We start from the raw sequence: 65,739 nt of genomic DNA on the forward strand, positions 1-65,739 counted from the left end.
TTTTTTTCCTTTTTTTTTTTTTTTTTTTTAATGTACCTTCTATTTTATTGCAAGGGCATGAATGTAGGGTGGGTGGCAGGGGCAGAAGATTTTGTGGTCATTTTTTACATTCTACATATTGATAGAGCATGAAGACAAAAAATTAGTAAGACTATAGGAATATTTGAATAACAAGCAATTTTATATGATTAATGGCTATAAAACATGTATTTAAGAATTTTAAAATATGTTATCTGTTAAAGTGAGCATGATATAGTTAACAAAAAGTTTATTATATACAAAGCTATAAAACTAATCTCAGCAAAAACCAAAGAATTATTCTTTTATTAACCCTATTTTTCAGGCTGAAACTCAATGGAGCTATGAATTAGTTACAAGAGAACTTTTCAAAAAGGCAGGTTTAGAAAATTTCAAATATTTATAAATAATTCATTGATCAAAAGAGAATTCATAATAGGAATTATAAAATATTTTAAATGGAAAAACAATAGAAATATATTTAGAATATATTTAAAAATATTTAGATGAAAAATTTTAGCTTTGCTTATGTAAGAAAAGAACAATGTAAAATAATGAGCTCAAAACCTCCTTTCAAAGTAGAAAAAGAACAAAGAATAAATTCAGGAAAGCAAAAGGAAGAAAATAAGAAAGAATATAAATTTATAAAATTTGGAAATGGATTCATTAAGAATGTTAAAAAAAAAGAAAACTCCACAAATGCTAGCTCTTAAAAAAGATTAGTCAAATAGACAAGTTTTTCACGAAACATCTAGGGAAAAAAATTTTAAAAGGCATGTAATACTAGGAAAAAAGAATAATTACAGATTCAATAAGATTTATAAAAAGAGAACCCCAGCTCATTTTTTATACAGCAACTGTTACCCTGATAACAAAACTAGACAAGAGACAGGTGTGGTGGTACTTGCCTGTAATCCCAGTGGCTTGGGAGGCTGAGGCAGGAGGATCATGAGTTCAAAGCCAGCCACAGCAACAGGGAGGCGCTAAGCAACTCAGTGAGACCCTGTCTCTAAATAAAATACAAAATAGGACTGGGGATGTGGCTCAGTGTTTGAGTGCCCTTGAGTAAACACCCCCTGGTAAAATTATGTGCCCTGGTAAACACCCCCTCCGAAAAAAAAAAAAAAACAACCTACACAAGGACAATATAAGAATGGAAACAATTTCATTTGTGATTATAGATGTAAATATCAAAATTATATATTGTTAAACCATGTATGTGAATGATAATCAAGAAATTCAGGCATACTCCAACATTTAAAAAATTCTGTCAATGTAATTCAAAGTATAAATACATGAAAATGAAAAATGTGATTATTTTGAAATATGCAGAATATTTTATTAACTCAGTGTTTACATGATTATGTTTTTAAACTGCTTTATGTAAGAGCAACAGAAAAAAACTTTCTTAACTAATATCGTATCTAATAATAAAATATTATTTAATACTAAAATATACTGAATATGATATTTAATAATAAATGGGTGTAATATTTAATAATAATAAAATAGTAGAAGTAGTCCTCAAAGTAATGAAATGAGGACATCCATAATAAATTATGGGACTGAGATCTTAAAATAAGGAAATAAGAAATATAAGAAATGCAAAGAAAGAGATGATATTTATTTGCAGATAATGTGAATATCTCCATAGAAAACCTAAAAGTATCAATGTACAGAACTATTGAAATAACTAAGGTAATTGAGCAGCATTTCTGGATTCAAGATCAAATGAAGAAATAACATATTTCTAAGCCAGCAATAAACAATTTAAATATAGTATTAAATTACTATTATGCTACTAGATATTGAGATATTTTCTAAAGTCTCAGTACTTAAAATAGTGTGGTATTGGCAGCAAACAGATAATGGAATTAAATACCAAATTCAGAAATAGATCTGGATGTACATTAGAAATTAGGTGTAGGCAATGAGCACCATTTTGAATCAATGAAGAAAAGATGTATTATTCAATGCTGGTGTTATTAAAATTGGTTCACAATAAGAAAAAGAAAGCAACTGGACTGGTATTTCACAGTGTACAAAAATAACTTTCAAATTTATTAAGAATAAAAATATGAAAAGCATCTTTAAAACAGAAGAAAATATTTGTAGATATCCTAAAAGTTTAGGCAACAAAGAACACACAGATAAAATATAGTAGATAAGATAGTCCAACACATGTAACAGCAGATTAATTAATTTCAAATATTTAAAAACAATCCTGTAGAAAAATAAGTGACAGTAAAAAGTAAACTACAAGGGAAACATGGCCTATAAATATAGAGATGCTCCATCTCGTTAGTAATCAGAAAAGTACAAAATGAAACCAAAAAATTAACTTTTTTGGCTCCATCATATAGGAGAAAAAACTAAGGCAGTTAATACTAAGAGTTATACTAAGAGGTATGCCGTGAAGGTAATGAACATTCATGTACTTCAGGTAGGTCTACAAATTATTCTAAGACTCTTGAAGAGCAATATGACAGTGATGCAGTCTGGCTCTTGCCTGGTAACAGATGGCAGGATAATTCAAGGAGGTTTGATTTACAAAGAGACTTTAAGAAGGTATGAGGTGAGGAGCTTTACCACTCCCAGGCTAAAGGGACAAGGGAAGGAGTGAAGGTTCCTGGAACCCAGAGATTGCTGAAGAGGAGCACTGCACTTCAGTTAAGGGCCACAGATAGCCCAAGAAATCTTGTAGGGAGGGAACAAGGTAAATTAATAACTGAAAAAATAACCAGGCAATACTTTCCATCGGATATTTTGCTGGCATTCCTCATTGGGTAAATCCAACCAGCAACTGAAGGGCTCATTAATGTTGTTCACAGAATCAGCCTCCCTGTGTGATTTCTTTTCCAGAGAAAAGTTCTCAAGGGACAAACAGAAGATAATCTGGCAATATCAGTAAGAATAAAAAATATTTTTGTCCTACAACTGGTTATTCCACTGGTAAATATGGCAAAGAAACTGTCATATATATGTATAAACATATGTATGTTGGTACAATTAAATACTGTTGAGAAGACTAAGTAAAATATAACTCAAAATTTTATCAATGGGGAAAATAGGCAGGTAAAATGTGGGTAGACATGTGATGACAGATCTAGCTCTCTCTATTATCACAAAATGGTACAATGAGCTAGGTTTTATAGACAAATAGTTTCTGTTTCTATTCTGCAATTGATTACACACCTTTGCATTTAGCATACAATTTGTTGAAAAGGGAGGGGAAATAAAGGCAGTCTTTTTCATTAATTTATTCTTTGATCTTTTAACTGTTGTGGATTCTGAATACATCATCTGTGTCAGGTTAGATAATTTAAATATTTTAAATTAAATGTCACAACATTATAGAAAATGTTGATCCTGGGAATTTGAAAAAATGGACTCTTCTCATGTAGAGTATCATTTTTAGTGCAATATGTTGTAACAAATGTTTTATTATATAACAAAATAATAAATGTTTTATTATATAATAACATTGTGAATTATAAACTGTTTATTCAATGTATATCATAAGGCATGTATTATAGAAAATCCTTTATATACTTAGTTTACTTAATCCTTACAATTTTTTTAAAAAATATTGTTTAGTTGTAAATGGATCTTTTATTTTATTTATTTATGTGCGGTGCTGAGGATTGAACTCAGGGCCCAACACATGCCAGGCAAATTCTCTACCATTGAGCCACAACTCCAGCACAATCTTTATAAATTTTATTATATGTTTATTTGAATATAGGTTTTTACTAAATTAGGTAAGTAGCTGGCATATAGTAAATGTTCAGTTAAAGGTAATTGTTTTTAATATGATTATTTTTATTCTTTTCTTATAGAGACAAAGCAGAAATTTGGAGGGCTTGAGTAGCTTTCTAAAGCTAGTTGGTGACAGAACTTAAACTGGAATTCAGGTCCATCAGGCCCCAAGTTTACATTAATTGTAAAATTCTATAACTTCTATATTTATGCCTGAAACATTCTAACAACTACCTGAGCTCATGATGATATTTATTTTTCAGATTAGGAAACCAAGTTTCACAGAGTATAATTATTAACTATTAATAATTATTAACATATATTTTGTGACTTACACAAGGATGCTGTTGATTAGTGACAGTTGGTTTCCCTGGAAAGCAAATTCTGGTGGATATTAGCATAAAGGAACTTTATTGGGCAGGGCTCACATGGGCAATCATATGCAAGAAAAGGGAAAGAAACAGAATTAGGCAGAATAAGATGGGTTATCATGCAGTCTCCAAGAAGGCCTTGGCCAGCCCCACTGGGCATTCTAAAGTGGGATGGTCTTTCAGAGTTTAGGGCCTGTGAAACTGTAGGCTTTTATACATCTATGTTGACCCGTCATTCTTGGGAATAAGACGTACTTTGGGGGAACTTAGCTCCCTTTAGCACAAAAAAATCCCCAAAGAGAGCTGACCGGTCGGGGCAATTTGCTGGCTGCATTCCCAGGAGCTGGGAAAGTATCATTTCTTCCTAAAGGAAGATTTAGGAGCCACAGAACATACCCACTACCGTAAACCTTACTAAGAATAAAATCTATAATTTTTCTTTCATTCTATGCTGTCATTCCTATTTTATCTAAAAAATATTTTAAGGACTTTACATACTAACTTTCCATTTCATATTTCAAGTTCAATCTTGGCATGCAAAGCTAACCAATTAGCTTTAATGTATTAATTACAAACATGACAATTCATTGTAATATTACTACTAACTATACAGTTAATTGTATTACTGCTGAAAATTCAAAGTGTTTCATTTTAATAACTTGCATTGTGGGCAGGAGAACTTATACAATAAGCAACTCCAAAAACTGGTTTAATCAAATGAGCTTTGAATTCATGATGCAGAACTGTCTTTACATCTGGCCTATATCTCCCCTAAAATATTTCACACATAGGAAAGTTTGCCAATTTTTCCTTTGTTAAAGCTGTTTTTGTAGGAGGGTTGTAGGTTGAGATTGAACCCTACTCCCATAGGGAAAGATAAGTAAATCTATGGCCACACTTTGTGGAAACTTTAAAAAACAAAACAGAATAAAACAAAGGACCCCTCAACCACTCTCCTATGAAACAGTCTTACAAAACGGTATTTATCTTTAAAGTTTTACATTCTTAATGCTAATTCTTCTGCTTTTCTTAAGAGCAAAATTACTCAAGTTTTCTGATTTCATATAAAATATGGGTTTAGCACTTGGACACACTAAATACTTAGTAATTGTTTAAATGAATGGAAACATTATTATAAGTAAATTAACCCAAATTTTAAAAATAATGGCAATAGGCAGGCACAGTGGCACATTCATGTAATCCCAGTGACTCTGGTGGCTGAGCAGGAGGATTGCAAGTTCAAGGCCAGCCTCAGCAATTTAGCAAGGCTGTAGCAACACAGAATGACCTTGTTTTGAAATAAAAAATAGAAAAGGGCTGGCAATGTAGTTCAGTGCACCTCTGGGTTCAATCCCCAGCACCAAAAAAAAAAGGGGGCGGGGGGGGGAATAACCAAACATTAAGAATAACTCTAGTAATACAAAATCTCGAAAGGTGCAAATCAACAGCAAAATCATATGTGGGGTTCAATTTGTCTAAGAATTAAATTCCCTAATGGTTGTGTTTTAATTTTGGAACTCTAATTTGGTTTCATTTCCAAAGGTGGCATTATTCTGATTTCTTTAATTTGAGAGGTCATCTGATTTATAGATGAGGAAACCAAGACCCAGAGAATGTACAAGCTAGTGATCATGGGGCTAATAGAACCAAGGATACTTTCTGCTCCATCTCACTGTTAGTTGAAGAGGTGAGGAGCAGACTAGGGGTTGAAAGGGAGGGGCAGCATTCAACCATAGACACTGACTATTGTCTTTTGATTAAAGTGTGAATCCAATTATTTATGTATAATTATAATGTACCAATATAAAAACTAAAGTGTTAGAAAGGTACCAGGAAGGAAGAAAATTTATGTAAACAATTATGAAAAACCAGCTGAGAAGGAAAGTTTAAAAATGCTATCTATTGAGGTAAGTCCTGAGAAGGTGCTATTCTTTATTTTCTATCCTTCAAAAAATATCATACAGTATTAAAATTTGTTCATTTAAATATAGATAAGATAATCTGAATTCACAGGTAGATAAATAGATAAATATAATAGAGCCTTTCTCAAACAGTTTAGAATTAGTTTCTCTAGTAACTAACAAATGTGTCATATAAGTCCAGTATAACATTTTTATTGGCACTTGAAATAAATGTATTACTCACTAGTGGATGTGCCAAAAAGAAAATCCCCACCCTATTTCCACCCCCACAGAGCACAAATGATTATTTATTAAGCAGTGACAGAGTAACTTGGAGTGCAAAACAGAAGTCATCATAGTTATCTGGGTTCTTAAAGATTAGTTGTCCTCATAGTGTTAAGATCAAAAAAAGCTTTTTTAAGCCCTATAAAAATGTTCATGAAAACGACAACAATATCAGTTTTGATTTTGGTACTTGAAATTGTGGCTTCATTTTTGAGTAATACCCTTTCCAACATTTAAGTATCTTGTTCCCTGCATTTAATAAATTCATTCACAATTTAGATGTTAGTTGAAATACCTTCTATAGAAAACCTTTCAGAATTGAGAGTATAGGTTTAGTGTTCATTATTTATTTAGACCTAATATATAATAATTATACTTAGGTGGTCTTTTTTTTTTTCCTTTTGCTTCCAAAGAACTAAAGTGCTCTTAGAACTTTCAACATCCTATTGTATTAACCCTAAAGCTTACTTAGCTAACTGTTTATGTTTTTTTTTTTTAATACTGGAAATTGAACCTAAGGGAATGTAACCACTGAGCCAAATCCTCAGCCCTTTTTTATATTTTTATTCAGAGACAGGGTCTTGCTAAGTTGCTTAGTGCCTTGCTAAGTTGCTGAAGTTGGTTTTGAACACATAAACCTCCTGCCTTAGCCTCCTGAGCTGCTGGGATTACAGGTATGTGCCACAGCACCTGGCATATTTCAAAAAAGCATATTCCACACTGTTCTGGATCCAGCACTATATTTAAATATAAAGCAGATACCTCAGAAATATTGGCTAAGTGGTTTCACTGTCAAGGTGGTAGTACGAGTTCCATGGATACATCCCTTAGAGAAAAAAGAAAAGCTAGAGGAAATCATAAAAATATAACCATTTCAAGTTTTTGGAAAGTATCCAAAGGGCACAGAACAAATGAATAATCATTTATTTAAGAAAAAATCTACTAAAATTCTATAAGAACAATGAGACCATAATATTTGTGCCATTACCTACTCTGTTCCCCCTACACTCCCCACGAGGCCAACTTGGCAAAGTTTCACTCTGGTTGGATATGACAAAGACAGTTCCCAAACCAGGAGAGTTACCATGTCTCATCCAAAGAGGCAGGCTACCATCATCTGCTATCCCCTTCATTTCTAAGTGGCTAAATTGTGGTGAATACGCCTAGAAATAAGACTTGAACAACATTGTATACAAACTACACCTAACATATCTATAAAAGACTTCATCCAACAAAGGTAGAATATGCATTCTTTTTTAGCATAAATGGGACATTCTATAAAATAGAGCATAAAATGAGCCTCAGAAAATTTTAAAAGACTACAATCATACAAAGGACATTTTTAAAATCATAATAAAGTAAAATAAAAAAATTAATAACACAAAGAAATTTGGAAAATTAACAAATGTGGAAATTAAACAACATAATCCTAAAAAAAGCAAATGGGTCAAAGAAGACATCACTAGGGAAATTAGAAAATATCTTCAGATGATGAAAATGAAAATACAAAATAATGAAACTTATGGGATGCAGCTAGATGAGTACTTGAAGGGAGAATTATGGTTGCAAAACCAAATCTTAAAAAGATCAACTACCCAAAATGAACAACCTAAATTTTTACTTTGAGATATTTGAAAAGAGCAAACTAAACCCAAAGCAAGCAGAAGAGTATGACTGCAGCAGAAATTAAGGATAGTGAATAGAAAAACAAAAGAAAAAAAATCAACAAAACAAAAACTTGGTTTTATGAAAAGATCAACAAATAGAGAAACAGCCAGACAGGCCCAGAGGAAAAAGAGAGAAAGGAATGGAGAGGAGAGGACAGGAGAGAAGAGAGAAAACTATTAAAATTAGAAATGAAAGGGAATATTACTGTCAACCTATAGAAACAAAAGAATTTTCTCTCTCTCTCTCTCTCTCTCTCTCTCTCTATATATATATATATATATATATNAATTGCAATTCTTATTGTGTATATATATATATACATATATATATATATACATATATATATATCACAAAATAGGCAATTTAGTTGAAATAGAAAAACTCCTAGAAAGACACAAATTACTGAAACTGATTTAAGAAGAACCCAAAAGTTGAAAAGACACAAAACAAGTAAAGACAATGATTAGTAATCATAAACTTGCCACAAAGGAAAGCACAAACCCAGATAGCCTAATTGGCAAAGTATTCCAAATATTTAAACAGGAATTAATATCTATCATTCACAAACTTTCCCACAAAACAGAAAGAAACATTTCTCAATTTATTCTATGAGGTATTACCAATACCAGATAAAGACATCATAAAAAAACTACAGACTAATATTCTTTATGAATATCAATAGAAAAATCCTCAACAAAATAGTTATGCATTGCTTAATGATAGTGATACTTTCTGAGAAATGCACTGTTGGGAAATTTTGTCACTGTGCAAACAGAGTATATTTACACAAACTTAGACTTCACAAGGCAGTATAGTCTTATGGGACTACTGTCACATACACAGTTAGTTGTTGACTGAGACGCTGATATGAGGTGCTTGACTGTACTAGCAAATCATATCCAGAAGTATTTTTAAAAGGATTAAACACATGACAAGAGGAATTCAAGATCGGTAACACACCAGATCAAGAGAAAAAAGGACAAAACTATATGTTGGGAACAGATACAGAACAGCATATGGCAAAATTCAACACCCATTCTTGATAAAAACACTCAACAGACTAGAAACAGAGAACTTCCTGAACCTTATTAAGTACATTTATGAAAAACCCACAGCTAGCATCATACTGGATTGTGAAAGACTAAATGCTTTTCCTCTAAGATCAAGAACAAGATAACAATGTCTGTTCTTGCTACTTCTATTTAATATTATATTGGAAGTTCTAGGCCAGGGCAATTGGACGAGAAAATATAATGAAAGACATGAAGTTTGGGAAAGAAGAAGTAAAATTTTATGTCTATTTGTAGAAAACATGAGCTTGCATATGGAAAATCCCAAGACAGCTCCTAAAAAAACTATTTAAAAGAATAAACAAACTCAGCAGGGTCAAAGGAATCAACATATACATGAAAAAATTGATTGTATTTCCACAGAGTAGCAATCAATCAACTGAAAATGAAATTAAAAAGTAACACAAAAACAAAAGAAAAGCAAAATGTATACTCTGAAAACTATAGAACACTTTTGAGAGAAATTAAAGAACATCTAAAGGATATAGGATCACATATCCAATGATTTCATTGATGTGAAAGGTATACAATAGGTAAATCTGTACAGAAAGAAAGTGGATTAGTGGTTCCCTGGGCTGGGAGGCATAGTGTGGCAGAGTTGGGAATGAGAAGTAAATGGTGAGGTGCTTTTTTTTAAAAATTCTAATTTGTTATACATGATGGAGAAGTGCTTCTTTTTGCAATAATAAAAATGTTCTAAAATTGGTTTTGGTTATAGCTAGAAAACAAATATACCAAGAGTCATAAATTTTACCCTCTAAATGGGTGAATAATCTCAAGAAAGCTATTTAAAAAAATTAGTTAACAATATAAGATCACTCCAGTCAGAATGGCAATTATCAAGAATACAAGTAACAATAAATGTTGGCAAGGGTGTGCGGAAAAGGTTCATTTACACATTGCTAATGGGACTGCAAATTGGTGCAACCAGTAATGGAAAGCAGTATGGAGATTCCTTAGAAAACTTGTAATGGAACCACCATTTGACTAAATTATACCACTCCTGGGTTTATACCAAAAGGACTTAAAATCAGCATACTACAAGTGACACAGCCACATCAATGTTTACAGCAGTTCATTTTACAATACTCAAGCTATGGAACTAACCTAAGTGCCCTTCAACAGATGAATGGATAAAGACAATGTGGTATATAGACACACAATGAAATATTACTCAGCCATAAAGAATGAAATTATGACATTTGCCAGTAAATGGAAGGAACTGGAGAATATCATGCTAAGTGAAATAAGCCAATTCTAAAAAAACAAAGGCCACAAGCTCTCTCTGCTTTGTGGATACAAATATTCTCTCGGCTTTATGGATTTCACAACTAGGGAGGTTGGAAAGGAGAAGAATAGAAGTCCACAGGATTAGACAAAGTACAATGAAGGGAAGGGAGTGGGGAGGGGAATATGAAAGACAGTAGAATTAATCGAAAATCACTTTCTTACCCTTGCATATGAATACATGACCAGGGTAACTCTACAACATGTATAACCACAAGAATAGGATCCTAATTAGAATAAATATACTCCACGTATGTCCAATATGTCAAAATACTCTACCGTCATGTATAGCTAAAGAAAACCAAATATATGTGATCATAGTTTCATAGTATTTACTATTTTTAATTTATAATTTACAAATTCTTATGATATATCCTTTATTCATATTTTATAACTTTGCCTTTGTTGTATATCAAAAATGTGATGAACTTGCTCATATCAATTCTCTTCTAATTCTATATTTAGTACCCTAAGCAAAATACCTAGGGAAATTATCCTTGCTAATAGTAGATCAATGTTTTACATTTCTCTTTAAAACATATTTAGTATTTTCTTTCAATAGTATGTATATTTTAGAACATGATCAAACTATCCTATGTACATGTATGAATATACCATAGTACATTTCAAAATTATGTATATCTATATTGCACTAATTAAAAAAATAATAGGGAACAATAAGTAAAGGTCAAGAAGGGGAAGGGAGAGGGGAGGAAAAGGGGAAGTACTGGGAACTGACCTGGAGCAAAATTATATTCTATAGTTCTATGAGTATGTCAAAATGAACCCAATATTATATCTATAATAAAAAAATAAAAATAATAATACCTACCTTTTAAACTTGTTTTCAAATTCAGGATATCGTGCAGGTATTTTAAGTTTTATTTTTTGCTTTTATTGGTGCATTACAGTTGTACATAAGGACTGGGATCATTTTGACATAGTCACACATGATGAAATTTCATTTACTCCATTCAAGTCCCTAATGCCCCCTTTTCCCCTTCCCTCCTCCCTGTTCCCCCTATTTCTACTCTACTAAGCTTCATAACCCCTTTTAACAGTTTTTTTTAAATCCCTTTAAGTCTTAATAATTTTAGACATTGTATGTATTGCTGAATTTTTGTGCACATACCCAAGTAATTCCCAGCAAGATTGAGATACAGAAATTTCCAGCATTCTTTCTTCCTGTCCTAGTTAATATTTTGACTTCTACTTTTATAAATAAGATTGACCTATTTTGACTCTACATAAGTGGAATAATCATATAGTACAAAATTTTGTTTGGCTTTTAAAACAAATTCATAAGATTCACCCATGTTTTTATATGTAGTCAGTTTGTTCTATTTTATCACTAGGCAGTATTCCACTGTATAAATATTGTTATTTATCCCTTCTGCTGAAGAATGTTTTGGTGGTTAGAAATTTTGGGCTACTGAGAAGCTTACTATGAACACTTTCATACGTGTGTTTTGTGGATGTGTACAATTCATTTTTCTAGAGCATATATTTAGGATTAGTACTGTTGGTTCATCAGGGAAACATGTTTAAAAGTTTTAATAGACACCACCAGTTTTCAAAAATGGCTTTCACTAATTTACAGTTTAACTATCAATGTATAAGTTTTATTCTGTATCAATACTACTTTATCTCCTTGGGTTTTTAATTTATATTTCTCTGTGACTAATACTGCCAACCACCTGTTGGGCTGAATTTGGCCAATGAGCTTGAAGTTGTTGACCTTTGTCTGACCTCATTTGGCCACTCTTCAATCTTTCCCAGTTCTTCCTGTCTCCCCTCCTATGAATGTTGGTGCCCTGAGTTCAGTTCTCTGTCAAGCTCAGTTCTCTGTCGACATCATTCCCTTGTATCTAACTCAGATTTACCATATTTTTGAAGTTATAAATTCCTAGTTTTAATCTGTTCTCGCTCCTGAATTTCTAATGTATTCTACTGTTTATTCAGACCTCTTCTCTACCCTTCTAATTGCTCTGCCTTTCTCTGAGACTTATCTTGGTAAGTCACAGTTTTATCCTTCTGATTGTTCAAGCCAAAAAATGTAATCCTTGGTTATTGGTTTTTGCTTCTAAGTAAATCCTATTGGTTCTTTAGAAACCTGTGTTGAACACAACTGATTTCACTATTTCCATTGCTAACTCATTGTAGTAACCTTCTAAATAGCCCCATAGCTTCCACACTTTGTGTTCCTAGTCTGTTTTAAAATATCAGTAGTAGAGGTCCTTTTAAAATATACATCAGATCCTATTAATTCTTCATTCAAAATCTGTCAATAGTTTTTCAGCTCACTTAATTTAAAACCAAGAGGTTCCAGCAATCCAGTGTCCTATTATTTCTGAGTTAATATTTTCTTTACTCACTCACTTGATTCTAGCCATTCTGGGTTTCTGGAGCACTTTGGTTTTGTAGTGATAGTTTCTGTTCTTGAATGGATTTATCCAGATATCTGTATGGCTTGCTTTGTAAACTTTTGTTTTTCACAAAAGATCTGAAATTTGTGAGGTCTTTCTGTTATTTATAATACGAACTTCATCTTGTATTTTCCTGTTTTACCTTGTATAACTTTTTTTAAAAAAGCATTTATGGTATTTATGCTTTGTAGTTTATTTCTATTAAAATGTAAGTTCTACAAGGGCAGGGATCATTGATTTCCTAACATCGAAAAAATGGATGGTACATGGGAAGTGTTCAGTAAATATTTAAGTGAATGAATGAATGCTGGAAAGAGCATGAGATTTTAAAAGTTAAACAGTATAAACTGAACTCCCAGCTTTATTATTAGTGGTGTGAATTTCAACAATTTACTTCAATGGTGTCTCTAAGACTTAATTTCTGTAAAATAGGAATATATTTCTCATGACACTACACTATGAAGTAAATAAAATGTTTATGAAGACCTTATCATAGACATTCAAATATTGATCTACTCATCTCTCCCCAAGAAAACCCCTGGTAGTCCCCTCCCCATAGTTTTTTTACAGTATAATCAGTTTCCTTTTGAGCAGTACAATTTCTACATTTTCAGAATAAAGTTATGGAAATATGAGTTAAAATCATGAATTTTTTTCAAGAATTCTCTCCCTTTGCTTGATGTTTACTTCTCAAGCAATTTTAAATAAATGCATCTGTTTTAAGTATGGCACTAAATTAAGCAAGATTTAAATACCATATTGCCTACTAAATTGTGCCTGTCCTTTTATTAATTTATTAATTTCATTTAAAAAATCTGAATATCAATATTTTGATTATGATAAAATACATCTTATATTATGAGAAATATATGCCATTCTACTTTCATAATATCTGTCAGAATGTTATACCTAATTTGTCATATTTCAGAAATATTTTCCATTAAAAATTCTAATGTACTTTGTGCTTTTTACACTATTATGATTTTCTGCTTTTGTACTTTGCATTTGAAATATTTTTCCTACATATTTAATCCATAATTAAAAGTTTTGACATTTTACCTTCATCCTTTGCATTTTCTGAAATGCCTTTAAAATCAATAATTTCCTAAAAATATCTCAAAAAATGCAGTAAGAAATTCCTTATTATGTAGTAATAGAAGAGGTAAATAAGGACTAAAATAAAGCTACTGACTTATGAACTCTTTGCAAATTCTCTAAGACTATCAATGACAAAGGAACACACTTTAAAATATAAAGAATATTAGATAAAACTTTTATTTTGAATGTGATTTAGTCGTATGTTCAAACTAAAGAATTATGTATAATTTACTGCTTGATCAAAATTAACAAAATTATAAACTATATTTACAACTCAAATTGACAAATCACTTTCTAAAGAAAAACTCTCTGCTTCATATTATCATAATTTTCCTATGGAGTACAGGCAAAGAATGAAGTTATGTTGTACCACAGATGGTTATTAAAAGCAAATGAGGATAGTTTGAATAAGACATACAGACATAATTTAAAACAAACATTAGGGTTATTTTCTCTGAAAAGTTAGCTTGCAAATGAAAAGAATCAGCCCAAAACCACATATTGTAATAGCTGTCCTCTTCAAAATTCTACTCTTCCATGTAGATACTTCTTCCATTAATGGTATATGAGTTGGATCATTTTCCCGATCATTTTGCAGCTAATATTTAGAATGGAAAAAAGAAAAGAGTTAATATGCAATAAACTGAAAATAAAACACCTTTTGATCCGAAAAAATAGATCCATATTAATTTGCTTGATTTTGGGGGGGGCAACTCAAGATTCTAATGAATATTTAAAGTGAACACATATCTTGAAAGACAGTCTTTCACCATTATCCCATTGCTGTAAATTATTAGTTTTACTTTAAAAATAAATGCTTTCATAGATTATCACATTTTAAAATGGTGTTTTTAAGTTGTGAGATAAAGTTTCTTTAATGTTAACTTAAAGTTTGTATTTTACCTGTGAGGAATAACAATTGATATTTATTTACTTTCATATTAAATACCAATTAATGTCTTAAAAAGAGTGAACCATTCTTGTAACAAACCTACAATAGATGAAATTTAACAAAAACTGGAAGATCAGATGCTTATGCTAGAAACTTAATACTTTATTTAAATATAATTGCAGAAACAAATGTCAACAAAAACTGAAGTGGTCCTTTTACAAATAATGTGTTAAAGAAGCCTCATGCAGTGTGGGAGCGGGGAAATAGGGAGACAGGGCAGGAGGCAGGGAGAATGGAGGGAAGGAAGAGAAGAAAGAAAGGAAAGGAGAAATGGCTGCTGGGGATGGGTCAGGAGGAAGAGAATAAGCAGAAACCAAAAGATCCTTGAGATAAAAAGAATCAGGCACATTTATAGAATGATATTTACTAGAAACATCCTGTGCTGGAGTGGTGATATAAATACTTTCAACATCAGCAGAAATAACGACTTCTAAATTCTACAGTGTAAATATTTAATTTAAAAGCCTGCAAAATTAATTTTAAATTTATAGCAGAAAAACAGACTTCAATGCCAATCTCATTAAGACTATATTCTTGGTGTAACTTCCAAATGGCTTCATTCAGCAACAGATTCCTTTTTGACACTGATGCTCCATTTACTGAATCCTGAGACAGTCATTCCTTTTATTAACCAATTACTTAGAATGACCCTTTCTGACAGGAGCTGTCAGTGTGTTGGTTCAAAAGAGAGTGATGTGGTGTTAAAGTCTAGCCTTGACCTCTCCCACCCTCTCTCTTTGTTACTTCCATAGATTTATCTGTGATAACTCATGTTTCTTTTTTTAAAAATCCCCTTCAGTTATTATTGGTAAATTTTGAAATGTTACAAACTTAACAAGCATAATAATATATTCCAAACCTGGAAGCCATAATAATTCCTAAGTCAAATCCCATTATGATAATTACTACTTGAAAACTTATCTCAAAAAAATCCATAGCTTGCTCAAAAATTAAGATTTTCCTGCCTAGAGAACTGTATATGCTATTATTATATGCATTTCCTTAATAATGTGTGTTCTTAAGGCTAGTCCTTATACAGAAATTTGTAAATTCTAGATAGAGAAGGTCACAGAAAAAAAGGCCTTCTATGTAGCCAAAGAAAGATGAAAATTTTCTTTAAAGGTACACTTTATCAAAATAAAATTTATGGTACTTGAATGTATTATCTATGTTTTAAAGTCAGTAAGTCTCTAAAGCCATGGTTCTTAATTTCATTCATTTCAGAAAATTCTGGTTCTCTCTTTCCAATTTTATCTCAGGACTCCATATGCACTCCCCACTTACCCACTCCATCTTTGTAACTTTGAATTGGAGAAACCAAATTAATAACCAACCTTGAGGCAAATATGTCTTAGGGAATTTCCTACATTAAAACCTGATTCTTTGTGAAGTTTCTATACACAAAGCCTTCCAAATTTTCCTTGAATCCCCACAAAAAATATTACGTTAAGTTAAATATTCTTCTAGATAAGTTAGAGGTATTGAATATGAATGGTGCTATAATTTTTTGTTGTCAGCAAGTTCAGGCTCTATCTAGCTTGTGCAGAACAGGTGGCTGACATACAGCAGGCACTCCTATGTTAGCTGAATGAATAAAGTCAGAACACAACTTCTAAAATACCTCTTTCATGACTAAAGAGTTATTTTCTCAGAAAATTATAAAATTTATTGCTTATTTCCCCATTTAAAATATCTTCTTCCCACTATTATTTTGTAGAAAATTTGCTTCACAACTTTTTTTATTCTCACTTTTAAAAGACTCCTATTGATTAAACATTGTTATAGTCAGAATGCAAAACTAGCTGGAACATGTATAAAGTTTATTTTGAGGAAAATACCTTTAAAAAAATCTTTCTTAGTTGTCAATGGACTTTTATCTATCTATCTATTTATTTATTTAATTTTTATGTGGTGCTGAGAATTGAACCCAGTGTCTCCAGTGTCTACAGTAGTAGAACCCAGTGCTCTATTACTGAGCCACAATCCCAGCCTGAGGAAAATACCTTTTTTGATATACTGTTAGTGAACATGTTGAATGAATTATAAGTAGAAGCTGTAAAATTTAATATATAACCTAACTTTCACATAATATACATCCAAAAGCATTATAGAAATAAAATTTATTTATTAAATAGACATGAAGAACTCAGAAATGAGTTCCTTAGTTGCCTCTAAATGTTTTCCTTTACTCTCTTCTCCTTCAATAAAGGTTCCTATTTTTAGCAGTTCAGATCTTGGTATAGCTAATTTTCTTTAAATTACCTGCCTGTAAAACCAGATATATACTTCTATGTGAATATAAAAACAGAACCCAAAAGACCTACACTCTTTAAAAAACAGAAGTTAAATTACAAGTTAATATAGAAAGTCTGGCCAATAGAAGAAATATTTCATCCACCATTATATTAACAGAGCTATATTTCATTTTGGCCTTTTTGAAACTATATAAGTACTGAAGAAAGAAATATTTTTAGAGTCTTTGGCACATCTTTCCAGACCATTTTTGAAAAGTGTGCCACAAGTTTCATTGAGAATGTCAGTCTGGTAAACTCCACTTAGAAAGAATATCCCTGGAGTGATACCCTTTCCTTTGCTAATCAAACACAAGAGGAGGATATGTTGTTTCTTCAGTATGCATTTCCTTAATGACCAACAAAATTTGTTTTCCATGTATATTTCTTACCTTGAATATTGTCCTTTTCCCACTTGTCTAAGTATTCTACTTGTTACTCTTATCAGAACTGTTCCATTGTCAAGCATTTTTTGTTGTAAAACATTTCCCATAATTACCCACTCCCCTTTTTAATGTTAAGTATATACCTTTTGAATTAAGTCTTTTAGTTTGCAGACTTCTTCACTCAAATCTTCAACATTACTAACAAGTTCTTCACAAACTGAAGTAAAATTCCGGGGAGAAGCCCATTCTAGTACTATCTGTTAATATTTTCAAAAATTACATTTTAAATAATGGAAACAACTTTATCTAACTTTACATGCACAATGGTTATAGAGACTTTCTAAACATTACATTATATATTTGAGAAGAATTGTTTTTCAGGATAAATCCTCACACCAAAAAGAAGTCAGTAATTTTATATAAATAGTAATTTTATATAAACAATCAGTAATTTTATGCAAATAGTTAAATCAGATTGCTAAATGCACTTCCTAAGTATAGTTACATATAACACAGAAATTAACGTAATAATATTTCTGGTGAACAAATCAACTCATGAAAGTTTTTTAACTTTCATGAAATGATTCCCATACTAGTATTACATAAGATCATAGGAAAACAAATGCATTTAATTTTTTTTTTTACTAAGACAAACATCTAAAACTTTAATCATGTGAAAAACTCTAGAAAATAAGTTTGCTTTAGCTGGTCACTTACACTTTCTCTCTAAAACTCCCTGAACTAAAACAACTTTATATTGATAATAGTTTTTTAATAACACTCAACACACTGTTTTGTTTCAACTTTCACTTGGGTCTCCTGTCACTTTATATTTTAAACAATTAAATCCACTCTAAGAACAAATGGGAAGTTCAATACATAGATTGGTTTAATTTTTCTTCTGATTCATTTTCCTTTGCCTGAGGGTGAGAACACAAATTTTTTCAATTAATCAGTACATAAAGGAATAATATTAAACTAATTTACTTAATTGGATATTACATTGAACAACTGATATAATTTTACCAGATCAGTACTTTTTATTGAATTATCATGAACTTTCTTCAGTATTCATACTTTTTTTCACTTAATAATTTTGGTATAATACCTTATGAGAATTTACAGGTAACTCAGTAATGATATTCTGCACAGCTGTAATTAAATGGCCACACTGTTTGTTTAATTTCAGAAGAAAGTTGAGGAATTCATCACCACTAAAGAAAGAAAACAAACAGAAATCACTTAAGAGCAATTTACTTCCTTCTATTGTGCTAGATACAAAAAAAATATCTAGTTATAAAATTAACAGATTCTTTAAAATAGATTAGGTAATATGTATTGGGAACTGAATTAGGCCTTGAATTACACCAATTAAAAAAGAGGAAAAAAATAAGTCTTCAATAATAAGGATCTCATACTTCAAGATGAATGAAGACACACACTATAAAATTGTTATTTATAGGAAGAAGGAAGGAACCAATACTAAAATATCTACTATATGAAGATACTCTACTGCTTATTTTTACATGCATTATTTCTTCCAATCCTCTCCAACAACCACTAATGTTAATGCTAGTTTACAACTGAGATATCCATAATTGAGTTATTAAATGATTTTAAACAAGAAAGTAAAAAAATCTGACTTTTGTAGAAGAAAGTTTATTGAAAGAGTGGTGCGGATTAAAGGAACACAAAAATCAAATTAGAGAGAATAGCTGGGAGACTAATAGAAAGATACATCTAAGAGATGATGAAGGAAAGCTTAAACTAAGGATCTGACAGCCTCATTGGAAGGAGGAGGTTGAGTGGTAAAAGTTGGTAACAAACTTTTAAGATAATAATTTGAAAAATTTCATGATAGATTGCATGTGAAATAAAAGGGAGAATCTAGGATAATTCTCAGTTATTTGCTTTCAATGAAAGTTGGTGCCAAGCAGAGAACTGAATTTAAGGATGGGTGGTGAGGAGAATAGGGGATGAAGAGAAAACACTGTGGCATAATAATTAAGAGCACGGACTCTTGCATCAAGAGTCAACCTGTTTGGAATCAGCTGCCATACTTACTAGCTTTATGAACCTGAGCAAGCCTAATCTCAAGCCAAATGTTTCCATATCTCTAGAATGGTGACAACAGCACTTTCAGGAGGACTGCAGGAGGCAATATAAAGCATTTTGTCTAGCAAACAGCTGGCATTCAAGCAGACTTAATTATGCTAATAACTGCAATGATAATGAAGACAGGCAGGTGGCAACCACTAGTATGTAGTAGATAATGTAGGTCTGACAAGGTATTTATCCTGAGGTCTACGGACTCCTGAGGTTAGATATAATTCAGAGAGAGGTTCAGCGAATTCCGTGGGGGAAAAAAATTACATTTTTATTTTCACTAACCATTAACTGGAATTCAGGCTTTCTTGTGAACATAATAACAAATCATAATGATTTGGACAACAGAAATCAAAATTATGGTCACAAAGAAGACAGAGAAAAAGGGCATACTATGAAGAGAGGAGAACTGATAGAAGTGAACAAAAAAAGACATTAAAAGAAAAGTAGTTTTAGAAGTAGAAGAAAATAAGGAGTTAAAAGTTATTATGAATTCCAGTAAAGGTGATGATTTCAAGAAGAAAAGGTTAAGCACATTAAATAAGGTAACGCCATTGATTTTGGCTAAGAGAAGATGCTACTATTGACGTTTCAGTAACAAACTAATTTACAATGAAAAGTACAAAGATACACAACTTAATAGATAAGTTAGTCAAGGATGTGAACAGCCCATTCAGAGAAAAAGAAACAAAAATTGAAAAGATAATAAATAATGGGAATTCAAAATGCTACATTCTACCAAAATGACAAGAATTAAGTAGATCATTAACATCAAGAATTGACAAATTCATGAGCTGACCTTTCTGGAGAAGGCTTTAATAGTATCTACTAAAATAAAAATGGACACAAAATCTATTGCTATAGGACCAAATTATACTTTTAAATCCAAACAGAAATTTTTCGATGTAGAATTCTTTCAATATAAACTATATAAAGTTTCTTTTACACCATTTCTGGGAGGAAAGGTTATACAAAGCAAGCAAGGTCAGCCTTAAGTGAAACTAATAGCAAACTATTCTCTAAGACACCTTACAAGAATGTATATAATATTTTCATTTAGGAAAAGTCTTATCTCTTAGCTTGAAAAAAATTAGGTTGAAAAATTAAGTTTTATAAAATATAAACTTTACGAACATAATAGGTGTACACACACACACACATTCTCATCACCAACAATGAAAAGGACCTTATGGTTGCTTTCAATAAGCAAATTGCAAATTAAAAATTTATACTATTTAGCAAAAAAAAGTATTTATAAAAGTATTTTCAAAGTACATATAATTTTTATTCCATTTCCTTTCTGATCTTTATATAGAACTTAAAGAATATAAGACATTTCTTCTACCCAAGCAACAGCACTAATTACTTTATTTTTGTTTCCAGGTAACATTTATTTCTACTTACAATTTAGAACTTAGTGCTCTTTAAATATGCAAATTTTGTTTACTATCAAATAAAAAGAATAACTACTCAACAAGTAATTCATTAATGTCATATATATTTCATGAACTCAAGGAAATTATGATCCATTGAGAACTGCCATTCAAAGTATCAAGTGATATCAGTTATATAATTCCGGTACATGATTTGCAGATATATATGGGGAATATTAATTTATCAGCTCTTATTCTAAAAACAGTAAGGAACTCAATAGGAACTCAGTTAAAATAAGCAAATAATATTATTAGCAAAACCACAGTTTTAATAAATGTAAAGAAAATATATACCTATCTTGTGACTAATTTTCAGGGCCACTGAGTATAGACAGCCAAATCATACAAAACAAAATCTTCAGAGTAACATTTTTTATCTTATATTATGTGAATGGTGTCTCTCCATCAGAACCATACATTGTATAACCTACACAACTTTGCATGACAGCCCAAATAATTTTGCACCTATTTGAAGAATTCAAAATAAGCAAATATAACATAGGTATGGCTTATTTGATTGTGTGTGTGTGTGTGTGTGTTTTAACTAAGCTAACTACAACCAGACCCATCCCTGTCAGAGGATTACACTTTATGTTCCCATAACATGAAGCCTGGGCACGTGACTTGCTTTGTCAAATAAAATATAACTGGAAGTAACTGTAACTTTTGAACAGAAGCTTAAAAAGTCACCTACTGGTTCTCCTGATTGTCTAGTTTATTTCTTTTTTTCCCTTTGCCATAGAAAGAGCATATCACAGAATTGGACTGTTCCTTTATCATGTTCTCAGAATAATAATGTGGAAAGCCACTGCAGCTGATCATTAACAACTAAGAAATAAACTTCACTGTTAAAACTGACAGAGATTTAGAAGTTATTTGTTATAACACAATGTAAGTAGACTAATATGATAGTCCATATTTAAAATTTGAAGTCAAGCACTAAGATAAAATTAAAATCTACAATAAAATTATTATATTTAGGTACTATATATTCATTGTAGAATATCTGAAAAAGCTTAAAGCATCAACATTTTTACCATCCAAAGATAATAACTGGTATTAATAATTGATAATAAGTGGAAAATATTGTACCATAATATTTTTTATAGTATACATTTTATTCCAGTACTGTTCTTAGAAATGTACACAAATGACATTATACTTCATGTTTTTTACATCATACTTTTTATGCTTATATTTTAACTATTTTTCCATGACACCAAGGTTCAAAATAATCTTGATAAGAAAAATAATTATATGATGTAATCTAATTCAACTACTTTTTGGATGTTAAATATTTAGTTTTAATTGTAGAATGTATAGATATTTTATTTGTTCTAATTAGTTATATATGACAGTAGAATGCATTTTGACATATCATACATAAAAGGAGTATAACTTCTCATTCTTCTGGTTGTACATGATATAGAACTACACTGGTCATGTAATCATATATTCACAAAGGGTCAGAATGTATGATTCTTTCTATTATCCTCCTACCTCCACATTCTCTCCTCCCTTCACTTCTTAGAATGTTTATAAACAATGGAGGTAAACAATATGTTACATGTAACATTTTGGATCTATGTAGATTTTTTTCTTTTTGGAGAAGGAGCAGTTTCTTAATAGCCATAATTCTGAGAAACTTGACACATTCAAGTGGATGTCAGGTAGCTCAGAGCTCAGAGGAAAGATCTGGGCAGAAATTGATAAAAATTTCAGATGTGAAAACTGATTGTTTCTGTTCAAAATATCTCAAAGTTGCTGTGGAATGGCTACTAACATTTTAAAATTGCCCTTTTTATTCTACAAATCTACTAAAGCAGAAAAAAGTAAATGAAGTAAGCATATACATTCTTGGAACAGAAATTATTGTAAAAGATTTTACCCATACAAGAAAAGCATCTTAAAATAAATCAGTAGCTAAATTGCTGAGGTCATATTACCAAGAGATTATAATCAATCAATTCAACTTTTCTTGCTGTTAGTTTTCTTATGACTTAATGACAAATTTCTTCTTTAAAGAATGACTTTGAACAAATGGGAAGTACAACATTTTTCATAACAGCATGTAAACAAAGTCTTTGATTTAATAATAAGGTCAAATTCCTGGAATATATGTCTGCCAGTTTTATTTTTTAAAAAATTCAGCAGTTTTAATAAGTGATCCATTCAGGATTCTGCACATTCTTTAAGTCTATTAAATCCCACAAAGAAAATTCATACTGGCAACTCTGACAGCATACAAATAAATGATATCAGAAAATTTAATTTGCAAGTTGGTTTGTAGAACTTGGCATATTCCTTCACAGAAACAATAATGAAAAAAAGTAAAGAAAATGAACAAACATATTCAAAGTTTGCTGATTTTAAAGTTTTCAAAAATGGAATTCTTTGCAATACATTTTAGGGAAGGGGAAATGTCTATCAGGTAAACTTCATAATAAAGTTTTTAAGAAATCTGAATAAGATAAATTATTCCCTGAAAGACTTCTCTAAATTCTAAAATGGAATGGAGATCCATTTGTTTATAACAGTTATAATGTTAGCTTTAGACAGGCTGCCCTAGTGATGATACTGTTCCATTTTTAAGTGTTACATTTTACAGAATACTGTAATTCATTGGCTATCAATTTATTCCATAAAATTTGTACAGTTAGGTCCCAGGCAATGAAGAACAAGACTAACATATGCAACAAGTTCCGAAGGTCATTATGATGATATGGCCAGGTTATAACATTATTTCTGGGGAGAAAATAAAAATGCAATATGTTGAAATAATAAATAGGGAAAATTGTTACTATACTTTCAATTTTTAAAAAATTTGAAAATAATACTAACCTAGTATTAAAGGCAAGATTAAAGGACTCTTGAGGAAGCAGAAAAATGTAAAGATTTCTTAAAGGGAACTTGTAGGCACTTTATGTGGGTTTGTGGTAGGGATGGGGGCTTCTGGGGATTGAACCCGGGGCTTTCTACATGTTAGGCAAGCATCTACCATGGAGCTATATACCTATATATTTCATTTTTTAAAAAAAATTTCAATTTAAGTCAGGGTCTCACATAGTTACCTAGGCTAGCACCCAACTTGTGATCCTCCTGTCTCAGCCTCCCAGTAGCTGGGATTACAGACTTATAATCATGTCTAGCTACTTCTAGGCACTTTTAAGAGTTTTAGAGGTAAAAATTTTTTATTTGTCCTCTACAAGTCATTATTCCTATATGTAGTATCTGTAATAATGGTCATTATTTATGTTTTTAGTACTGGAGATTATACCTAGGGGAGCTCTACCACTGAGCTACATCCTTTTTGAGACAGAGTCTCCCTAATTTACTTGGGGCCTCACTAAGTTAAGGAGGTTGGCCTCAATTTGTGTTCCTCCTATTTTAGCCTTTGGGTAACCAGGATAATAATGGTTATTTTTTGACCCAGATCAAACAAAAAGGGAAATGGTGATGAAAATTTTCTAATTATTAAAAGAACAACAGAAAAAAAATGAATTAGGAGAAGCACTCATAAGTAAAAGAGACTGGGTAAGATGTAATTAACGTGACCACATACAATGAGAAACAGAAGATGAGGGAAAACATATTTGGTATGCAGTCTCCAAACAGTGACGAAAGATACCATAAAAAAAAGAAAATCTCATAGTTTGATTATCAGGTAGTGTTGCTAAGTAGGAGAAGCTAAAAATTACTTGGTAAAAGAAAAACAATTATTATGGATTATTAGAATTCCAAAATCAAGGTGTTTTACTATAGGGAATGTCTATATACAAAAATTTTTACAAAAACTACTAAATATATAATCATAATCTAAAGCACAATAATCCTTATGGGTTTTCTAGTCTATGTTTAAATCCATCTATAAGCAAAAACCTCCAGATGTTAAGTATTATGTGTAATGAAACAATTACCTTATTTATTCTGGACATCATATTTTTATTAATGCAGTCTAAGAGTGATAGCTTTTCATGGCTAGGCATATGATACTATCAAGATAAATTAGTAATCCACTAAAATTGTGATGATTCTTCAGGTGAATTTAGTTATATCTAACCCATCCTGTAGTAATATAGTTAATTTTTAACTCTTCATTTATCCTTACTAAATATAATCCTATTAAGTTTTGGGGAATTTGCCTCAACCTGCCAAAACCTTTAAAATCTTATTTAGTCCTTGAAATCATACAGAGCATTTCCTCTGACTATAATGGAATCAAACTGGAAATCAATAACTACAACAAGAATCTCCAAACACATAGAGATCACATGACATACTTTTAAATCCATGAATCTAAGAGGAAGTCTCAAAGGAAATGAAAGTATATATAGAAGTGAATAAAAATGACTATATAACTTATTAAAAATTGTGTAATGCAATTAAAGAAGTCCTGAGAGGGAAATGAAAAAGGCTAAATACTCACATAAGCAAAACCAAAATGTCTTAAATAAATAATCTAGACTTATACCTCAGGAATCTAGAAAAAGAGCAAAAAAAAATCAAAGTAAGCAGAAGGAAAAAACAATAATAGCAGAAATCAATAAAATTAAAAATAGAAAATATTACTCAAATTAAAGATAGGTTCTTTATAAAATTAATAAACCTCTAGCAAGACAAGTACAGATAAAAAATAGAAGACATAAATCACCAACACTGGGAATGAAATAGGGTATTATAACAGATCTCACAGTCATCAAAAGGATTTCAGGGAATAATACTAGCAACAAATTTATGCTGGTAAATTCAAACAATCAGAAGATATGAACCATTTCCTCAAAACCTACAAACTACTAAACCTAGCCAAGATGAAAGAGAGAAAATTGAATAGTCCTATAACCATTAAAGAAATTAAATTTATGATTAAAAAGTTCCTTCAATAGTTCACTAGAACCAGATGATTACACAGGAAAAATCCAATTAAAATGTTTAACAAAGAATTAACACTAATCCTACACAACCTACTGAAGAGTTTTCCGGAAAACTCGGAAAAGGAGAAAAACTTCCTACATCATTTTATAAGTCCAATTACTCTGATATCAAAACTAGACAAAGCATAAAACCTAAAGAGCAATATTTCACATGAATTTACATGCAAAAATTCTTAGTAAAATACTGACAAAATTAAATTCAACAACTCATAGAAATACCATACCACATGGGATTAATACCAGGTATGAAAGGCTAGTTCAATAATTAGAAATCCAACAAAGCAATTTACCACATTTATATGACTATAGAAAAAATCTGTGTAACAATGTCAATTGACATAGAAAAAGCATTTGATAAAATTCAACAACCATTCATGATAAAAAAAAATTCACAAGAGTAACCGAGCTAAATTTTCTTTCTCATAAAGAGTTACTACAAAAATCTCCATGTATTTAAAATCACAGTTAATAGTAAAAAAGTGGAGTGATTTTCCCTTAAGAATGAGAACAAGGCAAGAATGCCCACTTTTCACCTCTCTTATTCAACATAATACTGGAAGTTCTGTTCACTATAATAAAGCAAGAAAAAGAAATAAAAGGCATATAGATTGGAAATGAAGAAATTAACCTATTTCTCTGCAGACTACATGATTTGTGTAGAAAACCTCAAAGAACCTAGAAAAAAATATATCTAATAAGTCAGTTCAGTAATGATAAAGTACTTACAATCAGAGCATGGAAATAAACCGCATGTGGAAACAAATAAAAATCCAATACCATTAACAATTGCTCTAAAGATAATAAAATGCTTAAATTTTGTACAGAGTTTGTTAGATTTATGCCTATGTAATGAAAATTATAAAATGTTGATGAAATGAAGATCTCAAACTTGTAGGGATATCTATGTTCATGGATTTACTAGACTTAACATAGTTATCTTCTCAATTTTGTGTAGGATTAGTACAATTACTATAAAAATTTCAAAAAAGGTTTTGTAGACATAGAAGAGCTTAATTAAATATATATATGAAAAGAAAAGTTTTTGGATTGCCAAGACAATTTTGAGAAAGAATAAAATGAGATGAATCATTCTTCCTGATGTTAAGACTTACTATATACAGTTAGCAATACCGTATCATCATGATTATTCTAATTGGAAAATCTGAAATCTGAATCAAATTTCTAAGCACTTTGGATTTTTGAATTAGGGATGCTCAACAGGTATAGTCTATGCAAATATTCCCAAATCCGAAAAACTTCAAAATCTGAAATATTTATGATCCCAAGCATTTCAGATAAAAGTAGATACTCAATCTATACTTACAGAGGGATAGACACTGCAAGAACCCAGAATAGAGGACGCAGAACAATCTATACAAATAGTCCAATTCAATTTTAACAAATAATGAAAACCAAATCTGCAGAAGGAATAACATTTTTAACAGTGCTGGAACAAATGGACATCCATAGCCCCAAAATTAACTTCAGCCTGCATTGTACCAACACAAAAATGAACTCAAAATGTACCATGGACTTAAATATAAAACTAAAACTTCCGGGAAAAAAAGGTTAGAAAAAAATTTAGAACCTAATTTCTTAAACTTGACACCAGAGTATGATCTATAAGAGGAAAATGTGATAAGCTAGTCCTCAAGATTTAAGTTTTGCTCTATGAAAAATGAAAAGAAAAATCACAGGCTAAAAAAAAATTAGCACATATCCAACAAAAGACTTGAATATAGACTACGCCCCAATATCAATATTAAAAAACAATCAATCCAATATAAATTGGGCAAAAGACAGAGACATTTCACCAAAAAGGATACACAGATGGCAAATAAGACACAAAAAGGTGTTCAACACGATTACCCTTTAGGTAAATGCAAATAAAATCACAATGATCTGTCACTATACACATATAGAAATGGCTAAAAATAATTAGTGCTTACATCAAATGCTGATGAGTATTCAGAGAAACTGGATCACTAATATACAGTTGGGGAATATAAGAGAATATTGACATTTTGGAAAAAAAGTTGATTAGTTAAAAAAAACAACAACTAAATATATAGCTCCCATACAACCTTTAAAATGCCCTCCTGAACATTTTATCCAGAGAAATGAAAACTTACTTTATAAAAGAATTTTATAAATATAAATGTATATATACATATACATATATGTGTGTGTGTGTGTATATATATATATATATATATATATATATATATATATATATNTATATATATATATAATTAATATTTCTTTAGTTGTAGTTGGACTCAATACCTTTATTTTATTTGTTTATTTATATGTGGTGTTGAGGATCAAACCCAGGGCCTCACGTGTGCCGGGCAAGCACTATATCGCTGAGCCACAACCCCAGCCCTATAAATATATATTCATAGCATAGAATAAACAGATTCTAAAATCTAATTAAATGTCCTTCAATGGATAAATGGTTAAACTATGGTAAATGCATACCACGGAATATTACTCATTCACAAAAGGAATAAACTATTGTACTAATATATGCAAAAATATTGACTAAACTTAACAATGATTGCAAGAAGTCAATTTTAAGAAGACATGTACTGTATGGTTCTATTTATATAACAGTCATGAAATAATATCATTATAACAAATTATCATCATTTGCTCAGGGTTAAAAATGGAGAAATGGATGAGCATCGCTGTAAAGGGGTTGGATAAGGAAGTTTATGGTATAGGGATATTAAAAGTATTGAGAGTGGTTACATGAAACTACATATGATATAATCACACAGAATTATATATACACACACAAACAAATGAAAGCATGTATAACTGGTAAAATATGAATAAACTCTGGATTGCACTAATGTCAATATTCTGGTTTTGATATTGTACTACAGTTATGTAAGATATTAACAGAGGGTCAAACTGCATGAAGGATGCATGGAACCTCCTTGTGTATCAATGAAATATCATGTGAATCTACAATTATTTTAAAATCAAATATTAAGTTAAAAAACATTCAATTCTCTAAATTTATTAATAAAATAAAATATTATTTTCAAAGTAGATTTTGGATTAGTAACAATCAGTGTTTAACAAATTTATATTATTGGAAATGAAATTTATAGTTTGACAACAATTTCTCACATAGTAAAGGCTGAACATGCTCATATGAGAAATGCTTTCTTATTAACATAAGAGAAACTATCACTACTTTGATTTTTTCAGTATGACATCTAAAATAATTTAAAGGGAGTAAGAACTATACCGGGAATAGCACAGCATCCCATTTCTGAGCAAAAAATATTCCAAAATCTGTTTCTTTGGGAAAATATTATTATCAAATCAAATGACATAGACATGATCAAAATTAAACTAAAAAAGAACAGTTGAGTCTAAATAATATTAATATAAATTGATAAGTTAATTTTACCTGATTTCCAACTTTGCCACTTCAGGTAACTCTCCAAAATTTATCTCTTCTACCTCCAGTTCTTTAACAGCAGCCAGAATTTTCTGCTGATCTTTAGAGGTAATTCCATTCTAAGTAGAAATAATTTTAAGGTGTAGTTAAGATAATTATACTTGAATAATTTAATCTTCAAAATTATCAAAGAAGTTTTCTACTTGCATCCTGAAAAACAGACATATTAGAAAATAATATACTAAAACATGGTTTGATTGTGTAACTAAAGAGGATATTTACATCATTAAAATATTTAGGCATACCGTTAATTACAGTATTTTTTTTGCAATACATAATAGTTGGAATAGACTAACAAATCCAATTACTAGATTTTAATACATAATGGTCAAATCAACAAGATACAAGTTGATTTACTTAAGTAGTATGCTTGTTTTGATTTTTAGTGATACTAATAATTTCAAGTTTCTAATGTGTTCAGGGAACAAAATCCTTGCTTTTTAGATAGCCTATTAAAGTATCTTTAATATTTCTCACATTACTTTTGAATTGTTACTTAATATTATTAGATGTGAAAATAAATAATGTCTTTTAAAAATTATTTTTAGATATACATGACACTAGAGTATATTTTGACATGTTATACATACATGGAGTATAACTTATCCTAATTAGGATCCTCTTCTTGTAGCAGTATATGATGTGGAGTTCCACTGGTTGTACATTCATATATGAACAAAATAATGTCTTGATAGTTTTGAAAGACTTCCAAATAGTGGTACTATTTGGAAGACACATACCTATGCCTACAAACATTTAAAAAATACTTCTTATTTCTAAGAAGTCTATTTTACAAATCTATTCACATTTGGAAATAAAACACTGGTTTTAATTGAGATATCATGGCCACCTGAAGGAACAAAACCAAAACTTTAAGTCTTTGAATGTTTCTAAAGTAACAATACTGTAATCAGATTTTAGAATTGGTTATTCATAATCATATTTAATCAAGAACCTAAAAAATATCAATCACAGTCTGTAACCCTAGAATTTTTGAAACATAAAATAAAAGGAGGCCCAATTTAAAAAAAAAAATCAATATATCTGGAGTTTTGAAAATGATACTAACCTTTGCAAATTCATCTTTTTTCATGGTCAAAAGTTGTCTTAAAGTTATATCCCTTTCCTGTAGAAAAGGGAAAATAAAACCCCATCACCTTTCAATATAAATAGTAAAAAGCAAAGTAGGTAAGTGTACATAAGACAGTTAACTGCTGTACTCTTAAACCACTTCCAGCTTTCTAGAGGGGATAGAGATGTAGACAGAGAACTACACTATTGGGTAGATAGTATATATTCACTAAAAAAAGTATAAATATAACTAGTATTCCAGATTCAAAAAAAATGATTACTTTCAAATTACTTTTCAATTTTGCTTACATGAAAACAAATCTATAAAATGGAATTGAAATTATATTTATACTGAAGAGTTCTCCAAACAGAAAAAAGTTTCAAAATTGTTCAATAAAACCCAACTCTAAAACACCTGAACAGAATGTGCACACTCCTAAGGGGAATCTATTTTAAGTACTACTTTACTACTTCAGTATCCTCACAGTAATTCTCATCTACTCAAATCCACAATGTATGCTTACGGCACCTAGGTAATGGTTGGCATATGATCTAATTTAACTTTCAAGAAACCTTATGTTAGCTACTACTGTTCTTAAGGAAAAAAAAATGTTTAAGTAACGTATTTCAGTCAATAACCAGAGCAAGAATCTGATGTCAGGTTTGTTTGGTTTAAAATCATGCTTCTAGTGTTCTATACAAGAAAATCAGCAACTTCAAAAACAAATGGCTTACATATTTACAGAGGACTTAGCTGGCAAAAATTGTCAAATTCAACCAGCATAAACTTTATTTAAATATCTATAATAATAAAATTTGGGGATACTTACTACAAGTTTAAAATGAGATGTATTGCAAATTATGCAGAAAAGGTATAGCATTAATTCATAGGTATCTTTATGAACTGAAATTTAATGTTAGGTTAAACAACAAATCAACATATATATAAAACTCATTGTAGTTTACCCAAAATCTCACCTTTAATAAGTCTGTCATATGTTCCAGTCCAAGACCATGTAAAAATATTTCCAGATCTCCAAATGCTGTGTATGAACTATACATATTTATAGCAATGTCAATTTCAGAACAGACCATAAATGTACAACTAATAAATATATACTTATATTTTACAGAAAAAAATAGAATAGTAAGAATGAGTCTATATAGAATATATTTGTAAATTTACACTCCAGATTTGATGATGTATCAAAGGAATGAGCAAGTCTTAATTCTTCCTGCCCACCCTTGGGTTGGATATTGAATCTAGGAATTTTTGAACAGGCTAAGCAAGTGCTCTACCACTGAGCTACACCCTCAACCCAAAGCAGGGTTTCCTAAACAAAGATATGAGAGAAAATGCTGATGGTAAAATGTAGTTCATCTTTCCTAAGAATGAAAATATTCATTAACATATATTCCTTGTAAAATTTATGCATGTAAAAATCTCTTCAATTGTGATAAGTAAAAATTAAATATCAGCTTTAAATGGGGTAAAGAATAGTTTATGGTCATATACCAAAAAATAGTATTCAGGAAAAAATATTTTTAGTTTTAGTTTAAAAAATGAGTAATATGCTAAAAATACTCAGAAGCAAGGGATAATACAGTTTGAATACTAACACAGAAGCTGAATCCCTTAAAATAAATTTCATTGGTATTTTACTAAAAGTTTACATTTAAAGCCAAAGTCGTTATACGATTAATATTAGTACACATAAATAAAACCGTCTAAAATTAGGAAGAACAATGCACTTAAAATCCAGACATTTCTAAGTGATATTTAAAAATGCCTGTCAAAGTTTAAAATATCATATATCTTAAATAAGTCACCACATTTACTATAAGTAGTAAAAGCATGCATTTTTAACTTCTGTATAGGAATTCCATTGAACTAAAATATGTTACCCAAATATGTGATCTTTTTCCTTATCAGAATCTGCTGTTAATAGTTTACAAATAGTCTCTTCTTTAGTTAGCTGTTGAAGCTTTCCTTCCAAAGGATTTAAAGTCAACGAAAGAAAGTTGAAGATCTGAAAAGATTCACAAATTAGTCAAATATAGTTAATATTTTTATATACTACAATTGCACTTAAAACGAATGACATATGATTAATTTTCAACTGGAAAATAAAATTTTAGCAAGGTGTAAGGGTCAGAACTTTCATGACCTGTTGCCCTGAGAATTAACTTTTATAAAATCAAGTAAATGCTTTCTTGACCTAAAATAACCAGAAAAGAGTTTTAACTAATTCAAAATAGTAAAATTAGAGAAAGAAAGTAGTATTTTTAGTAATACATAATACAAAACTAAAACACCACTTTAACAAATGACTAAGAATGATTAAGTAGTAAGGTAGTACTTGAAATACATTGCTAAGTGGGAAGGAAGCAATAAACTTGCTTAAATATATACAAATCCCAACTATATACCTCAAAGCAATGTGGTAAAATTTCTTAGTTTTACAATCTAACCTCTTAGTTTTACAATCTAACTTCAAGGCTATGTCATGTAATCAGTCAAAATATAATATCAAATCTCATGTTAATAAATGATTTATGATTCAATATAACCTGTGATGCTCTTAATTATTATATCAAATTCAGTATCATCTGCCCAAAATTTAATGTAGTAAACCGAGTTTTAGTCTTCAAATTTTCAAAGGTTAGAAGAAATAATGCAAACAGCTTTTTGATTTTTTTTTTTTTTTTTTTTTTTTTTTAGTATACTGGAAATTGAACCCAGAGGTGCTTAACCACTGAGACACATCCTAGTCCTTTTTATATTTTATTTAGAGACAAGGTCTTGCTGAATTGCTAAGTGCCTCAATAATCTGCAGTGCTTGCCTTTGAACTCTCCATCCTCCTGCCTCAGCCTTCAAGTTGCTGAGATTATAGGCATGCACTACCTTGTGGGCTTTCTTTTTGAAATTTTGCAAGACTTTAGCAATTAGTCTCTACTCTAGAATAATTTTAGAAATGTACATTTTATTTGGAAAATAATATGCATGTTTATTAGACTGCTCAAAAATTAATGAAAGTTATTTTACATGCAATGTAAGTGGCATGGTCTGACAATTATGTGATAGAACCTGCAGAATTTCATATACTTTAAAATTCAGAATCTCAGTGTTATGAACTCTTGAACTTAATTTACAATGGTATTGTACTTGATCTATGCTTAGAAAGTACAGACCTCTGGCTAAAGCTTTAATATATAAACCAAAAGTTTGTATTCATAAACTAATTTAATATATGGCAAATATTTATCATTGAGTTTTAAAATCTGAATGACAGCAGATCATACACCCGAGTATGTTATCACTTTACCACATAGCTTGTCACACATATAGGAATAAGTGTTGCTTAAAGGATTTAATGTTTAAATTGTCTAACATCTACAAATTAAAATTACACAACAATGTTTTAAGTCCATCTTGATACTTTACTGTTGCAATATGTAAGTTAATTTTAAAAAAATCTAAACCAGTTTGTAATGTTAGTCTAATTTCATTACTAGCAACACAGTAAGAGAAATATCTTTTTATATAACTTATCATATTATAAATGTCTTAATTTAGTAGATGAATAGTAGAAAAATATTAATTGGTTGGATAAAAAATTATTTATACATTTAATAATATCTGAAAAACTATTATTACACTTGTGAATTCCAACAAAATAACATAAAAGTTCTACATAAGATAATGTGACATACCACAGAAAAATTACTTTAACATATAGATGGCTACCTCAAGATGTTTATTTCTTTTTGCAATCTCACTTGGTGTCTTTCCATCTTTGGTTTGTAGCATTTTATTAGCTCCAAGTTCAAGCAACTTCAAAACTACATTTTTATGACCTTGACGTGCTGCCCATGTTAAAGCCTATAAGGGGAGGAAAAGCGGATTGCTTAAAGAGAAGGAGTGTACATGAGATAGACAGAAAATGTTTCCAAGAGTATTAATGGCACAATAAAAAAGAGAAAATGGTTAATAAACAGGATGATGCAATCTTTTCATTTAACAATATAATATAAACATATTTCCCACATTGTAATGTAAACATACTTCCTACGCTATAATTGCAAAGCAGATTGCAATATTCACTGATTTTATAAAACCAAATAATATTTTAAAGTTAGGCACTGTTATGGAACAAAATGATTTATTTGCCAATCACCAAAATGTTTTCTACAAAAAAAGAATCCTTAGTATATTCAGAGTCCAGGTTTTGTTGTACATTATAACTTTTGTCATGAATAATGACTACAAGAGTCAAATAATTCCTTTTTTTCTATTCATTTGTTGCTGTTTTTCACCAGTGATAATATCCTAGCTCTTCTATAATTATTACTTCTTAAAAACCCTCTTTGTAATAAAACAACCAAATATCTATTTTGTAGATTATCAACAATAATAACAAAATAGCAAAAATTAAAAAGAAATATTGTAAAAGTGTTCCTTACAGCATAACCATTCTCATCCTGGGCATTAACTTCTGCTCCATGTGCAACAAGGAGAGCAACAACCTGAGGGTGACCATCCCGTGCAGCATACATTATAGGAGTCATAAGTCTTCTAAGGAGGAAGAAAAAAAGAAAATTTGTTTTAAGACTGCCATTAACAACTGCTCAATTTCATGAATTTAATTATACACAATACTATCAGTATTATTTTGAAAGCAAAAAAAGGCATAAAAGTATTTAATAAGTCAGGTGATTTAAAAATTTAATTTCTAGCAAAAAGTAAATATAAAAAAAGAGATGACACTTAAAGTACTGAATGCTAACACAGCACCCTCTAGTGAAGAAAAGTATTAAAATATCACTAAACCACACTTTCTAATGATTTATTAATTTATATATTCACCTAGGAAATTATTAGGTTACCTGCACTATGCTTATGCTGGGGATACAGTGATGAATTACACAAATAAAGCTCCTACTTCACTGGATTTGCTCATTCTAAATGCTTATTACATTTTATTTGGCAAATTGCCAAAAAATGTAAAATTTAAAACTTTCCCTTATTTTTTAATGTATCCTTATTATGATTCTATTTTAATTTAAGACTAAAATAATTTCATTCTGAGTTGAAGGCTTACTCCAATCAAGAAAGAGATCAGTCCAATAATTTAGCCTGCCTAACATTTTTTAAAAGTACTTTCTGGGAGATTTGATTTACAAACAAATAACTTCAGAAAACAACAAATAAAATAAGTTCAAAATTCTGCATTTTTATCTAAGAAAGTTTATGTTGGATATTCCTATTACTTACAATACCTATAAACAGAAATTTTCTCTATAAGGATTATTAGTGTTAGGTATATTCTGAATTTGATTATTTCATACCAATGTTTATAGCAGAAAACAATTCACACATTTATCTGTTTCTTCTGTTTCCTAGTATAATTCGATTGTCTTATTTTAAACTATATGCTAACTTAAAACATTCCCTCCTTTACCTTGAATGTTCCCTACCTAGTTGTTTTATTAAGAAAGACCATTTTTATAAAGTGAAGATAGGATTTTCTGGATAATTAAGCAAACATAAAAAGTACATGCTTTTTATGAAATTATGAATCAACTAATTATTCTAATTCTTTACTACATCTAAATGAGACCTCCTGGTGTCTCTCCTCCATTCCACATCCCCCTCACAAAGCCCAAATCTGTAACCTCCTCAAATCTTTCCTATTTCACTAAGCCATCATTAAATTCATTACTCAGGCACAGGACTAATTAATGAGTCTTCTCTATCACTCCATATATAAGTCATCAGGAGGTCCTACAGGCTCTACCTTCAAAATATATTCTGCATCTGAGCACGTCTCATCACCTTGTTGGCCATGGCAGTAGTCCAAACCATATCATCTTTCTCTGACCTGTATTATCGTAAAAGCCTCATAATTGTTTTCCATGCTTTTAATCTTGTCCACTTAATTCTCTTTAAAAATGCCAAGTTGTTCCTTTTCAGGGGAACAATGTTACACTGGTTTCGGACTACTGAAAAAAGCTGAATTTATCAAATGGAACAGCAAAATCCTATCCAGTCTAGCTTATCCAAAATTAATTGACTTTTTAATACTGTCTAAGTGAAACCAGCAATAATGTTGCATGACAATTCTGAAAGGAAAAAGAGTAATTCTAGTATTTCCTTCTTGTTAAAGTTTAATGAAGTAACAATTTCATTAACTCCACAGGAAAATTTTTAAAAATTATATTAACTGATCTATTCAAGTAACATGGTAACTATTTGTGCTACTGACACTCTTTCAATGCTAATTTTCATTTTATTAAGATTCAATGTAGAAGCTGGGTTGTGGCTCAGTGGTAGAGCACTTGCCTAGCATGTGCGAGGCCCTGGGTTCAATCCTCAGCACCACATAAATAAAGATATTGTGTCTGACTACAACTAAAAACTAAATATTAAAAAAAAGATTCAATGTAAAGAAGTCTTACTCTTTTCAAACTACTGCAATTTGGTTCTGCTTGCTCCTTCTAACAAACAACTTTTTTTTAGCTTGTTGTATTTTCATTAATTTTGACTTTTATCGTTATCAGAAATTTTCCTTTGTTTTACTTCACTTAACACTAGTAATGTTTAATATCAAAGTGACTTTCACACTCTTTTTCTTCAACCATTCTAATGATCAGGATTTAGCTATTTTTTTTTTTTTGTTGTTGTTGTTGTTTTTAGGGCAATATCTCGGTCTTTTAGGTGATAAATCAACTACGTTCACATTTAGTATAATGACTGGTATACTTGACAAAATTCTTTTCTGTTTTTGCTGGTTTACTACTCATTACATTTTCCTCTTGAAAATCTGGTGACTCTATGCTTAACAAAAAAAATCTATTAAACATTATACTTTTCTTTGCTCTTAATATCCTGCAACACATAGTACAACTGCATTCAAAATGTTAGCTGTGCCTCTACTCAAGATGATGACTTTACATTCCGATGTATATGCAAAAATGTCTTTATTTTGCCCTTACTCTTGAATGGCAGAATGACTAAAGATATAATTACAGATCCCAAGTTTATTTCTCAGACTATTTGTCTCCTTCCATATATAGCTTCTATATTGTGAAATACGATAGAAATTTCTGTATAGAAATTGTCTTGTTAGGTAAACTGTCTCTTTAGTAAGCAACTTTAAGGAATTTTGCTTTATTCTTGGTATTTTGAAGTTCACTGTGACGTGTGTTTATTGTAATTTTAAATTAAAATGTATATGCTATCTATTTGTGTATTAATTTGCCATGAGCACAATAGATCTTTTAACCCTAAGGATTTGTGTCTTCAGTTTGGGAATATTCTTGACCATTATTGCTTCAAATACAGCATACCTTCCATTTTCTTCTTCTGGAACTCCTATTAGATACATGTTAGAGTTTCTGCCAAGATTTTTCATTTCTTTTACCTTTTCCTTGTGTTACCCTCTGTGTTGTACTCTAGGCAATTTCTTCATATCTAGTTTCTAGTCCATTAATACACCCTTCAGTTGAGTCTCTTCTGCAATTTTTCATTTTATTTAGTTTTAATAGTCAACAATGGTTTTCATAATTCACTGTACCTGTTTCATAATCCCTATTTGTTATTTGTAAAGGCAAATCCCTCTTTTATTCCTCAGAGCAATAAAGTCCTTTTTAGATTCTATTTTCACTAATCTAAGTCAATCTTTTGTAGAATTTATTGTCCCTGTTTCATTTCATGATGCTTACCTTGCCTAGATTTTAGTGATTTATGGCTGTACACCCACCATTTAGATCCTCTAAATACAGAAGACTCAAGTCACTAACCTTCACTTTGCCTATTACTAATGCAGTTTTTAGATACTGCCAGAGTTCCCATCTGATTCTTTCATCAGTTATTTCTTTTCCATTCATGTCATTCATGTTCGTTGTTCACTTGTATCTACATATTTGGTTTTGCTCTTTAGAATGGGATCTATACTATCATTATGTTCCCAAACTGGTCATTATTTGTGATTTGAAAACCAAATGAAATTTGAAGTTTAGTATTAAAAAACTATTTCATTTTATACTTTTTTATTTCTAACAGTTTCTGAGTTGATTATCTTGGGTTTACCAAATATATAATCAATATAATCTTAATTATAATTTTGTACTCTCTTTCCTAATTAAAAAAAAAAGATCTAATGGCTTAATCTGAGGGAACAGAGTTTAATGTCATAAGTTGGAGGTCAGCAAAATTTTCCTGTAAAAGGCAAGAGAGTATACCTTTTAGGGCTGGTGGAACACACTGGGATATGCATGCCACAACCACTCAACTTTGCTGTTTTAGCATGAATATTGGCATAGACAAGACATAAATGAATCAGCACAGCTGTATTCCAATAAAGCTTTAGAAGTCTGCCAACTTCTGGTTTAAAGTACAAACTATGGTTTATACTAGGTTCAAATCTAACTTTCAGCCTTTCTTGGGTGAATAATATTAAGCATGTTTCTTAAGTTTTTATTGCCTCAGTTTCTACACATATGCATAAAAAATACTTTCTACACTTGTGGCAATTATTTTTTATACTACCATAATCTGTGATAATGAATAATAATGTTCAGTAAGAAAACTACCAGGCACAAAAAAAACCACTTTGTCATTATTAGTTATTTTTATTAACTACATTTCATTTTCTTTCTTGCTTTTTTTTTTTTTTTGCATAACTAGAATGCTTAATCTTTCCTAAAACAATGGTAAAGCAAAAACAAAGGCTGCTTATAAGAATCTTTTCTTGTTCCTGACATCAATGCAAGTGCTGGTAGTGTTTTTCCATTAAGCATATGACTAGTTTTGGCTTCAGATATATGTTTATAAAATTAACTATTCATCTAATCAAATTTTATGAAGGTTATAAAAATAGAAATCTGAAATAGATTTTTAACTTTCATAAAATGCCATTTGGCATCTATTATAATGGTAACCTTCCTTATCTTAACAAAAAATACCTTGACCTAAAATATTTTCCCTAATATTGAACCATTTTTCCATAGTTGACATGAATTTTATTTGATCATGGTATATTATTAATTTAATTTACTGATAACATTAAATTTACTGATACTTCATTAAGGATTTAGGATTTTGTATCTATGTTTATAACTGAGATTGATGTATTTGTTTTTTGGGGGACAGATAATCTCAGAACAGTGTTGTTGCTTTATTAAAAAAGGAACTGAAAGGCTTCTAGTTTTTTATGTTCTAGGACTATTTAGACAGAATTAGTGTAATCTGTTCCTTGGAAGTTTAAAAGAAGTAACTTGTTAAATTTTCATCTGATACTTTTTTTGGAAATTAGGTCTCTAAATTTTTTTTCTCAAAAGATGAATAAAAATCACAACATAAAAATTCTTTTAAAGTATACATACAAAAAAAATTAGAAACAGCATCTTCCTCACATATAACAATAAAAAATTCTGTAAGATGAAATATACAGAAAGATCTTGTAAATAAGTAAAATACATTTGGACCACCAAATAAACTCCCAACAGATATGCGCAATTAATACACAAATATAAATATGTAACAAGAATGTCTAACACTAATCAAAGATTACTGAAAAGCATGTAAGCAAAAAATGAGGCATCATTATTTGCAAATCAGATTGTAAAACAGAGCATAAGAAAATATCTAGTGCTGTCACTATGTATGGCCTCTCAACTATTCTTGCAGATAGTTACTCAACTTTTTCTGAAGATAATTTAGTGGGCTGGGGTTGTAGCTCAGTGGTAGAGCGCTCATGTAGCATGCATGAGGCACTGGGTTCGATCCTCAGCACCACATTAAAACAAAATAATGTGTCCACCTAAAACTAAAGATACTAAATTTTTTTAAATTTAATAAAACTAAAGAAATGTTTTTTAAAAAGATAATTTAGTAACACCTCTCACAATGTTTAATATGCATAAACCTTTGTCTCAGTAATTTCACTTTATGTGTTCTGTAAAAAAAAACAAAAAATCCATGCAAGGTGCCAAAAACATTCTCCATAGTACTTTCGTGTAACACTAAAAAACTGAAAACCATCCAAATGTGTATTTGAAGTTGTTGTAAGCAGCAAGTAAAACCATGTGAACCTGAGCAATAGTGGTTTCATTGGCTCTACTGTATTTCAAGACAGAGTTTTTTATTTTTATTTTTAATTATCAGCATAAGACAAGACAGAGTTTTTATTTTTAATTATCAGCATAAGAGTCATTAAAATTTTGAAAAATAAAATTTTTCAAAATTGTAATAGAAATTTTTATTGTGAGAATTTTAAATAAAAAAATGAAAATTAAAAAACTCTATTTTGAAGTACAGTGGAGCCAATGAAACCAGTGTTGCTCATATTCATGCAAATTAGTTGCTGTTTACAATTCTGAATATACAATCCATGGCTTTGGCAAGCGCAATAATCTTCTGGTTTCAATTCACCACTGTCAGAATAACCTTTAAAAAACATTAATAAGTTCATTCTTCTTAAATTGTTCAACAGCTTTCAGGATCAAATTCCTATTTTTTGTAGCTTGGATTATGGGAGGTAATTATCTAGCCAATGCCAAATTCTGACCCATTTTTGGTTGTACTATTTAAAACTACCTGAAAGAAACATGATTTTTCCTCTTTCTCTACTTCCCCCTTCCTCTCTCCTGAATAATCATTCATACCATCTTTTAATTGACTTAACTCCTATTCATTCTCCAAAACTAAAGTCTGGGAAATTAGCTTTTAGGAAACTTTCACTTGTTATCTAGTTTCGTTAAGCTTTCCTACTTTCTGTGCATTGAGACATCCTCTATTACATGGATGTCTTACTATGTGGAAAATGCCTATTCTATGGTAATCTTTTCTACTGTATTGTCAAGTTCTTGAAGCAGGGGACTGGCTCTTCCATTTTCTGTCCCTACGGCTTAACACATATTAAGTGTTTAACAAAAACCAGCTGAATTTGCTAGTGATATTAAGTAACTTTTTCTTCCTCTACCATGTTTCCTTAAAAATTTTAGTTAACAGTTTTTAAAAAGTGTTGTTTTAAAAGAAAATTTAGGTACATTATGTAAAACCAGAATTAAATTTTTTCCTGGACAATACAGTCTTTAATAAAAAGTCTTTTTGGTTATTCCAATAAAACCTCCACTAGAGGGCATTCAAAGAAAAGTAAAAACAAAACTCTCAACCTGGCAAGGGGAAAAACATTACTTGACAATGGTGTAATTTCTCTGATCTAAGGGTAAAATAGTTAATTTGTATTTATGTACATTTCAGTATTGTGTACTCTTTTTTAATCTGCTTAAAACAATCATAGCTTGGAGATTAATGATACAATTATGATAAACTATTATAGATAATGATAAAATGCTCGGAATTAGAAATCCACTTCCAGCCATCAGTCATTTTATTAAACTAACACTGAAAAAAGCTATAAAATCTGGCAAAATACAACATATGTCTGAAGGTTGCTATGGTTTGGATATAGTTTGGAAGTCCACTAAAGGTTTATGTGTGGAAAGTGTGGTCTCCAAAGTGGAGGTAGGAGATGGTGTGAAAACATTAAGAAGTGAGGCACAGTGAGAGGTCCTTGGGTCAATTGGTGAATTCCCTTGAAAGGTATTCTGTGTGTCCCTGGTTAGCTCTCATAAAAAGATTATAATAAAAGCCCAAGCCTCACCTCACCCAGTCTCTGGTTCTGTGTGAGATATGACTCCTGCTTTCACACGTTCCCACCATTGTTTCTGCCATGAACTCCGTAAGTCCTTACCAGAAGTAAAATGATACAGGTGCCATATCCTTGAACCTCCAAAGATGTGAGCTAAATAAGCCTCTTTACTTTGTAAGGAGTCTATCTTAGGAAATTAATTATAAATACCAAAACTGACTTATACAAAGGTATAAGAGAAAAAACAAGGATGCCAGAACTTGAGAAGTTTGCAGAACTTCACAAGATTGCCAAGGTCATAAAAAGAATAAGTAACAGGATCTCGAGCATGAATTTCTGATACCAAGATATTGCACAAACAAATAATTTTTGATTTTTTTAAAATAGGGTAACTTCCAGGCATGGTGGCACATGTCTGTAATCTTAGCAGTTCAGGAGACTGAGGCAGGAGGATCACGAGTTCAGAGCCAGCCTCATCAATGGCAAGGTACTAAGCAACTTAGTGAGACCCTGTCTCTAAATAAAATAAAAAAGAGGGCTGGGGACGTGGCTCAGTACCCTGCCCACCCAAAAATAGGGTAGCTAGTTACAGTTTTTTCTTAATAATGAAAAATTATGACTCTTACTCTCATACTATAATTTTACAATTAGGAAAACAATATAAAAATGACAAATGAAGGACAAATAACTTTATTAAAGCTTATTACGTTTATTTTTTGTATTCTCATCAAAAACTTCTGATTATTATTACACTGTTGAGGATCAACATACTAAATTTAGATAATTTATAAATAATTATGAACTCATATGCTAGTTCCCTGCCTTCAACAGATAATTCTTTAGGGAATTCATTTTAGTAGAATAATTTATTTTTTTACCTTTGTCCTGTTCATTTTCTGCTTTTAAAAACACCAGCTGATTTCTAAGTATATGAACAGCCACGTTAATGCTATGGAACACCAAGGTTGTTACTACATACATGTAAAATTGCTAACAAAGATAAAATCAGTTCTAACACATAAGGAAAATACAGGTAAATAAAAAGATTAGGGGATTGATAGGCAATTTATAAAAATATATATAAAAAGTTAGTAATATAAGGAAAGATGTTGTAGTGAACTGAAAATTAGAAAATAAAAACTACAAAAATGCTCAGGATGGGGATGTAGCTCATTAGTCCCTCTCCAAAAACAACAACAACAACAAAAAATAAACCTTATACCATCACAGGCTCATTTTTATCCATCAGACTGATAAAACCACAAAGTTTAACATATATAATAGCAGAATGCATTACAATTCTTATTACACATATAGAGCACAATTTTTTATATCTTTGAATATAAAGTATGTTAATACTAACTTATTATTAATGGATAATAATGGATGCTCTCTCACATAGTTCACAGTGTAAAATGGAAAAACTTTTTAGACAACTATTTGGATGTCGTTTGCAAAATTTTGAATGTACAAAATTTTTCAGCATTTTAATTTCTACAAGTCTTTTGCAGAATTAATATGTATCAAGAATATCATCATCATCTTTGTTAAGGCAAATATTTTAAGGCTTACTCTGTGACTGGGTACTGTTTTAAATACCAAACACTTTTATGAAGTGAAAAGACATTTTTATGTCTGTATTATAAAAAATAAACTGAACAAATAAATAACTCAAATTGCAGTGCTAGTAAATAATAAAGCAGGGATTCAAACCTTGGCAATCCGACTCATGAGACATTACTCAAACTACCATACAACACAAGAATGAAAATACTACTAAGTACTAACAAAGATCCCAAACACATTTCTGAGTGAAAAGAACTGTGTGTGTATGTAATTTAAAATAATAATAAAAGAGAATGAAAACACTGGCCAAACTGATTAAAGCAGATATCTCTAAGATAAAAGTTCAAGAAATTTGTTTAGTCAAGGAAAGCTCACACTTTACCACATGGACTACATATTATTTTAATATTGTATGACAAAATGTATTGACTATTTATACATTTAAGTAGGACAAGAATAAAATCACAAAATAAATGACATTTTCCAGTAATATTTTCTAAACAAGTTATTTTAAAAAACTGTTTCCAAAAGAATGTTTCTGCCTGTATTTTGAAAAGAAAGACGTATTACATATTTACCTACAATTAGAAAACAAGTTAGTATTAACATACTTTATATTCAAAGATATAAAAAATTGTGCTCTATATCTGTAATAAGAATTGTAATGCATTCTGCTATTATATATTTAAAAAATAAAAAGAACAAAAAATAAAAAAAGAAAGAAAACAAGTTAGTATTGAAAGCCAAACTGTAAATCTACCAAGCTGCTCCAGTGACATTTACAATCAAATTTATATTCTAAGAAAGAAAGCAACATTTTTCCCAGGAAATCTTCTGTTGATTAAAACAGGTAATAATATTCAATAAGTTAACAACCACACAGTTATTACGTCAAAACCTTGGGCATTAGTTAATATGTGCTATCTTATCAATGGTAATAAAACATCTATTGAAATTAAAATGTCATATCATTTTACAAAACTCTTATCTCATGACTAAACAATATGAATATAACAAACTCTTATGCTAGAAAAATTGCTTTCTAAATGAAAAGAAATCTCTCTTTTTTAATACAAGGTTTCAGTGAGGAAGAAGAACAAACTCTCAAAAACTCTAAAAATAAAATGTTAATTACATGCAATTTTTAAAATATTATTATTACTCTAACAAGAAGAAAGCCAACTTCGTTCTTCAGGCTAAATTGAAGTGTTTCAAATTATGTTGTGTATTCAATAATCTAATATAGACCTTCTCAAAATTTTAACTTATAATACCATTTTTTATTGCATTGTCAATATAAAAAGAAAATAAGAAATGGTAAGTCCGTACAACATCATAAATGTCAAGTTCCAATTAACTTGATCAAGGCCACTTTGTTTTCAGGCCTGAATATGATTAAGCTAAATTAAGTAAAAACATTACTCTGTTCAATACTTCCTTATTCAGTTTGTGGACTTTTTAAATGAAAATATTCAACTACCTACTACAATTTACAGAAAGACAATAAAAACAAACAAAATACTCAGATATAGGCAGCTTAACACAAATATGTGTTTTGTAACAATTAAAAAGTCATGCTGTTTAATTGGTTTGTGTTGAGAACTCCTAAATACAGGTAGAAAAGATGGGAAACATAAGTACATTCTATTGGAAGATGCTGTTTGGATTAAATTATTGTAAATATCCTTATCAAACTTCTGCTACATCAAAGGCACTTACATATTTGAGCACAAATTTTCTGTTCTGTACAAATAACATACCTTGTACCCCTGAGTTATAAGAATTATTTAGACAATATTTAAAAGCAATTAACATGGGGCTTAGTATACAGAAAATATTCAACAAAAGTTTGATTTAAAAACAAAAAACCTAATGCCCTCAAAGAAAAATTCTAAAGCTAAAATAAATAAACCAGTAAATTACCATATCGGCTTGACACAGTATACTATGCTAAGTATCCTCTGTAAAAAGATCTAAGAGAAACACAAGATGTGATTTGTGTCCCAGCAAGTTTAACTTAAAAATGGATTTCAAGTTGCCAGTTCTTTAACATTAGTCCCACAGGAGGGAAAATAAAAATAATAAAAGAAAATAAGATTAAAAGAACAAGCTAGATACCTATGTACAAATAATGGAAAGCCCATTGTGAGGTATTAAATTAATGTTATTTCCAAAGAGATTTTAAACAAAAATTTTAAAAAGAAGTTTCCATAGAAAACAAATAATAACAGAGTTGACACACACACAAAAAAAATACAAACAAACAATTCAAAAATGTCCAAAATACTGATTTTTACTTCTAGTAATAGCAAGTTAGATCAAAATTTGGACCAAAATTTTAAAGCATCTAAAAGAGCTGGATGAAAACAAATTTCAATTTCTTGAAAACTGTAGAACTAAGATACCAAGGAACCAAAATCTAGATAGCAAAAAGCCAGAGAGGTGAAGGTTACATTCACAGTTGTTTTTTCCCTGAGGACATCTGCCAGTTCAGTTTGGATGGAAAGCTCATTTTGGTGGCCTTTATATCAGGAGAAACAAAACTGAAAGCCCTGGGCCTATAGGAGGTAGAAAGCTTGATAAACCATAAGGACAAATTAAGCTGAGACTCAAGGGTCTGTTTCTCCAGGGTTAAGGATAAATCAGTTCTTCGTGTTGTATACTCCAAAATGGTCCAGAACTTCAATCCCAAATTTAAGATTATACAAGTCCTGGATTGATAATACCCCAAACATGTTTTAAAAATATACAAAATTCTCTCTCATAGAACCTCCTAAGCCATATAATTAGTCCTATAAGCATATTTTAAACCTAATGACTAGCACCTAGTCATGAATGAGGAGCATGATAAACATTACTAACAGAAACAAACAGATTTCAGAAATGGAAATGCTCAATCTAAATGATATGTTTATCACATTAAAGAATTTTGCAGGGGAAGCAGGATGTAGTGGGGACTGAATCCAAGAGCACTCAACCACTGAGCCACATCCAAGAGCCACATCCCCAGCCCTATTTTGCATTTTATTTAGAAACTGGGTCTCACTGAGTCACTCAGCACCTCACTTTTGCTGAGAACTCGAGATCCTCCTATCTCAACCTCTTGAGCCATTGGGATTATAGGCATGGCCACCAAGCCTGGCTACAGAAATTATAATCTAAAGCTTGAAAATAGTATCAGGGAAAAAATGAGCTATAAAGTGACACCACAATTTTAAAAAGAAGCAAACCAGTTCTAGAAAGTAAAAGGTAACTCAAATTATTGATTCAACTGGTGAGTTTAACAACAGATTAGAAGGTGTGAGTTATAGAACTGTATGCAGTATTCAAAAGGGATCTAGCTGAACAATAAAAATATAAATATTTCATGTATATAAATTATATACAATTTAAAAACTGTAAACTATTACAAAATTTTTTCAGTACCACTCAGAAAAATTTCTAATTAAGTATAAAAAATTCAACAGCTTCCTCTTAATTTTTATTTTTCTATTTACCAGCTTTTAGTACAAACTGAATCAAGTGATTTGATTCAAATAACTCATTTTCACTACAAAATCTACAAATTCCTAGAATTATCTTTTTGTTCCTAATACACATAAATCTTTCTCTTTTGTTTCTTTCAATTTATCTACAAACTAAGATCCTGTCTTTTGAACTATTTCCAAGAATGAAGAATTTCATGCTACTTTTACATATCAGAATTGGGACTTCTGTCCCTAGTTTAGAGGTTGACTGCTAACACTGCTCTTACTTTCACTTTATGAAGAAAGACTATGGGTCTCACTTTAGTTTTTAAAAAAAGTTAGTGTTCAATGTCTTTTGCAACTAGTAAGTATATGACCATGTAGCTTTCATGAAAATTATAAACTTTATGGCCAATTCTTTACTTGTGCTGTTTTTCTTGAAAGGTAATTTTTCTCAGCAAAAGAGTTGCTCAACAAAAGGGAATATGTCAACAGAATGAAAGTAAATTAATCTAAAGATGTTTTTCTCCCTCACATCTAAATAATGGTTCCCTAAAAAACTTCTGGCACATATTACATGAAACTAAATAAAAATAATATGATTTGTCTATATAATCCCACAAATTTCACTGTACTCTAGGATTTTTTCCCTTTTATATGGATGTATGTTATGCCTACCCCAGAATATTCATTAATACTATCTTTATAAAATCTGCAGCTTAAAAAGCACTATTTACCATGACTTATTTTCTTTTCTGGACAAGAAAGAAAACACAATTCAGTAACTGTATTGGTTCAAGCTTTGAACATTAAAGAAGACAAAGTAGCTGAAAGTTGACTTTTCAAGTTATTTCTCATATCTATTAAATACATAGCTTTCTTTCTTTAACCATGCTATAAAATTATCTATTTTAGTTGAGTACATACCAATCTAAATCTTGTGCTATTTCAAGTTCATTAGCTTTTCTAGGGTTTTCAGCATTAAAATTGCCTTACAGCATGATAGCTTTAAGGTTTTTAGTATGAGATACTAATCTTGTGTCATTTTAATTCAAATGTAATCTGTTTTACCAGATATATTCTATGTATCTTAAAGATGCCATCTAGTTCTTGAGAGGCAAAATAGTCTAAAACCTATGACATTGGCTTACTTAACTTCATATTAAGTATTTAGAAGATGGTATAAGTGAGAGGGCAAAGACCTGACTATCTATAATACTTTGGGGAAAATAGTAAAAGAAATTTTAAAATCTGAGATACATCAAGCAAAAACCAATTTTCCATTGAACCCAGAAAAGCAAGTCTTATGCCACTTCAAAAGGTATAAATCAAAACCACAACAGATTTGGAAGTGTACTTTAGCTAGTGAAGTACATGTCCCAATTTCAAGGTGCAAGTTACACCTAATTAGGGATATATTTTTAAATTTTTTTAAAAAATATCTTTCAGTTATACATAGACACAATACCTTTATTTGTTTTACATGGACACAATACCTTTGTTTGTTTGTTTATGTGGTGCTGAGAATTGAATCCAGTGTCTTATAAGAACTAGGCATGAGCTCTACTCCCAAGTCATAACCCCAGCCCTAATTAGGGATATATTAAATGACAGAATAAAAATTTCTGTGAATTGATGTGTTAAAAATATGTAGATAGAATCTTTTTCAGTTCTTTGTAATCTTTATTTGTTTAAACATTGATTATCTACTGTATAAGTCTTGGCCTTTTTCATACTAAATCAGGGTTTCTCAATTTTGTCATTTTGGGATTGGTTATTCTTTGGAGGGCTGTCCCATACACTGCAGGATATTTAGCAGCCTATCTGACCTCACCCACTGAACACAGTGGGTAATGTCTGTCAGGTATGAAAAGCAAAAATTGCCAAATGGACATTGCCAAATGGCCCCTGGGCAGCCAAAGACCACCCTTGAAATCACTCCAATTAGATCAAAATCGTTTTCATCTGGTAATTATCTAAAGATGTACAGTATTCATTTTTATTATTACAGATGTTTCAACAGATCCAAGATTATTTTCTATGTATCTAGACACTATTACATGTAAATTATTACCTAATTAATCGGTGAAGTCTTAGGCATATATAAACACTTTCAATATATTGTCAGTATTTGTGTAAAACTTGTTAAACAGAGAAAGTACTTAACAGGCTTTACTTCTATAACTTGATCATCATATTCTTTTGAGTGTATTAATAGAAAACTACTGTTTGATGTCAACTGGTCCTTCTCAGTCCAGATGTCTATAATATTCCTCTAAAAGTTAAAAGTTCAATTTTTATGATATCCCCTTCTCTTGGTACTCTTATATAATTGGAACTAGAAACTTATGACCTAATTTCATCCATCAACTATTTGGCCAAGTAAACAAACACTGTTTATGATTTTTAAAAATTCATACTATGAAGTGTTTAACAGGATGATAATGAAAAGTATCTTCAACATTTTTGAACCAACAGTAAGGCTCTTACCTACAAGCTACATTTGGATCAGCATTTCTTGAAAGTAGCAGCTCTACACACTTCAAGATCTGTTCTTCAGAGCCACGAGCAGAACATGCAGTTATCAAAATAGTCTGCTTATCTACAATGAATAACAAAACAAGGAAATAACCTTATACTTTAGGAAGTATATCCTCATACTTTAGGAAGTATATCTAATTGACTTCCTTACCTTTAAAATATTCTATATGTTTATTGCACTCTAGAATTCTACAAACTCTTCCCAAATCTTATGCATAAGATTAATTCACCAAAACAAGAGATCAGGGATAAATCCCATTCATCCCCATTTAGTATATGCACAATGCATTTCTTAACTTCCTTCCTCTATTCCATTTCCTCAAGAGAATAGCAAGTGATGAGGCACATGACTGTGCCACACTGCCTGAATATGAACACTTTTTGGTTGATTAAAATTTGCCTTCCTCAACTTATGACTGGAAAACGAGCTGTACTCTCTGGTTTCACTTCTTCTCACCCATTTGACAGTTCTTGAAATCTAGCTTATAACCTTCCTATTGAAACTGATACAACTGCCACATTTAATCTTTGTCTTCTTGATCTGTCTGAACTCACCTTGTTCCCTAAAACTGTTCTTCCCTTGGCTCCTATGGCATCAATGGGAAAGAGGATAGATTTAAAAAGAAAAAAAAACACTTCTCAATTAAGAACTCAGTAATTCAAAAAAGGTCACCATAGATATGGTTTATATTAGACATAGCATATGACACAGCATATGACAAGTTGTATAACAAAAGGATAATCAAAGGTAGTATCATCTGCCCTAGCTCTGCCACTGATAAACTGTGGGTCCAGTCATGTCTTAATATCTCATTAGATATAATTTATAAGTAAATTGAAATTAATACCTACAATCTTTATGTGTACATTCTGAGAAAAATAGAAAGTATTTTATAACTGTATGTATTCCTCTGATTACAAGGAAGAGAAGCAGAAAAAGAAGTTTTTGAGCAGAAAATTTTCTATGCTTTTAAAAATCTCAAGCTTAAGTATAGCTTTGAGTGGTATTTTTAACAACAAAATAAAAAACCTGATTAATCATGAAAATAAGAAAGATTTTTGTAAAATAAAGAAGAAACGATAGCTATAGTTTTACAAGTATCTAATGTACATACAAAAAAAACTAATGTGAAAATCAATTCTAAAATAATTATGAAGTAAATTCAACGGCCTATTATAAACAAGTTAAGCCAGGTACAGTGGCAAATGTGTGTAATCCCAATGACCTGGAGGCTGAGGCAAGAGAATTTCAAGTTTGAGGCCAGCCTTGGCAAGGTGGTGAGACTTTGTCTCAAAATAAAAAACATAAAGGACTGGGATGTAACTCAGTGGTAGAGCACCCTGACTTTAATCACCAGGACTGCAAAACAAAACAACAAAAAAGTGATTTATTAAATAAATATAACAAACTATATTTGCATATATACTTTTTAAAATTTATTTTTAATTTTTATTTATTTAGGGAGGGGGCTGCTAAGGATTGAAGTCAGGGTCATTCAACCATGGAGCTACATCCCCAGCCCTATTCTGTATTTTATTTAGAGACAGGATTTTACTGAGTTGCTTAGCACCACACTGTTGCTGAGGCTGGCTCTGAAGTCTCAATCCTCTTGTCTCAGCCTCCCAAGCCTCTAGGATTACAGTCATGCACCAAAGTGCCCAGTTGCATGTATACTTTTGTTCTTTAAGAGTATTCAAAGAACTACCAAGTGGGAATTATTTACTAAGAAAAACAGAAATAAATATATTTAATAAACTACTTTTGAAACAACTTCAAGTGATATAATTCAAAGTTTATAATTTCATAAACTAATTTTCAGGTACTTTTCCAAAAAAATAGCAGTCTTTTGATTTTTTCAATGTATTTTTTATTTAAAAATAGCCAAACCTTCTACTTCAGAAATTAGATGTACATACCTATATGTAATTTAAAAAACACATATCTGGAATCTATCTTCTTGGAAAGACTTTTTCAAAATGGATAGGTTTCTAATTTGACTTTGCATATTATTTAACCAATTCAACTAACAGAAAGATTTTTTCCCAAACTGCTTTAATTTATTCCCCCTTGCCTAATTGCTGCTTGGGATTCAAAGATTCATGGTAGACATAATCAGTTAAGTTATCTCAAACATCTTACCCTTATCAAAGCTTGCATTAGCACCTCTGTCCAAAAGGACCCGAACCATCTCTACATTGGCAACACTAGCAGCATACATCAAAGGAGTCCATCCATATCGAAAGCTGGAATCTACACTAATGCCTGTCAACACAAAAACAAGGTTTTGAAAGTCTCACCATAAAAAAACAAAACAATAGCAAGAAGACCCTCACTGTAATGTGTGTAACATATATATGCATGGAGAAATACACCATATAGTTTATTCTAGAAGAGGATTTCTTGGTAATAATGGTCCTAGAAAAATAGTAATATTGTGACTAATAAATTTGTTAACTTTAGTTTCACTATAGACGCTATATTCTAAGAGACCTGACCTGACCAATGTTTTATAAAATATAAATATAAAATAGTTTATAGTATAATAGGTTTTTCTATGCCACTTTTTTCTCTCTAGGGGAGTTGGGGAAGGTTTCAGGGAGGGAATATGTCTTTTAGATTAGAATATTATACTCGGGCAATATCCAAGATTGTGAATACCACAAATTTCCCTAAGACATCCTAACTTCCCCTTCAACACAAAACTTGCCCATAGGTAATCAGATAAAAAATGAAGTTAAAAAGATAGGTTACATTATGAAATCTCTTTTAGAAAATACAAACTATACTTTGTGAACAAGGGATTAACATCATTATATCGGTATTATAAAGACAACACAGATATATCACTGTTGAGAATGGCAGGATGCAGGGAGACCAACTTACAAACATCAAACTAAGCACAGGAGAGAGAGAGAGAGCAGGATGGGGTGGGGGGTTGTATAACTAAAGGATATTCAAAAGTAGTATCATCAGAATTTAACATTACTTTGAGAAGGTGGAAAAAAAAGAACAAATTGAAAATTACTATCAGGTTCTACCTTAGAAAAATGAATAATAATCAATGAGCTAGAATTCTCTTCACAGATATCAGGCCTTAGGAGTAGGATAAAGTTTCAGAGTGGAATTAGGGATAGATACTAACCAGGACAAGAATCCGATGACCTTCAAATCTTTAAATACTTAATGATAAAAATCCTTGAAATTATATGATTTTCCTAATAATACTGATTGGTTTGGTTACATACACACTCAAAAAAAAAATGAAATAAGTGTTCTAGGACTGGGGAAGAGCATAGAAGATGTAATATAAGGATAAAGTAATGAACACAATCCATTACATTTAGGTAAAACCTTTTTTATAAGGTCGTAGAGATTGATTGGCAATCTCTCTCTTCAACCTAAGTAGTATTTGCTAGTCTCAAGAAGGAAAACAACATTTTTATTTCAAAAAAGGAATACCTGTAGGTGGAAATACCACTGAATATGGACTTGGCTTTAACATTGTATAATTTACAGATTTTATAGTCTGTGGCTATAGATTATTCCACTTGCAAAGATGAAGGGACTATCACCAAGAAAATACAAACTTGGGGCAGGGATCACTTTTTTCTATTGAAACATTAACTCACTGAAACCATGTATCTCCAATTCCCAACTGTCTCACTTTAATTGGTATAATGTAAATGAAAAACACTGGGAGAAAATAATACTTAACCATCTTAGTACCTACATAACATGCTATCCCAACTGGTCACCTCTAACAAATTTTCTTCTTCAAACTACTATAACTGAAAGCATATGATGAGTTCAGAAAAAAAAAATCATTGTTTTCTCATTCTTTTCTTATTGATAGTACTGCTTGAATTGTGATAGTAAATGCAGAAAAAGGAAAAGACATGAAACAAAAATAAATAATGCATTTTGGTATAAAAATCCTTATCATCACCTCTAATATTTAAATTATTCAGTTCTAGGTATAGTGTTTAAAACAGGTATTTTAAAGGAATAACACAATATACTTATATAACTCAAAAACATTCAAAATAACACTACATTGTTTATGGATATATACATATATCATAAAAATATAAAAATTCATAGGAATAATACACCTCAACTGTAGGAAAAGTGGTCATCTGTGTGTGTGGGTGGAAGGGTGTTTCTATACCTTTCTTGAATATGTAAAATACTTCATGGAGAACTAAAAATGTTAGTAAATGCCTGTTACTTTTTTTTTTTGTACTGAGGATTGAACCCAGAGGCACGTAACCGCTAAGCCACATCCCCAGCCCTTTCATATATTTTATTTAGAGACAGGGTCTCAATGAGTTGCTTAGGTCATTGCTAGGTTACTGAGGCTGGCTTTGAACTCATGATCCTTCTGCTTCAGCCTCCTGAGCCCGTGGGATTACAGGACTGTGCCATCTTGCCTAGCATGATTTCACTTTTAATTAAAGTTTTCCAATGGTATTGAAATATGTTTCAAAAAAATGAAATAAATTCAAAGGCAAAATAACAGAAATAGTTTTTAAAATGTTAAATATGGAGAAGCAGGGTAAAATACCCCAAAACCAACAGTAATAGGGGTGAGAGTGGGGACAAAAAGGTATCTTTCTACCTTATACCTATATATTTATTATTGTTTTTTTTTAAATGTTTTCAGTTTTAATAATTAAAACCAAATTTCAAATGACTGACTAAAAACTTAGCGGTAGGCTCTTTCAATAGACTCAAAAACCCATATTTGCCACCAATCATATCCAGTCCTAATCCTCCAAGAGCCTCCATCACCTTCATTGTGCCTAGTCCCACAATTCCCAGGACAAATTTCCTTCTCTAAAAAAAAAAAAATTTCTGCCTATTCTACTCCATCCAAAACTACAAACACCATACATATAGTCATATTAGTTATTCTGGTCTCTTTATCCTTATTCAAATTTCATTCAAGTTCATTCTTCAAATAGAAACCCAAGTTCCACCACCTGTCCACCAAATCAAACATCTTTTTCATTTGCTAAGAATAATAACTAACATTTATATATTGTTTATATGTTCTATACCCTTAATTTACATGTTATCTTATTTTAATTATCTTTCCCCAACAACCCTTTTTTATAAATGCATTCTCATGGTTAGTAATCAAAGATGGATCTGACTTGTTTCCAAAAGGTTTTAATTTCTACAAAAACCATGTATCATCTCTAACACTGAATAAAAATATTTTGCTATATACAATCTCATCTATTTTGTGTGTGAATGTTTTGTAGCTATAACTAGATGGTAAATGCCTGCTATATCTTTGCATAATTTCAACCATTACAATCAACAATTTACATTTGTATGTGAAAGTAATCTTTAAAATATTTAATTCACATAAGAGTATAATGGAACCCAGGACAGAATTGTGATGTTTTACATAAACAAACAGAAAGTTTAATTTTCCTAAGGAACTACAGTGAGTGGGCAATAAAACTGGAACAAATATCCAGGTTTAAATATTATTTTTTAAAAATAATATTTAAGCTCAGACCTTATTCCACCGCAACAAAAATACAGAAGGAGGAAAAACCATAAAACTACAAAATATATAAATAGAAACAATTCTTGAGAAATGTAAATTACAGCCAAGTAAATGCTGAAAAACAAAAATCACTTCTTGAACGAAGTGGAAGAGCCGATGGAAGCTAATCAGGGTGGCACTCTCAATGTAAGGGCAAAGAAAATAAGGCAGACAGAACTCAAAAGAACAACTGATGTATTAACTATTGGTTGCGTTTTCGTTGGAAAGCAACACAAGCCTCCTGAAACCAGGAATGCTTGTGAACTTAGAAAACTGTGTTCAGCTGACTTTACCCCTTAACTCTCACCAGAATCTAGGAGTTCCTTCACTAAGGAAATATCTCCAGTGGTCAATGCTTTCTTAAACGTTTCATTCTTTTCTTCTATAGGCAACGGCCTTTTTAATTTCTAAAAAAAAAAAAAAAAAGCACAAAATGAAACATCTTTTCATTTCCAGTACATCAGGAAATTGTAATGTCTGATGAGGTACACGGTATGTCAGGGTTTTGGTCGACATATAACATTAGCAGCGAAGACTCCATGTCTAAAACTATCTTTAGAGGGAATGAACAATGATAGGTCCAAACCCAAGCAAGAAGCTCCATCCACAAGACAAAGCAGTGCATCCGATGAAAACCACATTTGGGGAACAAAAGGAAAATGTGCGGGTTCGATTCGGTTCAAACTCCCCAATTTACAAACACAGGTAAAAAGGGAAACACGGGCAAGGAAGTTAGTAAGTTTCCCCGGGCTGGGCCTAGCCTTCGAAAGCCAGGAGCCAACAACAGCTGCTGTCGACACAAGGCTTCCTCTGCTACCTGGGATGCCCGGTCGAGGTACCCAATCTCCCAGCCGTCATCCTCGCTATCGCTACTCTCGCCTCCGCCCGCCACCGCCAGGCCCCAGAAGGGGCCCGCAGCAGTGCCCGCCGCCATGCCCGCCTGGACGCTCTTCCGGCGCCTGCGCAGTGTGTGCGCACAGGGATGCGCGGGAAGCGTTGCACCGGAAGGAGCCACGCGCGAGCGCCTTGGCCTCCGGGCGCAGGCGCATATCTGCGCGCAGCCCACACTTCACCTTGGGGTCTCGGACTAAGGGAGAAAAGGGGTGGAGATCGGGGGTGGCAACTCTTGGCGTGTCCGCCTGATCAGCCAGGCTGACAGGATCCAGACCAGAACTTCCAATTCCTTTCAGGAATTCTCCCGCCTTTTCGTATTTGTTTGACAAAGTTTTTGCTGGGCGTGGAATGCCCAGTTGTGGTTGGAGCCAAAGACGACCAGGCTTTCCTGGTCGTTCGCCATCCTCTTCCTATCCCCCAGCCAAACCTGCTGTTAAACGTGTATACCCTGGGAGAGGACTCGTGTTGTTGGTGCGCCACCCACGCTCAAGATGCCTTCAGACAAATGCCAGCCAACAAGGAGCCAGGAGAAAGTTTTTTTTTTTTTTTTGCGGTGGGGGAGGAGAGTACCAGGGATTGAACTCGGGGGCGCTCAGCCACTAAGCCACATCCCCAGGACTATTTTGTATTTTATTTAGAGAGAGGGTCTCACTGATTTGCTTAGTGCCTCACTTTTGCTGAGGCTGGCTTTGAACTCATGATCGTCCTGCCTCAGCCTCCTGAGCCCCTGGGATTACAAGCCTGTGCCGCTGCCGCCAAGCTTCAAAGAATTCTTTACACTTCACTTGATCTCAGATTTAGAAACTTTAGACCGTGAGAACACTTGGCTGCTGTGAAATATAGATGCCCCAGAGGAAAAAACAGCCATGAATGAAGAGTGTAGGGGAACAGTGGATCCAAAGAGCTGGAAAGAATGAAAAGATTTAAACAACTAGACAGGAAGTAAATAATTCAAATAACTTCAGGTGAAAGAAGCCCGAGGTCAAAAACTTTTCCATTTCTAACTTCTTGATGGAATGTTGATAACACATTGATTATCATGCCACCACAGAAAAGTCGATTCTTCAGGGAATAGAGCACATTTATGCACCAAGGTTATTTAAAAGGAAAGTAGCCTTGCACCGGTCTTTAAAAAGTTCTAAGCAGTATATTTTTTTCCTTGAAGATTCTTTGTTACAAAATTTTGAAATTATTTACTTGAGGGATTCTCAAAGATAAGTAGTTTTAAGTAAGTTCTTTTGGGCTCACACTTGTCTTTCTAAATGCATTCATTCAGTACATGTTATGGATCACTAGATATAGCCAGGCACACCTAGGTTTGACTAGACAACATCAAAGACAAACCAAGCTCCCTCTTGGAGCTAACATTTTAATGAGAGACAGACAGTATGCAAATAAATTAGACTTCCAGATAGTAAGGGCCTTAAAGAAAATAAACTAGTGTTGCTCAGTTTCTGTAATCAAATTACTTAGATTGTTTCCTGGTGGAATCATTAGTTGTAGCTGTGAACCCTTGAGCAATTTACTTTGCTTCTGACTCAGTACCAGTTAACTTTTCTGTAAAATGGAGATGCTGATAATTTTCACCAAAAAGAATTGTTATGAAGATCAGATTAAGTAAATAGGCTTGGAATAGGGCCCATCTCAATGTAAGGTTAATAAATCCTAGCTGCTGCTGCTGCTGCTGCTGCTGTTGTTGTTGTTATTATTATTATTATAAGTTTAGATAGGGTAGTTAAGTTTGAAGAGGGTCCCAAATGACAAAGATTAGTTAGTCATAAAAAACCAGAGAGTAGAGCTTGCCTGGCAGTAGAGATGTCTAGGCAAGTCTGTAAGGCAGGGAAAAGTTGAGATCCAGGTTTAGAAACATAGTGGATAAATAAGGGCCCAAAGGGCAAAGTTTAAGGATGTACTCACCAGTAAATGCAATGAGGGCCCCCTTAAACTTTGTATCTTGGGCACCCTAATCCTTGCCTTTCTTGGAGCTTCATGAAGGGAGAAGTGTGAGATGAGAGGACTTTGTGCGCCTTAAGTAAGGAGTTTGGGTTTTACTGTTAAGAGCTATTTATAAATGAAACGTTTTTAAGCTAATGAAAGATGTGTCCTGAAAATGTGTGTGTGTGTGTGTGTGTGTGTGTGTGTGTGTGTGAGAGAGAGAGAGAGAGAGAGAAAATTTAAAGACATTCTTTTTTATAGAGAAGTCTTTTGGTTTGAACAGCTGGATAAGTAGTGGTATCATTTACTATGATGAGGGAAGATAACAGAATAAACTTGAAAATATAATGAGCATCTCAAAATTAATTCAAAACCAGACAACCAAGGGTAATTGTCAGGTGGGTGTTTAGAGGTAAAGAGCTCAAGAGAGCCTGTCTTGCATATATGCATTTGGGAGTTATCCACATACAAGTATTTTTTTTAAACCTTGGGATTTATCCAGCAAGAGTTTTTGTAAATATAGATTACATTATCCTAGAACTTATATGGAAAGGTAAAGGAACTAGAATACTTAAAACAATTCTGAAGAAGAAGAATGAAGTAAGAGGAATTGCTGTACTTTATTTCGATATGTGTAGCTTTTGATTTAGGACTTTGTGATACAGATCAATGGAACAGAATGGAGAACCTAGAAATGGCACCATGCAATTACAGTATGGCTAATTGGACAAAGATGCAAGATCAATTTAATGGAGGAAGGGTATAGTCATTTCAAAAAATAGTGCTGGAGCAATTGAATATTCATAGGTTAAAAATGAAAAGAATATCAACATAACCTTCATGCCTTTTACAAAATTAACTCAAATTGATCATAAATCTACATGAATGTTAATAGAAACATTATTCATATTTTCCAAAAGCAGAAAACAACTCAAATATCCACTAATTGATGAATGGGTAATTAAAAGTTTTATATCCACATCATCTGTGTTTGTTCCCTATGGCCACTGATATAAATTACCATAAATGACATGGCTTATAACATCAGACATTTTTTTCTCTCACTGTTCTGGAAGGTAGAAGTCTGAAATGAAGGTGTCATCAGTGCCATGCTTCTTCTGAGGGCTCCAGAGAAAGATACTTACTTTCTTGTCTTTTTCTAGCTTCTGGTGATTGCTAGAGACCCTTGGCAGGCTTGTAGATGCATCACTTTAATTTCTGCTTCCCTTTTTACATGGCATTCTCTGTGTATCAAAAATTCCCTCTTATAAGAATACCAGTGATATTAGGGTATAGATTAGTGTATAGGATTTACCCTAATCTTTCATAACCACATCTTAACTTGATTACATCTGCAATGTCCCTATTTCCAAATGTCTCATTTATAGTTTCTAGGTGGACATGAACTTTTGGATGACACTATTCAATTCAATATACCATATATATCACTTAGCATAATGTTTCCAAGACCCATGTCATAATATATATCCATCTTATGCTGAATTATGTGTGGTATTAATTTCAGAGCATGATTTTATGAGGTAGCATGTCCAATTACAAGGTTATTATAATTGGGAAATAGAGCAATGGCAGGAAAACTGGAGAGGAGATGTTGCATTCAAAATTTATTGTGAATTATAATCAATAGGATTTGGTAATTAGATGTGAAGGCTGATGAGGAGAGAAGTTAAAGTAGATAATAAAATAACAAATAATAAAGAGGTGGCAAGAGCATGAATGTTTAAGGAACATTAATGTCCAGATAAATGTGGAGTTCCTCAGAGAGTCCTAGGCTGTTGGTTACACATAAGAAGTCATCTCCCTAAAAGGCAATGACATATTAAAGTGATGATTACCAAGAAAGAAAGAAGATGAGATTAGGGTCTGGGAATATATCCTTATGGGGATCTCTATTCCTTTAGGAAGCCACCAAAGGAAAGGGAGCAATACAAGGGGCTTAAGAAATAGTAATCAAATAAGCAGAAGATAAGGGAGAGATCAGTGCTTCAAAAATTTTGCACTGAATTATAACCCAAATAATATCAATAATAATGATAATATTCATATTATAGTGCTTCCTATATTTTAGTTAATATCCTAAGGGCTTTACCTATATTAACTTAGTTAACTTCACAGAATCCTATGGAAGTAAATGCTGTATCAATGTAACAGAAGGGGGGCTGGGGATATAGTTCAGTTGGGTAGAGTGTTTGTCTCCCATGTACAAGGCCATGGGTTCAATCCCCAGCCCTACCAAAAAAACAAAACAATGTAACAGAAGGGGAAATGAAGACACAGCAGGTTCAGTACTTTCATGTGTTCTAATGCTCCACTAAGCATTTTATATCCACTAATTCATATAATTTTCAGTATACTTTTTTCAGATGCCATTATCTCTCCATTTTACAGATAAGAGAACAGAAGTATAGAAAGGTTATGTAAACTGTCCAAGATCAGATAAGTAGGATAAACTGAATTTGTACAGGTTGTTTGGTTCTAGAGTTGTGCTCAGGTTTAACTTAGAAAGTGTAATGCCAGTGTAAGCACTCTGTCCTTTGGGGATACTTGTTTGTACCATTTGTTTGATTCCCACACTGTAGAGGGAAGCACTCCTTTCCAAAGATTTCATCTTCTTACTAGAAAACCAGACTCAGAATAAACTATGATTCATTTACAGGTAAATCACAAGTTTTATTCCTGGCCAGATAAGACATGGATAATTTGGTTTTGTCTGAAAACATTTGGGAATTTCCCAAGTGTGACTTCCTGGAATGGGTCAGAAAACCACCTACCCACTACATTAAAGACTGCAGTGTTCTGCTTGGTTCACTGATGACAGGAAACTGGTAGAACAAAGAGGGCAAGAAACCAGCTATACACAGGAGTAAATGTTACTCAAATTTAGGCTTTTCCTAGTTCTTGAGTTTGTTTTTTATTAACTTTTAAGCTTTGACTCAGACATTAGTGATGATTAGGTAATACAGTTCATTTTGCTATAACAAATGATGATGCTGTATTTCATGGGAACTTGTCTTATTGTCAGTTTTGTCACATTTTCATAATTCTTTCTTATTTTCTATAGGAGTATGTATGGTATTATTTTCAAAATTTTGAAAATATCCTATGGGGATCCTAAAATCTTAATCTGGTATGAGTTTCAGTTGGGTTAATTCTCTCATTTGGAGATAATTTTGCAGGCATAAAATGGCAAAAAATACATATTTTTTCAATTATTAGAATTTATGTTCTCAAGACAATTAAGGTAAAAGATAAGCAATATCTTTTATGTTAATATCTTTTTATTATATACCATTAATTGAGTCCATGAATACTTACTGTGCTGCTACTGTATTTTCTAGGCATCAGGGAACAAATTGTAAGGAAGACAGGTAAGATTCTTGACCTCAGAATATTTATAGTTTAGCCAGAGAACCAAATGAATAAGTATATTAAATATCAGGTAATAATTTCTATTAAGCAAAATTAGCAAGGTAAAGGGGATAGAGGGTAATAGAGGCAAATGGAAATTTAAAATAGGAATTTCAGGGAAGGCCTCTCTTAGATGTATTCTTTTTTTTTTTAAAGAAAATTATTTATTTTAATTAGATATATATGACAGCAGAATGCATTTTGATTAATTGTACACAATTTCGGCCCAACTTTTCAATTCTCTGTACACAATGTAGTGTCTCATCATATGTGCAGTCATACATGTACTTAGGGTAATTAAAACATTCCACTATCTTTCCTGCCCCCATACCCCCCCTTCCTCACCTTTTCCTAATCAAAGTTCCTCCATTTTTCCCATGCCCCCCCCCAATTATGGATCAGCATCTACTTATCAGAGAGAACATTCAGCCTTTGGCTTTTGGGGATTGGCTTACTTAACTTAGAATGATATTCTCCAACTCCATCCATTTACCTGCAAATGCCATCATTTTATTCTCTTTTAATTCAGAGTGATATTCCATTGTATATATATACCACTGTTTCTTTATCCATTCATCTATTGAAGGGTATCTAGGTTGCTTCTGCAGTTTAGCTATTGTGAATTGAGCTGCTATAAACATTAATATGGCTGTGTTACTATAGTATGTTGTTTTTAAGTCCTTTGGATATAGACTGAGGAGTGAGATAGCTGGTTCAAATGGTGGTTCCATTCCAAGTTTTCTAAGGAATCTCCATACTACCTTCAAGATTGGTTGCACCAATTTGCATTCCCACCAGCAATGTATAAATGTTCCTTTCCCCCCACATCCTTACCAACACTTATTATTATTTGTATTCTTGATAATTGCCATTCTGACTGGCGTGAGATGAACTCTTAGTTTTGATTTGCATTTCTATAATTACTAGAGATTTGAACTTTTTTCATATATTTGTATATCTTCTTCTGAGAAGTGTCTGTTCATCTCCTTAGCCCATTTATTGATTGGGTTGTGTTTTTTTTGGTGTTAATCTTTTTGAGTTCTTTATATATCCTGAAGATTAGTGCTTCATCTATGTGCATGTGGCAAAAATTTGCTCCCAAAATGTAGGCTTTCTCTTCACCTCATTGATTATTTATTTCTTTTGCTGAGAAGAAGCTTTCTAGTTTTAGTCCTTCCCATTTATTATTTTATTTTATTTTATTTCTTTTGCTTTGGTAGTCTTGTTAAGGAAGTCAGGGCCTAATCTGACATGATGATGATTTGGGCCTACTTTTTCCTCTATTAGGCACAGGGTCTCTGTTCTAATTCCTAGATCCTTGATCCACTTTGAATTAAGTTTTGTGCATGGTGAGAGATAAAGATTTAGTTTCATTTTACTGCATGTGACTTTCCAGTTCTCCCAGTACCATTTGTTGAAGAAGCTATCTTTTCTCCAATGTATGTTTTCTGCTCTCTTAATATGATGGGAAATAATAAGGATCTGATTTACCATTACAAAAAATATCACTGGCTTGCAAGGAGAAAAGGCTATATGTATAGAAGCATACCAATCACATGAATTAGTTAATATAAAGAAAGATTTCAGGAGTTGGGTCTAGGGCAGTTTTAATAAGAAAATGTATAAAGTACTTAGAATGTTGAAGTTAAGGTATTAAAACAAGAGTGACTTCTTATCTGCTTCTTTAAGGAATATTCTTAGATGAGAGCACATGCTAAATCGGTAAAGTAGAAAAAATTCACCTGGAATTCATGAAAATGGATGTTGGTTAAGGGTATCAAGTAATACAGTATGGAGAATCAAGTTAATAAAAGTGTTTGTGCTATGTTTGTTTCTTCAAATATTCTAGTAGGGAGCTCACAGTTGAAAATGGTTGTTGAAGAAGGATGCAGCAGGCTGTCAGTTATCTAATGGAGTCTACTTGTCAAATTCAGGATATTTGCATGTTCTATAGAGATAGCAGATAATAATGTCTAATAAGTTAGAAGTAGGATGATAGGGAAAGAGAGTTCAGGATGACATCCAAATTATAGACCTAAACAATTTGAAGAATGATGATTGTGTTCAGTGGTGGAAAATGGATGAAAAAGCAGAGTTGAATATGTATGCATGGGGTAAATTGGGCATTGAAAGTAACAGTACAAATTTAGAGCCAGGCATGGTGGCACACACCTATAATTCCAGTGGCTTGGGAAGCTGAGGAAGGAGGATCAAACCAGCCTTAGCAAAAACGAGATGCTAAGCAGCTCAGTGAGACCCAGTGTCTAAATAAAAGGAAAAAATAGGCTGGGAATATGGTTAAGTGGTCAAGTACCTAGTGGTTCATTTCCCAGTACCACCCTCCCCCCCCAAAAAAAAGTGTACCAATTTAGACTTCATGATATAGAAGATGTTAATTAAATTCTAAAATGGATGTTAAATAGAAAGGTAGATAAAGATTCACAATTAGAAAGAATTGTTTCATGGAATAAGTTTCTTTGATTTTGTTTCTTTCTTGTTTGAATTAACTAAATATTTACTTATTTACTTCACTTGTAGAGGCAACCTTCTTAGACTTTTTACTGTCTGTAGAATTTTATTTCATTTTATTCATTATTTTCTTTTGAGATTTTTAATGTATCTCCTGCTGCCTTATAGATACATACGGTAGAAGACAGTCCTTAAGATTATGCTAACCTTTATTTAATCACAACATTATAATTGTAGACTCTGAGGAATAGAAATGGCTTATCAATACAAAGGCATTCTTGTGGTGAGAAACACTGCAAAAAATTGCAAGTTTAAAAACTGGATTAAAAAGCAACTAATAATGAAATTCTAAAAACTTATTTCAAAAATTTTCTTGAATACAGCACACTTTAAAATTAGTAATGTATTGATAAACACCAAGGAGAGCTCAAATATACAACTGGCTCTTGAATTAAAGTAGATATTAAAATATGGGCTTTTTGACAAATTATTTGCTACAAGAAATCAAATTAATCAATCAAGTATTTACAATGTATTCTAAATAATATTATAACTGTTGAAATTATAAGACAAGATATTAAACTAATATATATCACAGATTAATGAATAAAATTAAAAACTTAACTATGTCATTAACTGGAAAATTCATTTGGTTCTCTATCACCACATTCTGTATCTGCAGATTCAACCAACTAAAGATAGAAATTTTAAATTTTAAAAATTGCTTCTGTGCTGAACATGTATAGTCTTTTCTCCTTATCATCGTTCTCCAAACAATATGGCATAGAACTTATTTATATAGCATTGTTATTATACTAGAGAATATAAGTAATTTAGAGATGATTTAAAGTATATCGGAGGGTTCTCATTTGTTTTATGCAAACATTATTCTATTTTTCATCAAGGAATTGAGCACCCACAAATTTTGGATCCAGGGAGTTCTGGAACCAGTCCTCCTTATATACCAAGGGGCAGCTATAATACTTGTAGCTAAAATGTATTTAGCATTTACAATGGCTGGGGATTATTCCACGCATTTTATATGTATTAACCCTGTATCAGTTAGGAATACTTTTAGCTGCAAGAAACAATATTCAATATTATTCACTTAAAAACAAATGGTTTATTTTTTCATGTTAAAAGAAGTCTGACAGCTTATATTGGTTCACTTCAATCATTTCTGTTAGTATTCCATTGGGTATATGTCCTGCACTTTGTTTATCTGTTTACCAGTTGACGATGAACACATAAATTGTTTTCATCTCTTGGATACTGGGAATAGTATTAACAATGAAACACGAGACTATAGGGGTCTCTTTGGCATAATGATTTCATTTTCTTTGGGTATATACCCAGGAGTGGGATTTCTGGATTTTATGGTAGTTCTGTTTTAAAATTTTTGAGGAACTTCTATATCGTTCTCCATGATTGATATACTAATTTACATCTCCACCAATAATGTGCTAGGGTTCTCTTTATATCCTTTATGATAAATTTTAAAATATGATCTGCCCAGATTGAGTCAGGAGGATATAGACAACCTAAACAGACCAATATCAATTGAGGAAATAGAAGAAACCATCAAAAGACTACCAACTAAGAAAAGCCCAGGACCGGATGGGTATACAGCAGAGTTTTACAAAACCTTTAAAGAGGAACTAATACCAATACTTTTCAAGCTACTTCAG

General features: G+C 31.5%; 1 protein-coding gene across 1 annotated transcript; it reads right to left on the reverse strand.

Moving 5' to 3' along the window:
• Positions 1-13,949: 13,949 nt before the first annotated feature.
• Positions 13,950-56,289, reverse strand: Asz1 (ankyrin repeat, SAM and basic leucine zipper domain containing 1). The gene is made up of 13 exons (XM_015488424.2): positions 56,142-56,289; positions 55,632-55,731; positions 51,904-52,026; positions 49,713-49,824; positions 34,997-35,108; positions 34,281-34,415; positions 32,437-32,561; positions 31,510-31,585; positions 30,530-30,586; positions 29,410-29,519; positions 18,621-18,726; positions 17,656-17,769; positions 13,950-14,481 (listed from the first exon to the last, which is right to left on the reverse strand). Exons 1-13 carry the CDS (start codon positions 56,256-56,258, stop codon positions 14,329-14,331), a joined length of 1,440 nt encoding a protein of 479 aa, XP_015343910.1. The 5' UTR covers positions 56,259-56,289; the 3' UTR covers positions 13,950-14,328.
• Between the last annotated feature and the right edge of the window lie 9,450 nt (positions 56,290-65,739).

Source organism: Marmota marmota, unplaced genomic scaffold (genome assembly GCF_001458135.2).
Source record: "Marmota marmota marmota unplaced genomic scaffold, marMar, whole genome shotgun sequence".
Classification (NCBI taxonomy): Eukaryota; Metazoa; Chordata; class Mammalia; order Rodentia; family Sciuridae; genus Marmota; species Marmota marmota.

Excerpts from the sequence above, each read along its gene's own strand:
- Asz1 (XM_015488424.2), bottom strand. The coding sequence starts at position 56,258 with ATGGCGGCGGGCACTGCTGCGGGCCCCTTCTGGGGCCTGGCGGTGGCG. Across the intron at positions 18,727-29,409 it reads GTGGCAAAGTTGGAAATCAG|TGGTGATGAATTCCTCAACT; the intron begins GTAAAATTAACT and ends TTCTTTCTTTAG. Across the intron at positions 14,482-17,655 it reads TAAAAGACTTAATTCAAAAG|CTGCAAAATGATCGGGAAAA; the intron begins GTATATACTTAA and ends TCTAAATATTAG.